Source organism: Podarcis vaucheri (assembly GCF_965113315.1).
Source record: "Podarcis vaucheri genome assembly, chromosome: 7".
Classification (NCBI taxonomy): Eukaryota; Metazoa; Chordata; class Lepidosauria; order Squamata; family Lacertidae; genus Podarcis; species Podarcis vaucheri.
Genome location: NC_138765.1, coordinates 69,241,510 through 69,311,570, shown reverse-complemented (window position 1 = coordinate 69,311,570; position 70,061 = coordinate 69,241,510). Strand labels below are relative to the sequence as shown.

Sequence of the window (70,061 nt, the reverse complement as noted above, 5' to 3'; positions counted from 1 at the left end):
TTGCCACTGAGCACTTGAGTTCACCATTAAGAGGAGTTATGTTTTGAGGGAGATTGGAAAGGAACACTCGTTGCTAGGGGCAAGCAACGGGGTGAGGGGCATTTGTCCTTGTGTCCAGCTTATGGGCTTCACAAGGCATCTGTTTGGTCCCTGTGGGGAAGATGATCAGGCTCCAAGCAACCTTTGTCCGATCCAGCAGGTCTCTTCTCATGTTTTTATTGCCTTACTGCATTAGAAATACAAAATGGGTTGGGAGGCACAAAGGGGGAGAAGGGGTGTTATTAATTCAGATCTGACAGTGCTCCCTCGCAATAGAGGAGTCGGTGGGGTGGGCGAGCGAGATGGGCAGAATGGATTTTGGATTCCGCTTGCCTAACGACCTAAGGAAGAGAGCCAAAGTTTTCTGTACATCTCCCAAAAAACTCAGCACAGAAATAACTTGGGTTAAGTTCTCTAGCTCAAATGCACTTTCAGGTTACTGTGGCAACGGCAGCATCTCCCTCTGCGCCGTGAGAACTCAGGAGAGAAAACAGAATTGAGGAAAATAACTTTGCCCACTTTCCTCTGTTCCAGGGGTGGGGTAGGCTGCAGCCCTCCAAATGCTGTAAGACTCTGGTGCCCATCATCCTCACCCCAGCATCCAGCAATGGATAGGGGTGAGGGGAGTTGGAGTTCAACAGCTTTTGGAGAGCCACAGCTCCCACCCTCCCACCCAACTACAGGTCCACCTTCTCTGTTACTCCCTTCTTCCTTAAGATCAAGGTCAGAGAGTCTCCTGTCCATTCCCTGTGGAATCGCACAGGCAACTACAAGAGATGAATCCCATACCCTTCAAGGGTCCCAATTTTCCTGGGACATCCCAGAATTACAGAAGCCACCGCAGCTTCTGATTTGTTCTCAGAGTGTCCCATTTCCCCCCTCCAGGATTGCTGCCACTGAGCTCAGAGAGCCAACCCTTGCAGTGGTGCCACGCTCTCATGAGAGCCAGCTAACACATGTCCCAATTTTTGCCAGAGAGATGTTGGAGGGTATGGCATCCTTCTCAGTCTCATGGCACCAAACTGCAGAATGCTCTCCCCAATAGAGAGCCAATGGAATCCCTCTCTTGCTGTTTGCGGACATCTGCTGGAGCCAGGGTTGTGAAGGAAGGAGGGCTCAGGCTGCTTGGATCTCAGAATGGCCCTTGCTGACACCTCAGTGGTAGAGCACATGTGCTCAATGGTAGGGCACATGCCTTGCATGTAGAAGGTCTCAGATTCTGTCTCCAGCATCTCTGCTGGACCAATGACCTGGCTCAGCATAAGGCAGCTTTTTATTTAAATTGGCTCTTTGTTCTGAACCATGAGGACTAGAATCGTAATTTAATGTCGGGGAAGAAACATCGCTTAGTGATAAAGCACATGTGTTACATGTAGAAGGTCTCCAGTTCAGTCCCCGGAATCTCAAGGGTGCAATGGGAAACACTTGCCATCCGAAACCCTTGAGAGCTGCTGCCAGTCAGTGTGAGACAGTATTGGCTCCCACCCCAGTAATACCCTTCCTGTCTTTGGGGCATCTTTCCCTCCCCTCCCCAGTTGCCACAGGTAACACCCCAGGCATTCCCACAAGACTTCAGTGGTTTGTGGAAGCAGAATCAACAAAGCTCCTATGCATCGCGTTCCAAGTTCCCAGCAGAAGCGCCAAGCACTGGCCTGTGGAAAGCGGTTGCTATAGCGACTGAAATCCAGAGCAGCTTCTGCCAAGTCCCTGAGACCATCGCAGTCTCTCCAGGAGGGTATTTTCCTCCGGTTTCAGTGACTGGGCTTCTCCGGTGCAGTGTAACCAGATCGCTGATATCATATGGTCCGGACAGCAAGGCCCTGTCCTCCCAGGCAAGAAGGTCACTGGGGAGACAATGGAATGCATTGACAAGTAGTCCAGATTACCTTCCCTTTGAAACAGCCCAGCCTCTCAGGTGTCTTTTGCGAATGGGTCACTCACAGCTGTCAAACACTGGAGCTCAGAATCAGGCCAGAAGCTTAGTGACTCTCCCACTGCCATGTGGAAATTCCCATCCCACTCACCTACCCAAGCTATGAGAAAATGCAATTCTTCCCCAGAATCTTGGGTTCAGCATTTGCTGAAACTAGACTAAACAATGTGGTGCTTCGATTTTAATCCTCAACGCACACCCCTCCAGACTGAGCCTTGAAAAGGTCTTCAGCTTCCTTTGAGAAGGGAGCCCTGTCATGGATGAGTAGAGACTTTGCTCTGAAAGGGGCCCAACCTGTTGCAGGAAACCTGGCCCATATTGGCACCCTATATATAAAACGCTATGATATCAGTACAACCAATCATGGCTTCCCCCAAAGGATCTTGGGAGGTGTAGTTTGTTAAGGGTGCTGAGAGTTGTTAGGAGACCCTCATTCCCCTCTCAGAGCTACAGTTGTCAGAGTGGTGGAACTGCCAATCCCTCTTCATAGGGAACTCTGGGAATCCCACACAAATCTTCAAGCAATACATTGTACAGTCATACCTCGGGTTACAGACACTTCAGGTTGCGTGTTTTCGGGTTGTGCACCATGCCAAACCTGGAAGTACCAGAACAGGTTACTTCCGAGTTTTGGCTCTCGCGCATGTGCATAAGTGCTAAATCGTGCTTTGCACATGCACAGAAGCACTGAATCGTGACTCGCGCTTGCACAGACACGGCACTGCGGGTTATGAACGTGCGTCCCGCACAGATCACGTTCGCGTCCATTGTAATACATTGAGAGGGTTTCAGAACTGTCAGTTCAAATATCTTAAGGGCCGTCACATAGAAGAGGGAACAAGATTGTTTTCTCCTGCTCTGGAGGGTAGGACTCAAACCCATGGATTCAAGTGACGAGAAAGGAGATTCTGACTAAACATACGCAATAAAGCTTTCTGACAGTAAGAGTCCTTCGACAGCAGAACAGGCTCTCTCGGGAAGCGGTGGACTCTCCTTCCTTTGAGGTTTCTAAGCAGAGGTTGGATGGCCATCTCTCATGGATGCTTTAGCTGAGATTCCTGCCTTGCAGGGGGTTGGACTAGATGACCCTTGGGGTCCCTTGCAACTCTAGGATTCTAGGATTTGTGCCACAGTTTCTGGAGCAAGTACAAGGAAAGCCCCACACAGAGTTCACTGCAGGAATCCAGCTTCAGATGCCTATCTGGTTTACGGAATAGGAGGTGTGCTAGTTGCCTCTGGATGATGATGGTTAAATATTTCATGTAACCCGCCCTGGGTTGGCTTTAGCCATTATTACAATAAGTACCTTTCGGAAATTTCAGTCTCTGAGCAGAGACCATGAAGCACCTGGTTTCTTTTCCCACTCTACCTTCCCCCACCCTTCAGCTGCCCCCTTCCCAAATGATTTGCCTTCTTCCTCCCTTCTTCATATTGCTCATTTCCTTGGTTATTATATGTTATCCACTTTGATGGCTGTATTATTTATCTGAGTAACTGAACTGAGAATACCAGAGGCCTTCCATTATTCATGTTGCTCTGAAGCAATCCGAGATCCGCTTTGTGCAAATGGCACTTCTCACATAAAAGACCAGCGAATGGCTCTTTCTGCCTACTCTTCTGTGTCGTCAGGTGCACGAAACAGCTGTGCACTCCAGCATGGGAAGGGAAGCGCTTTGCTGAGGGTTATAAGAAGGGGATATAAAATGATAGGCTAGTGTGTGGGTGCTGGTGTGTGGATGCATGTGTGTGTGAGAGAGAGACAGAGAGAGAGACTAAAAGTGGGGTGAGGGAAGACTTCCAGAAGAGAGCGGAGAAAGCCCTTTTATTCCCACAGGGCATCATGTATCGGGGGAACTCACTGCCACAGGATGTGGTAATGACCATTAGCTTTTGGAAATAGAGACTCATGAGACAGCAGAACATACAAGAAGAGAAGAAAAAGAAGAGTTTGGATTTGCTATCCTGCATTATCACTACCCGAAGGAGTCTCAAAGCTGGTAATATTCTCCTTTCCCTTCCTGCCCCACAACAAACACTCTGTGAGGTGAGTGGGGCTGAGAGACTTCAGAGAAGTGCGACTAGCCCAAGGTCACCCAGCAGCTGCATGTGGAGGAGCGGGGAAGCGAACCCGGTTCACCAGATTACGAGTCCACCGCTCTTAACCACTACACCACACTGGCTCTCTAGTCCAACAATGGCCCATCTAGTCTAACATCCTGTTCTCACAGTGATCAGTCTCTGGGAAAAACACACACAAGACATGACCACAATAGGATTCTCAGCAATAGGCAGGAGGCATGCCAACTCAGTTATCAGAGATGGCATACAGCCAACTGATAGCCCCATCCCCCATGAATTTGTCATCATTGCATCCGAAGGAGAGCACACACTGGTGTCTACCATTGGTTAGGGGACCAAAGACTACTGAGAGACTGGTCCTTTATGGCCAGCATCGGGACCAAGGAGAGACCAATAGGCCTCATCCATTGGCCACAGAAGAAGCAGTGGGAAGGAGTTTGCTTCCCCACTCCCTGCCAGAAGGAACACATACAACAATTTTGTAATTAAAAACTAATGCCTGGGTTTGCTTCCCCATCTCCCATCCCTCCTGAATCTTTTTGTGCCATGTCTTTTAGATTGCAATCCTGAGGGCAGGGACTTCCTCGTTACTGCTTATTGCTCCCTGCTCTGGGTGCCCTTTTCAACAGAGGAGCAGGATAAAATGATTTAGCTAACTTAGTGACTAAGAGCTCAATGGTAACTCTATGGTCAGAGGCAGTGCACCTCTGAATACCAGCTACTGACTTATCTCCACTGTACTCTGCCTGTGAAATTGCATAGGCATCTGACTAGCACGGGAGTCACCCACCTGAAAAGGCCTCCCTTGCCTCCCTCTGTAATACCGAGAGCCAACTGGCAATGCCCTCTTCATAAAAACAGCTGTGTGGCATGTGGCTCTGCCCTTGACAAAAAGACTTTGTGGAACAAGCAAGCTGGCAGCTTCAGCACCCGGGAGAGCTCCCATTGAGCCACATTGCTCTGCAACAGTGCAGGAGGGACCTCAGGTCTAGAGGCCAAATATGGCATTCCAGGGCTCTCTGGCCCCCATGACTCTCCATGGGCCACACCCTCTCCTAGAGGCTACACGCTCCTTAAGTGGTTTTTGTCTTGCTGCCCCTTCAAGGCTTTCCACTCCTCAAGAGAGGAGCAAAGTCTGGGAGGGATGATCTGGTTCCAGGGGAGCAAAAGTCTTTTTGTTTCCCAGTGTTTCCCAAATTTGGATCTCCAGCTGTTTTTGGACTACAACTCTCATCATCCTTTTCTAGCAGGACCAGTGGTGAAGGATGATGGGAGTTGTAGTCCAAAAGCAGCTGGAGACCCAAGTTGGGGAAACACTCACCTAGACCTAGGCTTTGCCTTAACTGCCAAGATCGCTAGCCATGGTGCTGAAGTGTAGCTACTGTCAGTTTTGTCCAGGGTCCTGATGATGTGATCCCACTCCAAGTCTGCTCCACCTCACAGCCTGTCTCTTGCCATCTCATCTAAGCCACCACTTCCTTGGGACAATGGGATTTTGTGATGCCTCAGGGCAGATGTGGCAGCTTCCTGAGTTAGGGGAAGGGTTATAGCTCATGTTGGATGCAAAGGACCCAAAGGTCTACCCCTGAAATCTTCGGGTTGGGGTGAAAAGTGAGTTGCCGCTGTTCAGTGTCCAATGGCCTCGCCACCCTGGCGTTCTCCAGATGTTGCTGGACTCCATCTCCCATCAGTACCAGCCAGCATAGCCACTGGTCAGGGAAGATGGGAATTAGGATCCAACAATATCTGGGGTGGGCAGGACTACCAGGCTGTGGAAGCCTGAGATAGACAGTGCTAAGCTAGATGCTCCATTAGTTGGGCTTGGTATGAGGCATTCCAAAGAAATTGCCCTCCTCCCATTTCTTTGATTTTGGAGCAAGAGATACGCTTGCTGCCATTTGGTATTTTCATCTTTAAAAATCCTTCCCTTTCTTAATTGGTCCCAATTAATGAATTTGTGAATCTGCACCAGATTTTGTGTTTGTCTCCCCGCATTTCATTTCACACACAAACATGCACTCACATGCCAAACATTCATGATGGAGCGAGCTATGCTGTTGGCACACGCTCTTCCCCCCTCCCTCGAAGATTGAGCCCAATAAATATTATTTCAGGATGCATTTAGTTTGAGATGGGAAACATTCGTTTCCTTTTTAAAAGCATGGGATTGTATCCAGTGTTAGTTCTGTTCAGAGCAGACCCATAAAAACGAATGCACATAACTTAGATCATTTCAGCAGGTCAACTCTGAGCAGCTTTTAGTTGAATACCAGGCATATAATATAGTCTGTGGCTGGTCGTTCAGAGCGGAATGAGCTAAATAGCACACCGAAGTAATAGGCTCATCCTGGTGAAGTTGACAAAAGATTTGACAAAATCACTTCTATGTGTGGGAAGAGAATTGGGGAGTATGGTGTATTGTGGTGTGTGTGTGTGTGTGTGTGTGTGTGTGTGTGTGTGCGCATCTTTAAGGCCTTTTACTGAAGGCAAACCAAATTTAATTTCTCTGCTCTGCTGCGGGCAGCCCCCTCCCCTGTTCTTTCTCCTCTATCCCCTCCCAAACCCATCATTAGTCGAACAGGTGCATTTTATGGAAGGGCTCCTTACAGATTCAGAAAGGAAAGGGAGAGAATCCAATCAACCCCTAGAACAAGATTCCACCCCCCTCCTTCCTTTCCTTTCTCCGCCTTTCCTGCGGATTGACTTCTTTTAATGATATTCGAACGATGCTCAAGGAGCGCATTCCGGAGGCTGGAAATGAGTTGGGATAAGATGCTAAATCTCTTCAGAACGGCTTCTTATGTTATTTGCAAAATTACCTCACAGGCTTTTAATGAGACAAGGAACTGTTTTCACTCTCAGCCCCCCCCCCTCCTGTGCAAGGTGTTCTGTGTGGATTATTGGCACCAGGTGTGTAGGAGTGTGTGTGTGTGTGTGTGTGTGTGTGTGTGTGTCTGGCCCTACTGTTAGGCAGAATGCGGCAACTGTCTTAACTGGCAGACACAAGAGACAGTAGGGACAGCACACACACACACACACACAGAGAGAGAGAGAGAGAGAGAGAGAGAGAGAGAGAGAGAGAGAGAGAGATGGTTCTCCTGGCCCCTAACCATTCCCTTCTGTTAAGGGGCAGAGCTGGTTGTACCCCACATACACAACTATCTTGTTGCCCTCAGCTGTGATGGAGGTTGTGGTGCTGTACAGCTGTTGCCATGATTGAAGGAAGATTCAGTTGCCAGCCCAGTCAGCTTCTAAGAACTGGGGCGGGCCCACTCTCCTTTGCCTAGGCAGCAATATGGACACGTTAAACTTGTGCAAGCCCATGTGACTGTCATGGTCCCGGGGGTTGGATCCACCTTCTTCTGGGGACGAGGTTGAGGATGCAGAACATCCTGGAGAAACACCACTGCCATGTGAGCCCATGGCACAAGTGCCCATCCCGCTTGAGGACATTGCATCACCCTCCTCTGGCTCAGAAGCCCCAGTACAACCAGAGTCTCCTGGAGTAAAGGACTGCTGGAATAGGCTGGGCCCCTTTAACTGAAAAGAAGGTGGGACATACAACTGGGACCAGCGACAGTCTGCCCATGAGGTGAGGTGAGTCTCGGGCGGCAGATCCAGCCTCCAAGGAGCAAACTGCTCACCACCAGAGCAGCCACAACAGCCACCACTGTACTCTGCTGCCGAATTCCTAATCCACTGGTTCCATTTTACAATCAAGTCATTCTGAACTCCAAAACTCAGGCAGAAATTTGGATTTGTAGCATTTCAGAATAGCTCCCAACCTTACATCTCTGTGCAATGGTTTGTTTTTTAGGTGGTAATTAGGGATGCGGGGGGGGGGGGGCAGAGAGAAATGGTTGCAGAGCAGGTTTTGATCTCATTCCAAGAAACACAGACACAGCTGTAAAGTGTAACTGGATATTTACTTACAATCATCAGCCATTACTGGTTATAGAGGAAGGAAAGAGGAAATGGGAGAGAAAAGCTCAGATTAGCTCAGAAAAGCCACTTAACCCTTTTGTGGGCTTCTTCTTCTAAAGATAGTGAGTGTTAATTAAAGGCTGCTGCTTATCCCAAAAGAAATTTGATTCCATTTGCATTTAAAGGTGAACCTGTGAAATGCACCCTTTCTGAAACAGTACACAAAACCAAGATACAGCCATTATTCAGAATCTGCACTTTTCTAAATTGCACTGTAGTTTCTCCAGCCAGGTAATTTCTACATAAATGCATATGGTAGAGGAAAGTGCGCATATTAATACATGTATCAAAGGTAAAGGACCCCTGACTGTTAAGTCACAGGCGACTCTGGGGTTGCGGCGCTCATCTTGCTTTACAGGCCGAGGGAGCTTGCGTCTGTCTGCAGACAGTGTTTCCGGGTCATATGGTGCAACGGAACACCAAAACCAGAGCAGTGCACGGAAACACTGTTTACCTTCCCGCTCGAGCGGTACCTATTTATCTACTTGCACTGGTGTGCTTTCGAACTGCTAGGCCAGCAGGAGCTAGGACCGAGCAACAGGAACTGACCCCATGGCGAGGATTCAAACCGCCAACCTTCTGATCGGCAACCCCAAGAAGCTCAGTGGTTTAGACCACTACGCCACCCACGTCCCCTAATACATGTATTAGTGAAACCAAAATACAAAAAAAACCCACAAAACATTGTGGTGGGGAAAATTCCTTTGCCAACTGTGTATATCTTGGGAGAGGCTGGCCCTGAAATGCCGATGAATTTTCATGTGGAACATTCAAACACATGAGGAAATGTTGAGAACTGAACGTGGGATTGGAAAAATGAGAAAGTGAAAGAAAATGAAATGGATAGATCCACTCACCCCTGGCAGAAATTAGATGATGATTCTTTTGCCCTGCCTGGCCAGCTGGCTCTCAACCCCTGTGCAATGTAACCCTCATTTGCCAGCCAGAAGAAGAGTCAGATTTTTGGCTCTGGCAGAGCGTCAGAGTCATGCCAAAGCACACGGTTCTCCTCTCAGTTCTTTCTGCTCCGATGCTGGTACATGGGGAGGTATTTAGGAGGAGGTTGCTTTGCTTGCATCTCCTAGTTTCATGCTTTCGGCAATAGATGTCTGCATGGAAACTGGGGGCTTGCCTCACCACATGCAGATGAATGGAAGCTAGGTTAGATTACTGCAATGCGTTATACATAGGGCTGCCTCTCGAGATGGTTCAGAAACTTCGGCTAGGGCAGAATTCAGGGGCCAGGCTGCTCACCGGGGAAAGACGGTTTGAGCATATTACACCCAATCCTGGCCTAACTGCAAAGGCTGCCAATTAGTTTCTGGGCCCAGTTCAAAGTGCTAGTTCTGAGCTATAAAGCCTTAAACAGCTCAGGTCCACAGTACCTCAAGGACCACCTCTCTCCATATGAACCTACCTGAGATCATCACCTGAGGCCCTTCTTTGTGTGCCCTCTCCGCAAGAGGCCTGGAGGGTGGCAACATAAGAACAGGCCTTTTCTGCAGTGGCTCCCCATTTGTGGAGCGCTCTCCCCAGGGATGTTCAGCTGGCACCTTCATTAAACACCTTTAGGCCCCAGGAAAAAACTTCTCTCCCCCTCCTCATTTAATCCTCACAGCAACTCTGTGAGGTAGGTTAAGCACAATGCAGTGACTAGCTCCCCAAATCACCGTGAGCTTCATGGCCACATGGGGATTTGAACCCTAGTCCCACATTGGCTCCAAGGATTCTGGGGGGTGAGGTGATGTAATGTGCTCTAAATGTATTCAAATATATAAAAGGATGTCATATAGAGGAGGGAGAAAGGTTGTTTTTCTGCTGCTCCAGAGAAGCGGACACGGAGCAATGGATCCTAACTACAAGAAAGAAGATTCCACCTAAACATTAGGAAGAACTTCCTGACAGTAAGAGCTGTTCGACAGTGGAATTTGCTGCCAAGGAGTGTGGTGGAGTCTCCTACTTTGGAGGTCTTTAAGCAGAGGCTTGACAACCATATGTCAGGAGTGCTCTGATGGTGTTTCCTGCTTGGCAGGGGGTTGGACACGATGGCCCTTGTGGTCTATTCCAACTCTATTATTCTATTCTATTCTATTCTATTCTATTCTATTCTATTCTATTCTATTCTATTCTATTCTATTCTATTCTATTCTATTCTATTCTATTCTATTCTATTCTTCGTGGCTTTCTTTCCCCCCATGTTATGCTCACAACAAGCCTGTGAGGGAGATGAGGCTGAGAGGCAGTGACTGAGTGCCAAAAACAAGCCCTACAACTGAGCTTCACAGGCAAGCGGGGATTTGAACCCTGGTCTCCCAGCTCCTAGTCTGACACTCTAACCACCAAACCACATTGGCTCTACAGTTCCAAGGATTCTGGGGGTGAGGTGATGTCATGTGCTCTAAATCTATGGTGTGCACATGCACAGCCTTGGGATTCATTTCCTCTTCACCCTATATCTCCAGATATCCACTATGCATCCCATGCACCTTGTCCCTGGTGCACATGTGGTTAAATGCATGAGCAGTGATGGCGATAGACGTTTCTGTGCTCAGACACAGGAGGCCTCTCAATGCTGGGGGCTGAGAGAAACCTGGTGGAAAGGAGAGGAGGGCTTCGCGGCCTGTGCATAAACTAGAAGCAGCTGAATACAACTGGACACAAAAGCGGTTTCTGAGTTGTGAATATGGCATTCATTTGAGGCAAGACTAGATGACCACACCGTCTCCCTCCAACTCTCTCTCTCTCTGTCTCTTTGCTTTCCTTTTGTGCATTTTCTAACAGCAGCCTCTTGCTAGTTTTCCTTCCTCTGGTGCTCTGAAGCCAGGGGGGTCACACGGCATGCTCGTTACTGCCTCTTTTTACGCTCTCCCTGCAAGCCCGATGAGGCTCGTCGTGGCTTTTTAATCCCTGCAATTAACACAGAGCTCATGCTTAATGTGCCTTCCCTTTGAGCAGAGCACATCACGTGTCCATCTGGGATCTTGCTCAAGCACCGTGTGCCCCACGTACGCTTTGTCTCCTCGTGTGATCCCTCTCTCGTCTGCAGAATCTGAGATTTTCAAGGCAAGGGCTGCAGTTCCAGAACCCAAGAACCAAGCTCTATAGAGGGAGGCTCAGCTTGTGGTTTTGCCCCTAACTGAAAAAGTAGGACCAGCAGCCAAATGTTCCAGTCTATTCTTCCCTCCTAACAGGAGCTTTCCTCATGCCCTCTGCCAGGATACTCCATTCCATCTCCAGTTTTCCTTTTCCATTCCTACCCATTATTGATTTCCAGTTTTCAGTCAGCATTTTGAGGCTACTCTGCAACCTTTGAAAGTTTTAAAGGGGGTTTGCCCCTTAGATTTTCTTTCCTTACTATATTTGTTGAGGAAGGTGTCACTCTGAGTCTTGCTTCTGCTTGCTTTACAGCGAGCCCATTTTAGGCTATAATCTGTTGACACGCTGAGATGCCTTTTAGAGGGATGGAGGTAGATGGAGAGAGATCCACAAAGTTGCCAACTGGGGAAGTGCTAGATCCAGTTATACCCACCAAGTTAAGTAAGGCTGTATCTTTATTCTTGGAAACGCAAAGCAACATCTTAATTGATTTGCCTTTAGCAATTGATTGAGGCAAAGGTGGGAAACCTTTTCCAGGTAGATGGCCACACCCCCTTCTTGGCAACCTCTGCAGGACCAGATGCCAGGGGTGGGCGGGGCCAGAGCCAAAAGTGGGTGGAGCAATGAATGTAAATTTTACAGGTGGCTAGTTTCTCCACACTGCCTCTCTATCTGAACAAGCATTATCAGTGTCCAAGGTCACAATCCAGCCTAGCAAAATCCTTGGAGGGTTCAAAGCAGGATCTGGTGAGACTGATCGGTGGGACTTGACATTGCCCATCAACCAGTGGCGTAGCGTGGGTTGTCAGCACCCGGGGCAAGGCAAGTAATTTGCGCCCCCTAACCCGTGGATTTGCGCCCCCTAACCCGTGGATTTGCGCCCCCTAACCTGTGGATTTGTGCCCCCTAACCCTAACCCCCAGATGTTGCGCCCGGTGTGGCCGGCCCCCCCTGCACCCCCCACGCTACGCCACTGCCATCAACAGTTAAGCACTTGGACTAAGCTGGCACACAGCTAACCAAGCCACCAACTTTTCCGCTATGTTGACATGACTTGCTATTTAAAGTCATTCTAATTTTGCATCTACACATATAAATCAGCATAGGCACATTTTATGCAAAACTGTGGCATTTCCTGATCTCTTTTTCAGGTGATACATTTCCTGGTTCTTGGCAATGGCCAAGTGGAAAGACCCTAGTCCCAGAATCTCAAGGACAAGTCCCAGTTTCCTGTTTATTTTTTCCTCTTCAATATGCCTTGCTAAAGTCTGAACAGTTGTTGTGTTCAGGCTTCAACAGCTAAACTTTACTGCCTCGGGGTTTCCTAGATGTTCTGTTTCCTGCCATCTAGAGCACATGTATTTCAATGCCCATGCTTGTCTACAAGCAGAGCAATCCTAAATATAGGAAGCCAGAGGGATTCACACCAGTTTAAATTAAACTGGCATAAATTACCCCTGTTCCAAGCTTCTGCCACTTGCCCTGAGCCCATCTGGGCCTGGCAGAGGGGAAAACAAGCATTTAAATAGAGTTTGACTAACACCATCCTTTTTTGCTGGCATTAGTTCTGCCAGGTTGCCAGGTCACATGACTGAACTGAACAGAGTTAGGATCCAAGGTAAGTCCCCTCTGCCCAGTCCCTCCCCCAGAATGCCCACTTTCAGGACTTACACTGGTATAAGATTCAACAGTCCCAGCTTAGCCAGATGGGCCAGGGTGAGGGATTTATGCTGGTGTAACTCTGAGCTGAGATGAGGGGCTTATGCTGTCATAGCCCAGTCATTCTGGGACTGGTGGAGTGAGGAGGGAATGCACCAGATCCTAACTCCCTTTGGGATCTTGGGTTTGGGTTGTCCCTTAAGGCACCACATCTCACATTACACGATGGAAGGATATTGAATGGTGCTTAATGGTCAATAGCACGGCAGGGGAATTCCCCACTCCAAGCATGCGTTTGACCAAAGTGATAAACAAGTCTTTGCTCTGAAATCAGCAGAGAGCAGCCTGTTGCATGAATATAGCAGACAGGGTAGACCCTGAGTCAGGAATGGGGAACATCTGTTGCTCTCTAGATGTTGATAAGACTACAATTCCATCATCCCTTTGGTAACCTGAGCCTCAAGGGAGATGGACATCACAATGATATCTGAAGGACCACAGGTTCTTTGCTCCTAGACTTTAAGCTCATGGGATCTTGGTGCAAAAGAATGGCTCAAAAACACAGGTGTAGAATTACAGTATGTGGCCCCCTCCCAAGTTGGTGTCTTCTGCAACACCTTCTTGATGCAGTAATAGTGCATTGGTGAGTGCTTTGTTCGATGTTCTATGATGCTTCCCGAGCGATCCCACATTATTGCTGTCCAGATGGGCTGTAGTGCAGCAAAGGTGAAACCAAAACAAAATGGAACAGAATATTTGTAGGGTGGGAAATTACAGCATATGCACTGAATGGAAATTCAGCCAGGTGGTTGCCCCAAAGCTTTTGCAGGCACAAATCAGTATTGAAAGGGAGGTTGCTTATGAACAGCCTGATAGCATTGTGAGCGCAAATTATCATGGATAAGCAATAAAAAAAGCACATCTGGGAGACCCTAAGAGGCCTCTGACAACAAGCTCAGTTTGTTTGCAGTAACATAACTGGCACTTCCACACAAATTGTTTCACAGGCAAATCTACTCCTGTTTTCAGCAGCCTAATATTATTATTTTTTTAGCCAGGGGGGTCTTTCTGATGTTGATGTTTTTAAAACAGTTCTGAGTCAAATATCTTTGCTGATCTTCTACCAGTAGACCCCACTCTACTTTCTGCCCATTCCTGCCTTAAGTAATGTGTAATAGCAGAAGCAATTTTTGGGATGAGGCCAGGACTCTTACAAGCATGTTCCTGTTTTCACATGCAGAAGATTAGATGGTATTGGTTTTCAATCAAGAAAGGAGTTATCCAGTTTCTTGGCAGATCAATCAATACGGACTTTTGTCATGGAAGTCATAAAATGTAAGGGGGGGGGCAGAAACCAACCAGCACTAATGCACTGTTTAAACGGGAAAATTTGGGCTACCGAATTCAAATCCTTGCCCAGCCATTAAATTTGCTTACTAAGACTGATCTAACCACTATCTTTCAGCTTGTTTTACCTTGCAGGGCTGTTATAAGTATAAAATGAAACGAGAACACAAGAACTTTCTTTTCTTTCTCTTTTTTTTCTTTCCTTTTTTATTATACATTTCAGAAATAGCCCTGTGCAAAGGAGTGCAACATACACGATATTTATAAGTAAAGGAAACAAGACTACCCATTGAAAGGTCATTCCAGAGTTTATGCGAAGAGAACGGCAAAAAAAATATTTCCTCACTTGAAGAGGCATTTCCCCTCTTGTTTTGCAGGTCATGCAAAAAGTAAGTAAAATTGAAGTACAATCAGGAGAACCAGAAAGGAAGAAAGGAGAAAATGGAGGAGACTCCGAAAGTCAGCTTCCCATAGGTATATGTGTGTTTCACGTAAAGAGTCAGTAAAGAGCCTTTATAAAGAAGAGAATTATTCAGGTACAAAAATGCAACTTTATGTGGACTCAAAATCACAAAAATGGGAAAAGGGAAAAAGAATAATGCCTTTTGGCATTTCAAAATATTTGGCACACTTGTCACTGTATTGTGGTTTGGGATGGGTTGTTGTTGTTTTTTTGCAGGGTGGGGTGTTTTTTGTGTGACAGAGAACAAAGTCACAGTTTTTTAAAAAAAGAAAGAAAGAAAGCAGTTAGCCCACATTGCTTGCTTGTGGTCATTAGAAAAAGCGATGCACATCTTTTGTTTTTTCTCCCCCATTTCACATATAAAATTAAATTTCTCTATCTCCTTAAGAACAATTGCCTCCTGCAACAGTGAAATACCAGATTTGCAATCTGTTTTCAGAAAAATAATAATACTGAGAGAATTTCTTCCCTGTAGAATCCCTTCCTTAGAAAAGTTTTGGTTCCGTACATTCCACTGAAACTTTAAAAGGTAGCTAGAATTAAATATAGATATATAGATATATGTTTATAATTATAATTATATATCATTATTTCCCCCTCCCTTTCCCCACCCACATTCATAAATACAGACATTTTCTTTTAAAAAAATGGAGATGGAGAGCATATTGTATGGAAATGTATGGAATTGTTTTTGCAAGATTTTACCATGTAAACAAGTGCTTGTTCAGAACAAGTATAAACAGTGACACTTCCCAAGATTTCCAAGAAAACACTGCTAGATTCCCTGCCTTTTTCTGTTCTGTATGTTTAAGGGACTTTTTAAAATCCAAATTCCCAATTACTCATCATCCAGAGAAAAAAAAAGGGGAGCACCAGTCTTAATTTAAACAACTGAGCTCTTCTTCGTACATTTCAATTTGTACGGTTTGCATTTTACAGTTCCTGGAATCTAGTTGGGCTTGGATTTTTTATTTTTATCTTTTCACACATGAGTAAAACTGCTTTCCTCATCTCACACCGTCTGCCTCTGAGCCTGCTCCTAAGGATTTCGCAAGATGGGTCACAGGATAGCAAGGAATAACTTCAAAGTGCTATTAGTTTGCTTGCCTTTTTTGTTTTTTGTTTACCCAATAATAAAAGGTCAATCATTTTCTTCCCCCTCCTTTTCACTCAGTGTCTCTGTGGAAAGATTTAAACTCCCGGAGGTGGTTTCTCTGAAATGTTTTTGAGGACATCATCAATTCTGTCGTCTTCAATGACAACTGTAAGCAGATAAAAAGAAAAGAAAGCAGAGCATTTAAGATTCTATGAAGCTTCCATTATTTGGATTTTAATTGCTGACATCGCCCTATAGTAAAAAGCCACAGGGTGGGGCGGGGCTTTAAAATGGGTGATAAAATGAGAAAGGGACAAATGTGAACCAGAGAACTGAAGTTCTGTAGCTGACAGTCCAAAGAAATGAGCCCTGCATCAGATTAACAATTTATCCCAGGTCTTGTAAAGGAGAATTACCTGGTGGATTTGTCTCAGAGCGAATTAGTGGGAGTGAAAGTGTGTGGGTTGAATTTACATCCACTTACTCACCTTGAAAACCATCATTTATCATTTGCAATTATTTTTAATCCCTCTTCCACACAAAAATAAAATAAAAATTAATCTCCAGTCACACTATGTCCAATAGGGGATCATTACCTAGTGAGTGAAATTAGAGTTGCAGTCACAAAACGTTTTTTACTTGTGACTCAGAAAATCTGCTGTCACCCTCCCCATGACTGTAGGGTGTGTACGTACATGTACACACACACACACACACACACACACACACACACTCCTTTCTGAAAATATGATTTCAGTCCAAATATGTGCTGTTCTTTCCAGAGGAGTGCCTGCAAAGTTTATCACTGAGAATCTGCTCTTTCGAAGGTCACAAAATCTACAACCTCAAAGGTGATAATTAGAGTATCAAATTAAGATTCTTTTTTGTAAGCAAAACAAAAAAGCACCGACTCCACCAAAAAACATGCAAATGAAGTCCCAGGTTAGCTAGTGCCATTACTATCCTAAAATTAATTGCAGGATCAGAAGCACAAAGAGACCACACACACACACACCCCTTCAACTCATTATAATTAAGCCCTAATTATGTTGGGTGAGACCCTCCAGTCTCAAGGAAAAACGTAAGCGAGTCGAAAGCTGTAAGTGGAAAGGGTCCATTGATGACCTCTGTCCCCTACTGGGGTCCTATTTTCCTTCCTCTGCGCCCACCTCTCTAAAATCTTAAATTTGAATGTTGGTACCTCCAACCCATTTCCTCTCTCCACCAAATCATTTGACAGAAGTGAACTGGATCTAAGGATTCAAGAGGAGACAGAGGTCCTGTTGAACTCAAAATACATTTAATAATACATTTCCCAACTCATCACCTGGAGCAGAGTGCTGTGCACCTCCAAGTCTTACTACTGTTACGTCAATAAGAATCTCAAGCGGAACCCACTGGGGACCTGCACAAGGGTGAAAGGGGTGTCATGGTTTCTGTGCAGCGGGCCCACCTACTTGGGGTGGGGTCTAACCCCCCTCCCCCCCACACAAAAATGGAGAATGGCCCAGTCTATAACCTCACACCTCTATATTATTGTATTTCCAGACAGCCATGCTGTTCCAGCAAAAACAATGGAATAGACTTGTGGCACCCGGAAGGCTTACCTATTTATTTTGGCATAAGCACTGCGCATCAAAACAAACTGAAGTGCCACAAGTCTCTTGATCATTTTAAACATTGTTCTTGACCATCAGCAGCCAATTACCACCACAGCCTTCCTTCCCTCACTGCCTAATTTCCCACATTTTAGATTGTAAGTGCTTAGAGGACAGTGACCAATCTCAATCTCTCTCTCTCTCTCATATGCTAACATACACCGAGGACACCAGCAGGAGAAGAACTTCCAATTTCAGCAAATTCATTTGACTCCAGATACTTTTGCTTCACTGGGTCTTATAGGGACTGTGAGAGATAGGAGCACATGGGAATGGGAGACACGCAGACTTATACTCCATATTATTGACACTGCGGTAGGAGCTTATGGAAAACCAGTTCTTTGGTAAATGAGTGTCAGATATGTGTGTGCATGCCATTTTCTTGCACAGAGAGAGGAAGGGTGATTTTTCACTCAGCACTTTGGCCCCACTGAAGCCCCGATCAAAGGCCCTTTCCCAGCACTGCTGCAGAGAGTGCAGAAACTCTTCCTGGACAGGAGTTGCATGCATTGGGCTTTAAATCCCGCCTCCTCACCTAACCCTTACCTCACAACCATCTTTGGGAATGGGCACTCCTTTTATTTATTTTTTAAGCTTCTATCCTTTTGACACACACAAGCACACATCCAGCCTGCCTTGGGCATGTTTCTTAAGATTAAATTGCCAGGTCAAGGACCCCCCTGCTGCGGGTGCTTCTGGATCCAGGATATGTGGATGGGGTGAACAGCTAAAAGTCTGCAGAGGGATGGAGGGAGAAGGAGAGCAGAAAGGTTTGCATGGGCTTAGCGAAGAGAAAAGGCGAGGGGGTGAACGGGTGCAGGGTTAGGAAGAATTAACAGTTGCAGATTGCGTACAACATCAAACGCAGGGTGGACCCACTGAAATGAACGGACCACTTAAGTCGATTCAATTCAGTGGGTCGTCTCTGAGTTAAAACATATTAAGAACTATGGCACAAACAAGTTTCACCCCAGCTGTTGTGCAAGGAAGTGGTTTTGGAGAAAAAGATGGATCATTTTTAAGGGTGTATTTATCTATGGGAAGGTGCTTTAAGCCGGGGTCCTATCTAATTCAGAATCAGATAAGGGCACAGAAACTGTTGCGAACATAGAAACACTGGAAGCTTCCTTATATCATGTCAGGCCGTTGTTTGATCTGGCTCTATTACCTACACTGACTGGCAGCAGCTCTCCAGGTTTCAGATAAGGGAGCTCCCTATCCCTACCTGGAGATGCCAAGAACTGAACCGGGGAACTTCGACATTAAAAGCAGGTGCTCCATCTCTGAGCTGTGGCCCGTCCTCTAAAAACAAAGCAAGATGCCCGACCTCGTGGCTCTAATCAAGGGGCCGGTTTTAACAGAAGCACTGAAAGTCAGGTCGTTGGTCTATCTAGCTTAGGGTTACCTACACTGACTGGCAGAGGCCCTTCAGGCTTTCGGACAGGGTACATTCCCAGCCCTACCTAGCGATATTGGGGGGGGGGGAATGAACCCTGGATCTTCTGCATTCAAAGCAGCTGCTCTGTCGTTCCTCACTGCTGCGCTCCCAGCACATCGAGGGGGGGGTGTATGTGCTCCTATGGAACATGATGAGGCTTACTCTCGAGTAAGCACACCTAGGACTCCACCATGGGAGCTCCTGGTGGTGGGAGAACCCAGAGAAATTGCAAATAAGGGTTTGTAACTAAGGGGATGCTTAGTTCTCACAGGCCACCCCACTCTCGGAAAAGTTAAGAACTTCCACAACATTGGGGGGGAAGGGGCCCAGCAATTTGCCTCAAAGCAATGGGGAGGCTGGGGTGCAGTTTCCAAGCGCGCCCTACGACAGCCTCCTCTCGCCTGCTGCTCCCCCTTTATTCCGTGTCTACCCCGCATGTGCCCCGCATCGCTGCCCCGCTGCGCTCACCGCATTTGCTCCTGCCGATCTGCCCCAGCTTGGGGGGCCGCTTGGTCTGCCCCCCCGCGTAGAAGTTGTTGGTGTCCTGCAGGCGGCAGGTGAAGGAGATCTGCCCCACCTCGCCGCCGTCCCCGTAGGGCCCGATCTTCTCCTCGCTGTAAGGCAGCACTTCCGACATCGTCGCTTCCACCGAGGCAGCTCCCGGGAGAGCGAGGCAGGCAGGCGGGCGAGACTGCAGCGGCGGCAAGTTGCAGCTCCGGGAGGGCGAAGTCCCTCGGGCAGGTCCGCAGGGGTCGTCTCCGGGGTGCGGCTGGTGGCAGAAGTAGGGTCAGGCGCAAGGGGGGACGGGAGGCTCCTGGGGGGCTGCCCGGCTAGGATGTGGCTTCTTGCCTAGCCTGTTTTTGCCTGGGGCTTGCGCGCTCGCGGCTGGGGAAGGTGCGCAGGGAAGGTGCTCAGCAGACTGGCAGGCAAAGCCCAGCGAGGAAGAGACAGGAGAGGGAGGGGAGGGAGGGAGGGAGGGGAGGAGGAAAAAGGCAGAGATCCCTGGAAAAGCTACAGCGTCAGAGAGGGAGGAGGAATGGAGAGAGAGAGAGATGCATGCAGCTTGGAAAGTGTCTCACTCTTCTCTCAGCCGTGTCTCCTTGCGCTCATCCGTGTCTCTAAGGAAGAAAGCGCGTCGGAAAATTCCTGCGCTCTCCTTATCTCAGCCAGATGGGTGGGGTATAAATAAATTATTATTATTATTATTATTATTATTATTATTATTATTATTATTATTATTATTCTTCTCCTAATTGCTGTGTGTGTTGCGTTCCTTTGCCCAACATATCTATTGCGCTTTTAGCAGCTGGTTGTTGTTTGTTCCCCAAGGAAATAGCAGGTAATATAACATGAAACAAACATTTTTAAAAAATTAAGTGCAACTCAGTACACAAAGCATAAAACAATCACAACAATTAAAGTTAAATAGCAGGAAACAGGAAATACGTGACAGCTTGCACAGAACCAGCATCCCCAATGGCAGTGGTTGCTGTCAGCAGGAGAAGCGAGCAGCCAGGGTCAGCTCCCAGCTCTCGCTCTCGCTCTGCCTCGTTCAGACTAGCCTTACCTCACAGGGCTGTTATGAGGGTAACGTGGATGAGAAGAAAGCTATGGGTTGTATCCAGCTCAGTTCTGCATGGAAATTATGGACCCAAGTTAGCCAAGCCCATTCATTTCTGTTGGGTAACTCTGGAGAGGTACCAACATTGGCTACAAGCTACAAGCGCATGAAAATGATCCTCAGCATTTCGGAGGGGGGGGGGAACAGGATAATGTCATTTCCCAAAGCATCTTTGCATTTCTGCAGTACTCTGAACTGGCCAATCTGCTTGCCTTTCCCACGCAGCAGGGCTAAATTTAAACTGGAAGTTCATCCTTAAGTCACTGACCAGAGGTAGGCCACTGTTCCATTGACCTCAGTGTTTTCTGCACTGGCTGGCAGCAGCTGCTCAGGGAGTCTTTCCCAGCCCGACCTGGAGATGCCAAGGATCAAACATGAGACTTTCTGCATGCAAAGCAGGCGCTCTGTCACTGAGCCACAGTTCTCCCTCTAACGGCTTGTAATGCCGTAAGGAAGAGGTTGTTCCAGGGCATGTGCAGAGTGCAGTGTTATGAGCTGGACTCTCATCCCATGCTGCCTTCCCCGCTGCATGCATGCTGTGGCCGGGGAGGGGGCAATTTATTAAGCACACCTGAAAGGAGCAAAAAAAGTCACTTGTTTGTTTGTTTATTTGTAGGTTTACAAGCCCCAAGGTATACTCCACTTCTCAGTCACCAGGTGGTTTCAAGAAAATATAATTTTAAACAACACACACACACACACACTAAAAGCACAATCCATAGCAAAAAGAAAGCGCATCAAAACACAGCAGGAGACAGCATATGTGCCAAATCAGAACAACTAGCACCCTAAAAGCACAATGAAAAAGAAACCTGTTTTTATAGCACTTTGACATGGACATTTGGTTGGCAAGGCTGCTCTTAAGTCAGAAGTTCAGCCTTCAAATATCCATGGCAGAAATTATTAGTATTTATACACCTTTCTTCCTCTTGAAGGAGCCCAGGGCGGGGGCCAGACACAGCAATGATAAAACACTTAAAAACTAACAAACAGTGGATACCATTTGGAACTATTCTAAAAAACCAAAACATATTAAAGCATTTTCAACCAGTGATCTTGGGGAACCGTGTCTTTCAGCCATTAAATGCCGGGGTAAATAGGAATACTTTGAAATTCTTCCTGAAAGTCAATATTGAGGGGGAAAGGTGCACTTTGTTGGGGAGGGCGTTCCTCAAATGGGGAACCACCACCAAAAAGGCCCTGCACCACCAACGAGGCCTCACCTGCCAATCGCAGGGTATTCAAATGATTGATATTGGGGAATTAGTTCTTTAAGGTACTTGGGTCCTAAGCATTTAGGGCTTTGCATGCTAGTTTTACTGGACGCGGGTGGCGCTGTGGGTTAAACCACAGAGCCTAGGACTTGCCGATCAGAACTGTTGAATCGCTGTGAGGGGGTGAGCTCCCGTTGTTCAGTCCCAGCTCCTGCCAACCTAGCAGTTCGAAAGCATGTCAAAGTGCAAGTAGATAGATAGGTACCACTCTGGCAGGAAGGTAGACGGCGTTTCCGTCTGCTGCTCTGGTTCGCCAGAAGCGGCTTAGTCATGCTGGCCACATGACCCGGAAGCTGTATGCCAGCTCCCTCGGCCAATAAAGCGATATGAGCTCCACAACCCCAGAGTCGGCCACAACTGGACCTAATGGTCAGGGGTCCCTTTACCTTTACCTATGCTAGTTTTAACTCCTTTGATTTGGCCTGGTAGCTCTCTGGCGGCCAGGTAGGTGCTATCAAGATGCATGATCCCACAAGAACTTACAGAAATGAATCATGTTAGCACTTTGGTTGAGATTCCTGCATTGCAGGGTGTTGGACTAGATTACTCTTAGGATCCCTTCCAACTGTACAATTCTATGGTTCTAGTGGAAACAGCTTGCCCCCCCCCCAAAAAAAATCTATTTTGGTCAACGCTACATACAAAAAGTTGCATATTAAGAGAAATTTGCCAAGGAGTTTTCATGAGGTATCTGGAAATGGTTATGGAAATGAATTTAAGATTTGAAAGAGAGGCGGGGGAGACAAAAATTGATGCATTGATCCATTGTTACTTGCTGCAGTGAACTGAAACACCCCCATACAGTTTCTCCTTTGGCTCCGGGTTGGCTGTGTAACTTGAGAGATCCAGTCTCAGGATGGAATCCTCCTAGGTGACTGAAAGGCATCGCTAACTGTGTTACAGCAAGGTGATGCAACCCCATGTCTACCTGAGACATCAGTTTCAGTTGTCAGTTTCCTACAGCCAGAAGGTAAAGGAAGCCAGGAGTTCTGTTCTTGGCCCAGCCTGGGTTGCCCTGCCCTGCCGCCATGTGTGAGAGATGTCACCTTATTCAGATGCAGGGAAAGACCTCCTGATCCCTCAAGCAATTTTTTTCTCCTGTCCTCACTCCAAGGAGCACAAGGTAGCCTTTGTGGTTCTCCCTGCCCCCCTCAATTGACCCCCACAACAACCCTGTGAGGCAAGTTACTCTGAAAGGCAAATTTAAACCATGGTCTCTTAGGTCCTAGTTAAACTAGGGTTCCCAGGGACAGTCCCCAGATTTGCAAATCTGTCCCCGGGAAACGTGGCAGTGGCAGCCTCAGCAGTCCGGAGCCAGCCTGGTAGTGCAGGTGGCTCTGGCTGGCTTCAGGAGCTGCCCACTGCCCGCTGCTGTGGCGCCCGCCATTTTTCCTTGATGGAACTTCTGGCGAGGAAAAATGGCAGGCACCACGGCAGTGAGCAGCTCCTGAAGCCAGCCAGAACCAACTGCGCTACCAGGCTGTCTCCGGGCTGTTGATTGCCGCTGCCGCCACCACTGCCGAAGGGGAACCGGGGACGTCCGGTGGTACAGATCTCCTGTCCCCTTCCCCCTTTGTTTTGACTGATAGGGGAAGGCTCGCGAGTTGCGGGAGGGTGGCCGTTGCCCAGTTTTTTTAAAAACTCTGTGCATTTGTGTTTCACAGGGTGCGAAAGAAGGGCTTTGCACCTTTATACAATATGCATGTGTGCTTGGGCCCAGGGTCTTTTGCCTCACCATCCCCACTACTGACTCCCTGTTGCTACTCAGCTTCAAAAAAACAAACCCCAAAAGTGTCCCCAGATTCAATGAAAAAAATCTGGTAACCATAAGTTAAACACTACACTACCACAGGCTCCCCAAATGATGTACAGGCAATGACCAATTTACACGGGTCCCATTGGCGTGCAATCACGCACACATGCATCACAGTGTTTCAGAAGTGCTGGGAAAGGGGGTGGGGCATAATGGGGCAGGGTGGGCTTATGCATGGTCCACTGATGTGCACGATGACCCATGATATAAGTAAAAAACCCTGCTCTTTTCCCATATGGGGTACCTAAAAGCCCATACAGAGTCCTTATGTAGGTTCTCTATTGGCAGGAGGAAAATAACAGAAACCAAGCATAGAATATTGAGAAGCAAAGCAGCTAGTAAGTCTGATCTTTATTAACTGTAGCAACAGGGTGCTCCCCTCACATGCAGGAGAGAAGATGAAGACCCAGAACAAAGGTGTGCCCGCCCTTATATAGACATTTTAAATTGCCCGCCCTGGAGTCCAAGACCACCCCCAGAGACATCATACATACATCACAGAAGGGGTGTAGCCCAAGACCACCCCCCAGATATATCATACTTACATCACAGAAAAGGCGGTCTACAACAGAAATCTGAGTGCATTGTTTATCTCCTATCTGGCAAGTTATCGTACCTGATTGCATTATCTGGGTTTTGGCCACTCTTTTGTTATTATAACTACTTAATTCCTGAATCTAGGACACAGGCTCACACCCTGTTGATATCTTGAATGTGCCCTTAAGGCAGGATTTGTGAGGAAAGAGACAATGGGGAGGTTTCCCACTTTGACCTTGCAGAGAAATATTTGAGGTCAATTTGTTCAGGACCTAATGTGTGGGGTTTCAGACATGTGGTTTATATATACAGTTATGAACATTTTAAATATATATATATATGACCTTAAAATTCTTATAACAACCAGAATACAACCCCCTGCAAATTGGGGGTTGCCTGCCTAAGCAACCCCCAATTCCTGATGGAGCATCTCCAACCTCATTGTTCACTGGGCCCAGCTCCGAGGGACTGGTGCTTCCTTCACTGCAGTTGCAGGGAACCAGGCAGAAAGCCTCCTCGGCAGTGACAACCTCCCTGTGGAACGCCCTCCCATCACATGTCAAGGCGATAAAGAACTACACAACTTTTAGAAGACATCTGAAGGCAGCCCTGAACAGGGAGGTTTTTAATGTTTGATGCTTTATTATGTTTTTATATGCGCTGGAAGCCGCCCAGAGTTGCTGAAGAAACCCAGTCAGGTGGGTGGGGTATAAATAATAAAAGGATTATTATTACAGACCCTCCAAGTGTCCCTATTTTCCAGGGACAGTCCTGGATTTACAGAAGCTGTCCCAGTTTCTGATGTGATCCAATAATGTCCCACTTTCACTTAGGATGTCCCTACAATATTTCCATCAAAGAAATGCTGGAGGCTATGGAGTTATCCAACCCCCAAGCCATCTGAAGGCCGTCCTGTATAGGGAAGGGTTGTTTTTTTTAATGTTTAATGTTTTATTATGTTTTTATATATGTTGGAAGTCTCTTAGAGTGGCTGGGGCAACCCTGACAGAGTTATATAAATAGTAACATTATTATGATGGAATAGAATGTCCCTGAGGGACGCGGGTGGCGCTGTGGGTTAAACCACAGAGCCTAGGGCTTGCCAATCAGAAGGTCGGCGGTTTGAATCCCTGCAATGGGGTGAGCTCCCATTGCTCGGTCCCTGCTCCTGCCAACCTAGCAGTTCGAAAGCATGTCAAAGTGCAAGTAGATGAATAGGTACCACTCCGGCGGGAAGGTAAACGGCGTTTCTGTGCGCTCCTCTGGTTCGCCAGAAGCGGCTTAGTCATGCTGGCCACATGACCCGGAAGCTGTATGCCGGCTCCCTCGGCCAATAAAGCGAGATGAGCGCCGCAACCCCAGAGTCGGCCACGACTGGACCTAATGGTCAGGGGTCCCTTTACCTTTAGAATGTCCCTATCTTAATCAGAGAAATGCTAGAGGGTATGTTATTACTATTCATTGTAACAAGTAGAAGAATTAAACAGAAATGTTCGCTATGTGGGCTCAAACTACCAACCTTTTGGTTAACGGCTGACCACACAAACTGCCCTACAGAGACATAATTGGAGACCAAAAAAAAAGGCACTGAGGTGCAAGGAGAAAGAGCCCAGATAAAAATTGCCTTCCTTCCTGGTTATCAAGTCAATCATTTGACCAGTAGGGAGGAAAATATAGCCTCCCCCATCAGCTGATCTGCACATATCAACTGAGAAGAGAGCGCTGCTTGATGTTTTGTTGTGGGGGGGGGGAGTGGCAGCCACACACCCTTTCGACCCCACCCACCACTGATATGCACACACACTCACACACACAAGGCAAGCCACCCCTGGGTCAGATACTTGCCTCAATGCGCTTCCTCCTTCCTTCTCTTCCACAAACAATTCAAAGTGCAGGTTTAAAGCTGTATAAAGCAATGGTTGATATGCCTTTGACCACTTCGGGGGCACTGAGTTCACTCTGGGCAAATGGAAAGAGTTATTCTCTGTTGGCCATTTTCCAAAGGCATAACAATTTTCCGCTGCCAATGGGCCAAAGTACAGCCAAGATCTGGGAAGAGGAGCAAGCAAATAAAGGCTAGGTGAACCAGCTTTCATTTCCATGGCACAGATCCCTCCCAAGGGAAGGGAAGCTTCCCCACCTTGTTGTTGTTGTTGTTTAGTCGTGTCCGACTCTTCGTGACCCCATGGACCAGAGCACGCCAGGCACTCCTGTCTTCCACTGCCTCCTGCAGTTTGGTCAAACTCATGTTAGTAGCTTCGAGAACACTGTCCAACCATCTCGCCCTCTGTCGTCCCCTTCTCCTTGTGCCCTCCATCTTTCCCAACATCAGGGTCTTTTCCAGGGAGTCTTCTCTTCTCATGAGGTGGCCAAAGTATTGGAGCCTCAGCTTCACGATCTGTCCTTCCAGTGAGCACTCAGAGCTGATTTCCTTAAGAATGGAGAGGTTTGACACATCCCTTCAAACCTGCAGATATTCCTTTCCCCTGGAAATGTAACTACAGTGGTACCTCGGGTTACATACGCTTCAGGTTACATACGCTTCAGGTTACACACTCCGCTAACCCCGAAATAGTGCTTCAGGTTAAGAACTTTGCTTCAGGATAAGAACAGAAATCAGGCTCCAGCAGCGCAGTGGCAGCAGGAGGCCCCATTAGCTAAAGTGGTGCTTCAGGTTAAGAACAGTTTCAGGTTAAGAACAGACCTCCAGAATGAATTAAGTACTTAACCTGAGGTACCACTGTACAGGCTCTGATCCCTGACCCAACTGCAGGACTGTCGATAAGTATTTTAAATGCACACTGGCAGCAGCACACCTCATATTTACAGGCTGCTATCACCTCTGCATCCCTTTCATTTTTGCACAGGCACCGCAAAGACATCAGCTTGCAAAGTCTGGCACCTTTGGCCAACGCTAAAATTCGCAAGTTGCATCTACCCATCACCACAACAGATTCACGTGATTTAAATGAACATTAAAGCAAGAACTTCATGCGAGAGGTTATTGGGAAATGGGCTGGGGAGGAAAACCACCCGCAGATTTGTGTTTTCCCACCCAACCCCATCTCAATAAATGATGTAGTTAGAGAAGGAAAAGATGCAGAACAATTTCCCAGGCCTAGAAGAAAAGGCTACAACACAGGTAGCCAACATGATGCCCTCTAGTTTTTGTTGAACTTCCACTCCCATCGTTCATGATACAATCTGCATTTAAACAGTCTGTGTCGGTTCAAATTTAGAAACTAGGGCCACAAATTAAATAGACATACAACCCGTCTCCCCACCGTGGCCAGATGAGCTGTGTGCCCGTTTAGCCTGCTGTCCAGGTGTGGGTGGGCATCTTAGAATCACAGAATTGGAAGGAACCACGAGGGTCATCTACTCCAACCCCCTGCAATGCGGGAATATTTTTGCCCAACGTGGGGCTCAAACCCATGACCCTGAGATTAAGAGTCTCATGCTCTACCGGCTGAACTAGACCAGCACAGACCTCCCTTCGTAAGGTTCTTGCTGTTTAAAGTGAACTTTGCGGCCGCATTTGGAATACTGTTTATGGTTGGGAAAAGTTCAGAAAAGTGCAATCAAAATGATCAAGGGGATGAATAGACTCCCCTATGAAAAAATGCTGCAGCAACTGGGACTCTTAAAAAAAAGCAAAGGAAAAAGCAAATAAGAGGGGGCGTTTATAGACTAATGTATGGCATGGAGAGAGTGGAGAGAGACTTATTCCCCCCCCCCCATAACACTAGAACTCACGAACAGCCAATGTAGCTGAATGTTGTAAGATTCAAGACAGGTAAAATAAAGTCCTTCTTCACACAGCACAAACTATGGAACTCCTGCCCCCAAGAGGCAGTGATGGCCAACAAATCAGATGGCTTTAAAAAGAGGATTTTTTAAACCATGGGTGGTTAGCAGTGCTGGATTTACGTATAAGCTAAACAAGCTATAGCTTAGGGCCCCGCTCCCTTGGGGGTCCAAAAAAAATTCAAAGGAAAAAACCTGGATGTACATTTCCAAAATTTAAGATAAAAAACAAATAAAATAAAACCTACATACAGCAACAGTGTTTTGTGTTGTGTAGGCTCCTATGATGTAAGTAATGGGCCCTGCCTGCTAGCCTGCTCCCTAAAATATCGATGGTTTGCTCATTTCTATATATAGGGTGCCTACATTCTGCATGGACTGGTTGCATGGCAACATGTGCAAATGGCTTTAGATACCTATTAGGTCCATAAATTACCATATAACATATATTCAACCAGTGGCGTAGCGTGGGTTGTCAGCACCCAGGGCAAGGCAAGTAATTTGCGCCCCCTAACCCGTGGATTTGGCCCCCTAACCCTAACCCCAAGATGTTGCGGCCGGTGCGGACGGCCCCCCCTGCACCCCCACGCTACGCCACTGTATTCAACACAAAAAATAGTGATGATTTGTTGCTGATAAAGGACAGCTGGACATAAAGGGCCCCATTACCTTCAGCAGCTTAGGGCCTCATCAAACCTAAATCCGGCCCTGGTGGATCGGGCTACAAGCCATGATGGCTATTGCTCTGTCTCCACCGCCAGAGGCAATAAATGCTTCTGTACACTAGTTGCTGGAAGCCACCGGAGGGGAAAGTGCTCTTGCATGTGTGTTGCTGCTTGCACTTCCCACAAGCATCTGGTTGGCCACTCTGAGAACAGGCACTCTGGACTAGAAGGGCCTTTGGCCTCAACCAGCAGGCTCTTTTATGCTCTTCTCATTTTAATAGAAATCAAATCTTATCCTGGTGGGGAAGACCGTGGCCTGTGTGCCTGCCACAATCTGCCATCTAGATGTTCATGGGCATTTTCGAGGCCTCTCCTGCATATTCTCCATATCTTTAAACCAGATTTGGATTGGGAAGTCCCAGAAGATATCTCCAAATAAAGGGCTGTTCTCTCTTGAGATCCCCTGAGATAGAGGACTGTCCTCTATAAAGTAGGGTACTTTGGAAAGTAGGACAACTGGGTGAAATGTAATTCAAGAGCATCTTAAAGGTATTTTCCCCAGGAGCTATCCTATCCCTGCTTCCCACAGGGAAATCTGACTCAGTTTTTCTCAAGCATTTCAGGAGAAGGTTCTGGCTGCCAGCTCCCCTCAGCGTCTCCCGCTGAGGGTCCTGTAAGGAATAAAAATGACTGTCCCAGTTTCCCCGTTTCAGGTCTCGCACACACAGAAATGTGTTTCAAGAAACCCAGCTTCCAAAAGCAGCTTGATGTAGATTAGAAAATGCTAGAAAAGGAACACTTTTATGAAGTCTAAATGGAAAGATGATCTCAGAGTTGGAGAAAGATGTACAGTGGACTATTGGGTTGTGAACGTGATCCGTGCGGAAGGCACGTTCGCAACCCACAGCGTTCGCAACCCATAGTGCTGTGTCTGCGCACGCGCGTGACGCGATCTAGTATTTCTGCACATGCGCAAGCACCGAAACCCAGAAGTTGCCCATTCCGGTACTTGCAGGTTCGGCGCAGTGCACAACCCGAAAATGTGCAACCTGAAGCGTCTGTAACCCGAGATATGACCATATGCTTTTTGAGGGTGACTCCATTTTTTAAAAAAAATATCCCTGAGCTGGGCACGTCACTAGCGCTCATGAAAAGATGCTCACTCACAAGAAGCAGTCTCTTGCAGTGAAAGCAACAAAAGGGACATCAAGGCAGCTTAAAACATGGGTTGTCAATATGCACTTCTGGTCTTACACGTAACTAGATGGCGCCCACAGGACCCCATTCTCCTATCCCTTACTGAAATTAGATTTGAAAATTAGAATGCTACAACAGAAGAGGTTTTCAACTGCATTGAGGGAGCAGGATTTGGAGGGATTATGATTGGGACCTGGGGAGTAACTCCCTCCAAGCCTAACTGTTGCAGGGTTGTTGTGAGTTTCCTGGGGGTTGCAGCTGGGGGAGGGATGATTAACTCTTGCCTCCCCAGTCGGACTCTCCAAAGTTCACATGCCTTCCCCTTATGCTTGAAAAAAAAAGTGAAAATACTTTTTTTCAAGCTTAATTGTTGGCCGGGATGGGAGAATAAGAGCAGGGGAATAAGAAACTGTGCATAGATGATTTCCCCACCCCTCATCTACACTGACAAGCAATGGTTCTGCGCAGGCAAGGATGTTTTCCCAGCCCTACCTGGAAATGCCAGGGAGCAGCCTTCAGTTTACCAAACACAGCTCTGTTCTCTCCCTGCCTCTCTCTGCCTAAGCTGCAGGTCACAGTCTCCAGATCACTCCCCACCTTGGGGAAAAAATAAGAAACCAAGACTGTCGGATTTGCCAGCCTTACTGATGAGTGGGGAGTCGGTGGGATGGTGGAATAGAGAACCACAAGGTCTGTTTCTTGACCGGCACATTTCAAGTGCAAACATTAAGAGGGATTTGTTGCCCTTACTCAAAAAACAACCAGCGTGGGTGGGCAGGAGGTGCAAGAAGAGCCACCTGCTTACTTCTTAATTTAATTTGCTGCTCTATCATGCCTTGAAGCGCTGTGTGCATTTAGCTGCCTCCTCACCACCACACACACAAAGACCTCACACGCACCCCCAAACTTCACTTGGAAGAGAGTAAAACAAATATTTTCCATCTCGCCACCTAAGCTAGCAGATGGATCGCCCTGGGTTCATCCAGCACTTTAATATTATATATACACACACACATATATTCTGGTTAAATAAGAGCAAGCAACACCATCGAGATTGAAAAGGCTCTGCCTCTCTCATTCCAGAGAAGCTTGTGCCATTTTTAAGCGTGAGGCTATTGGCTCGATGGATCCCACTTTTCACAACAGGTACATGAAGCATCAAGACTCCAAATAAGAGATTATTGGGGCAACTGTGTTTGCCTTCCACAAAGTGCCTGCAGAGAGGTTTTTTGGTTAGGGCAGGAAGGAAGGGTGTGCACTGGCCTTTTGAAAGGAGTGGGGCAAAATGCACACAGAAAAGGCCTGCCTTCTTGGTGGCAGTTCCACAGATTTAGAACTAATTTACTTCCTTTGAATGGTGGCACCAAATTGTTCTGGACAGTAAAAAAAACACACACACACCAAAAAACACCAAAAACACACACACAGGATTGCAAGAAACTTCAAAAGGCTTTCTGCAAACTGAATGGAAAAGTGGTTCAAAGTACGTAAGTGGAAAGTGGAAAGTCACAAGTTCCCCCATCTTGGCCTTAAATGATCTCATGCAGAAGTGATAGTGAAGAGGCACGTCAGAGGGAATCAACCAGTAACCCTCCAAATGTTGATAAGACTCCAAATTCCATCAGCCCCGGCCAGTATCATGTCCAAAGGTGGGGGGTGATGGGCAGTGGTGTCCAGCTCCCTCTGAAAAGCTGCAGGTTCCCATTTCTGACCTAATTCCACATGGGGATGATCAGGACAGTGAATAGCTCAGTGGGTTAGAGCACTGTGCTGGTAATGCCAAGGTTGCAGGTTCGATCCCTGTATGGGACAGCTGCAGATTCCTGAATTGCAGGGAGTTGGACTAGATCATGGGTAGGCAAACTAAGGCCTAGGGGCCGGATCCAGCCCAATTGCCTTCTAAATCCGGCCCACAGACAGTCCGGGAATCAGCATGTTTTCACATGAGTAGAAAGTGTGTGTTTATTTAAAATGCATCTCTGGGTTATTTGTGGGGCATAGGAATTTGTTCATTATTCCCCCCCCCAAAAAAAATATAGTCCAACCCCCCACAAGGTCTGAGGGACAGTGGACCGGCCCCCTGCTGAAAAAGTTTGCTGACCCCTGGACTAGATGATCCCCAGGATCTCTTCCAACTCTAGGTTTCTGTGACAAGCTTCTTGCAGTATACATTCACCTAAATGATCTGCAGAATCAGCCCTTTTACAAGTGCCATATCACTTTGATTTCACACTTGTAAGGAATCCTTCATGGTGGCAGCACCTACACTTTGAAACTCCCTGCCCATTGGTATTAGACAGATGTCTTTGCAGTACAGTTTTTGGTGCATGCTAAAAACTCCCTGCCACCGCCATGAATTTGTCTTATCCCTTTTAAAACTGGTGGCCATCTTACCTTGTAGGAGCAAACTGTGCACAGACAAAGTCAGAACATTGATCCCTCTAGCTCAGTATTGTCCACATTGACTGGCTGTATCTTTGCACGATTTTAAGCAGGGGACATTCCCAAACCCACCCAAAAATGTCAAGGATTGAACCTGGAACCTTCTGCATGCAATGCCCGGTGCTCTGCAACTGAGCCACTGTCCTCTTTCTAATGCCTTGCAATGCCATGAAGAAAAGACTGTCCCTCGGCATGTGCAGACTGCAGCACATGCAAGATGGATTCTCAGCCATCTTGCCTTCCTTCACACCAATCTCCAAATCCAGCAAAGATGGACGTGTGAAAATGACACACGCACACACATATGGACCATTTGCATGGGATATTGTGCTTATTAACACTGTCGAAATATTTTTTGTGTTGTTGCTTCACTCTGGGACTGAAACAGGTGGCTATCGAAGACACCCTCTTACTTGGAAAACAGATTCATAGGTCCAATAGTATCATCGCTGTAGGAGTGAAAGGGAGCGGCAGAAACAGAAATAGACCAGAGTGGCAGCTCTCTCTGCTTTGCTGTCCCTGTTTACCATCACACCTCTGCATCTTCGCTTGGCGAAGGAAAGCCTGCCAGCAGATGGAGTTGTGGGCTTGCAGCGGAGCTTGGCCACCTGAGCGCAACCATCACGGTGATGCATCGCCACCTAGAGTCCCAACACAGCATCCCAGGAACCACAAGGCATAGGTTCCCAAACAATACAGGGCTCAGAATTCATGCAGATCGTTTTAAGCTCTACAACTGGTTAAGGCATGGCAGCACAGCAGAAATCGAATGTGGTGTAGTGGTTAGAGTGCCAGACCTGGACCTGGGAGACCAGGTTCAAATCCCCACTTGGCCATGAAGCTCACTAAACCCTGGGCCAGTCACGGCCTCTCGGCCTAACCTACGTCACAGGGTTGCTGTGGAGATGGAGGAGGAGGAAGAATCATGTATGCTACCTCAAGCTCCTTGGAGGAAAACGCAGGATGCAAATGCATTAAATAAGGAAATGAAGTAGCTATCTCAGGTGATTGCGCCGGTCTTCTCCAGAGAGCACACTGGATTCCTGCTTGCCATTGTTATGCCTGTTAAATTGTCACATCGAGAGCCAGCGTGCTGTAGCGCATTAAGGTAAAGGTAAAGAGACCCCTGACCATTAGGTCCAGTCATGGCCGACTCTGGGGTTGCAGCGCTCATCTCGCTTTATTGGCCGAGGGAGCCAGTGTACAGCTTCCGGGTCATGTGGCCAGCATGACAAAGCCGCTTCTGGCGAACCAGAGCAGCGCACAGAAACGCCGTTTACCTTCCCGCCGGAGCAGTACCTATTTATCTACTTGCACTTTGACGTGCTTTGAACTGCTAGGTTGGCAGGAGCCTGGACCGAGCAACGGGAGCTCACCCTGTTGCGGGGATTCGAACCGCCGACCTTCTGATCGGCAAGCCCTAGGCTCTGTGGTTTAACCCACAGCACCACCCACATCCCTGCTGTAGAACATTAAGAGTGCTGAAATAGGATGTGGGTGACCTAACTCAGGCATGAAGTGCACAGACAGTCACTCAGCCTAACCTGCTTCACGGGATTCTGATAACAGGATTCAAAATAAGGAATCATGCAACTGCATGGTGCATTCTTAAGTAAATAGCAGAAGCAGAGTGGGAAGATCTGGACCACAGGAAGCTCCTTTAACCAATCACACAGAGTTACTAACGCTGCGTTCGTCATCAGTTCTGTTTCAGCCCCAACAGAACCAGCCACCATCAGGAGCAGCCCACATTTCCATGCGAGTCATTGTTCTGGGTATGCACTCGTTTGGAAGGAAGCCAGCTCTGCGCATGGACTCGTGCAGAGATGTAAAGGCACCTTCCCTGTTCTCTCGCCTTGAGGTCGGGCAATCATCCCCTGGACAAAGAAAAGGGTCAAAATATCATTGCAAGGCTGTGTGGGAAGAGTTGCTAGAAACCGTGGAGAGTGGGGCAGGGCAAGAGAAAGTTCTCATTCTCGGGTCCCGCTTGCTGTTTCCCACAGGCATCTGGTAGGCTGCTGGGAGGACAGGATGCTGCACTAGGTGGGCCACTGGCCTGATCCAGTACGGCTCAGCTCACGTTCTTAGGCAAGTGCCAAAGCAGCGAGGACAGTGTGATTGTGCCTTGCAAGAGAGTCACATTCTGGGGATGTCACATATATGCAGGTACGCGTATACTCAAACCACCGCCATGGAACTGTCGCGAACATTCTTACCCTTTCCAGAACTGGGCTCTGAGCAGGCCTTGCCCCCCAAGCGGGAAGCTTCTAAGCTCAGATTTGCTTACCCAACTCTTGGAGGCTCCCGCAAGCTTTCGCAAGGTTGCCCAAGTTCCCGCCAGAGCCCCTAAGAGCAGGTAAGGAAGTCTGAGAGCTTGAAAGCTGTTTCTGGGCTGGGAAACCCCTGTGCAAGAAGAGCTTCGAAACTCTCCACCTTTGGAACTGATAGAAAGGAAGTTCAAACCCATCAGCCACCTCCTCCTCTGCAAACCTGTAGCCCAATAGTCTAGCCTTTTATATACAGAGCGTAGCATCTCGTTTGCATTGGTTACGCACACTGCTTACTGGTATTGTAAATGAAGACCTCTCCCTTCCATCCACTGAAGTGGGTCGGTATTGGGAAGGGGCTTGCAGACATAATTCATCTTTTTTTTTTCCATTTTCCCTCCCCTCCACATTTCAGAGAACAATTAAATGTGGTGGAGAGATCAGTCCCTGTCACCCAAACACCGTCCTGTCCTTTTCGGAAACAAGAGCCTTTGCTATAACTGAACAGTTTATAATACCCGTTCTCTGTGTGAATATGTATAGGTTTGTGTTTGCATGAATACAGGTGCCCAAAACTTGGATCTAGAGGACAATATGCACGTTTAGACCACGCTGGTGCATAAAGAGGGCATTGCTGCATACAATCAGCTATGAAAATGGAGTCCTGTTTATACTTAAAATGAACACCTGCACCAAATTAAGGAAATTGTGAAGTGCTGACATACAAAGCACTTTATGTTTTCCTTCAAAATTATAGGAAGGGATAATTACAATCAAACCACTTTAAATCCTTTAATTGCCATGCTGCAACCATTCCTCATAGGGGAGTTGCTCCATCCTCTTGATCACTTTGGTTGCCCTTTTCATCATCATTCACCCTGCGAAGTTTCCTGATTCTGTTTAATGAACAGTCAGCAACTACCAGAGAGCTGTGCCAGGTGGGGGAGAGGTTGTACTTCACTGGCCAGTGCAGCCTTCCATTTCCCCCCTGGGGCTGCTGCCCTGCCTGCCCCCTTGCCATAAGCTCAAGAGTCTTCCCTCTTCTCTCTAACCACCTCCTTACTTAAGAAAAAGATTTGAGCTCTGAAATACTGAAAGCAAAATTAAAACCAAAGCAGTGCAAACTTAATTTATTCTGAGCACTGAATTTGGAGCTTCTCAGGAGAGAATTGGGATTGGTAAATGTTTCGGAGGAAGTACACACAGAGAGAGAGCACTGGTGAAAAACACTCAAAAAAAGCATACCGGTTTAGAAACATGATCCTGTTAATTCTCACACAGGAGAAAGAAAACACAAGGATTAGTTCAAGCAGCTTATCCAACCTGGTGCCTCCAGGTGGTTTAGGCTACAACCCCAGGGCTGATGGTAGCTGTAGTCAAAAATATCTGCGGGGCAACAGGTTGGAGAAAACCGAATTTTCCATGCTTTACATGTGAATTGTCAGTTGAGAACCTTCATTTTGGCAAAGAAAATCCACCCAAGAAGTGTTGAATAGTCTACTTCCCAAATCACAGCAATCGTTAAAAGCTCTGAATCTTTGTTTGCAGCTCTATGCAACATGGCTTGGCTCTCCGTCTGCGCAAAGGGTCACACCAAACCCACACCCCGCACGCCTCTGATGCTGCAGCGAAAGCCGGAAGAAGGTTCCTCAACGAGAAAGACCGACGGGGAGGTCGCCAAAAGAGACGGCGCAGCCAATTCAGCTGTTGTACAAAGGCACGACTCTTGCGATCTCTTGCCTACAAATGGGGCAACGGGGAGGCTGCGGCAGCGCCTGGTAGCACTTGTCGCACGAGCAGACGTGCCCGCACTCGAGGAACACACAGGAGCGGGCATTGCTCAAGCAGACGACGCATGCGTTCAGCGTGTCCCCACCCGCTGCGATCATCTCCTGCACCTGACGCAAGCGCTGCTTCTCCCGGTGATGGCGGTACTGCTTGTGGAGGACAAAGAAGAGCACGGCGCACGTGGCAAAACCAAAAAGTAGAGTCAGGACCTTCCAGAGACGGACGCTCGACTCTTCCTTCTGGAGCAAGGCCTCAAAATCTAGGCTGCTTAGGTAATAGCGCATCCCTTGCTTGGGGGGCTGCAGTCTGATGGTGTTGTTGTCCAGGACCAGCTCGCCCACCCCGGTAAGCGCCGCCCCCACCTTCAGCATCTCTTCAGTCTCCTTGATGCCTTTGGGGCGCTCCCCGCTGATGTAGTGGCCAATCACGTCCGTGAAGGACTGGACGGACGGGTGGAACTTCTCATACACTGTCTCCAAGCTGAGCTCGGCAGCGTCCAGGGGTTTCAACACCCTCACGGCGACATCGGCTCCTCCCTCCTGGGGCACCATATCAAAGGCTGTCGTGTTGGTCCTCTGGTGAATGATCTTCTCGTAGTCGCTCCTGGGGAACGAGGACCCAGCACAAAGGTTTAAAGCAGCAGCAGAAACACAGAACGGGTTGCCCACTTAGCTGGGCCCACCTGCTGCACACATAAAGGTTTGCCCGGACACGGGTCCTAACATTTCGGTCTACAGAAACTTAATGAAGAATTTGATTGAGTTTGCCGGGATGTGCTTGCACTTCTCTTCCCTCCACTTCCGTATCATGACTATTCAGATCAGGGACAGGGCAGGTCTATGGCCCTCAGGCCTCTCATCAAGCCATACATCTTCCAAAGTTGCACCCTCCCCTGAGCATTCTTGCCTGGTTGGAATGCATTCTTGAACTCTGATAATGTTTATTCCTTCTCTTAATGGAGGACAGAGTGTGCGTGAAATCTAGCCTGCTATACAAAGTAAAACTTGATTTTCTTTATTGCCACCTTTGCCTCTGGCTCTGCCCACCACTGGTCCAAACGGCCCCCTGCCCCTGTTTCCAACTGCAATGCAATTGTCACAAACTGTTTGGTTTTCATCTTTTCTTTGCTTTTCATTGACACTTCACCTCACTCTTTACATCTCTCTCTCTCCCCATCCCATATCTGCCCACTAAGAATGATCCTTTACGCTATACTGAAATGGACTTTGGTCCACAAAACCTTATGCCGTAACAAATGCATTAGTCTTTAAGGTGCCACAACACACTTTGATTAAACTTCTTATGTGCTAGATGCAGACTTTGAGAAAACCTGCGGGATCTTTTTTTAGCAAGGGGGCTGCTTTTCTGGCACAGAAGCCAGATTTTTTAAACACACAACTCTCCATCTTGGCAAGCTAGAGGCATTCTCACAGGAGCACATTCCAGCCAGGCAAAAGCACGGGGGGACAGAGCAAGCCTGGGGAGGGGATACAGCCTGGGGAGAGCCCTGGGGGCCAGAGGAGTATATAGGACTGCATGCAGACTCCAGCCTGATAGAGATTGAAAGGTGGATTATAATAATCTGAATGGCACCTGGCCTACGCTACTGATTAAGCCACATGCTCCAATAAAGGCTCTTGCCTCACACCAATACACCAGTGGAAGCAACAACCCTCTTGCCCCATTTTCAAGTCTGGGAGTGAAATGTACCTACCAGAGGTGCGTGGTTCGGTTCCACACTATCTTGTGCTCCTGCAGTGTTAGCCTCTGAACCACTCCCTTGCAGTTTTCCACAAACTGACTGTTGAGGGTTTCCTTAATAGACCGCACTACACCTATTGGATGGCAGAGGGAAGAAAAAACAGCTGAAAAGAGCTTAATTGCACACCTGAAGACTCACCACAGTGTAACAGAACAGCAAGAGCAATAGGAACCTATTAAATTACCCACAGGTCTAAGGACTATGCAGTGCAGGGACAGCCATGATCACTGGTTGAGGCTGATGGGAGTTGCATTTTAGTGTGCATGTTATACCATAATCCTCCCTGACAGATGGAGCAAACTAGACACCTAATGGCAAACACTCATACATGCTTCCCACCCCCATTACCAGCAACCCACAAGACTCACAAACCCTACCTTCTATTACTGCATAAGGAACACATTTCCCAGGCGCTTCCATAAGGATAGTCTTCAAATCCTGGTCTAGGGTGACTTTTTTCGCTCCCTGGGTGGAGGGAATTAAACATTGGTAAGAGCCCGTTCTTCACTCAAAATCTTTGCATAGGTCTACTTTGCGTAGGAATCAATTGACTACAACCCATAACACAATAATTGTGTACCCCCCACTCCTTTCTCGCCTTTTGGGATTTCCTCCCTTCGTTTGGCATTTGTAGTTTTTGGATCCAATATACTTTTAGTTTATAATGTTCATAACAGGCTTTAACTTTTATAAATTCAACATTTAAAGGCTGTTGCAGCTGCTCCAGATACTTTTCAGTTGAGAAGCAGAACAGACATTGAAAAAATACTGAATACGTAAAATTAAAAATAATGGTTATCTGTGGCCCTGTTCTAAGCAGCAACTGACCTTCAAGCTGTAAACTATTTTTGACTTTTGCCTGTAAATGGCATACAGAATTGCGGTGACAGCTGAACTGGTCGCCAGGAGGATCACCTGTCCCGTCGAAGGACGTCCGGCAGCATCCATTGCTATAATCTAACTCTGGTATATATGCCTAGAAAGAGAAAAATAAAATGGTTTGGGGCTCTTTAGTCAGAAAGCACAAAGGGTTAGAAATAACCTAGCCTCCCATCTCTGCAACACTATATCCCCAAAGACTGCCTAATCCTATTTCAATACTTTAGTCCTATGTCTATACGTGTCTTATCTTGCCCACAAGTCATATTATACACCTTAGACTCATTTGGAGTATATCTGGCAACAACCTTCAAGAGTCCACACACAGCAAGAACAGACTGAGGGAAATTTCTCTGGGCATAGTGATATTTTGAAAGAGAGATTTCTTCAGATATGTAAAAATTCTGGAAACAAATAACACATAATAGCCTACCTGTGCTAGTATCAAGGTTGCTTTTGGCTACCATAAGCTGAATTTAAAAAAGAATCAACTATCCAGCCTGGATACAGTAACTGTGAAAGCACCCCAATAGGTGCTTATAAATGATTCTTATGTCTTGGAGAATTCTCTCTGCAAGCTGTCTCCTCATTCATTGTGACAACCTTGTATAACACTAATATTTAAAACAATATAGATGGCTGCTAGTTTCTAGAACGTGCCCTGTTCATTTGTGGTTCCTGCTCAACTGAAAATTTGCCTTTTTTATTTACCAGATTTACTATTCTCTAGATGTGGATTCTTGATTTGAATGTGTTTATCTTTTTTCTTTGTATTATATTTTAATTGATTTTCAAATATATACACAAACTTCAAATACAACACCGTATTCAGAAACAATGTGATTTTTCTCATTTATTATAAGTATTTGTGTGCAGCTTTTCCTCTCCAGATTCTACAAAGCAGCTCACATAGATTCATTACACCCCCATGTAGCCTAAAATCAATCAATTCACCCTACAATCATAAAACAGGAAGAAATAGTCACTCTTTCATAACATCAAAAATTAGCAGTCCCAGCAGCTCACAAATCTGCCATTAAAAGTTTGGTTAATATGGTAGTTTTAACCTGGAATACCAAGGAGGTGAATGTACACTACTTTTTATTTCTTTTTATTACCCACCTCGGGAATTTCATTGGCTATCCACTATTCTTAAAGCAAGGAATATTGCAGACCCTCAAAGACTAGAAGATTTATCGTGGCACCAGTTTTCGCAGACTATAATCTGTTTTGTCAGTTAGATACTCATGAAGGACAACATTTTATACACTTGATGGAGGGGTTGTAGACCATGGAAGCAGATGCTTCAATTAAACCCATCAAGGTGGCACAATACACAATGCCATCTCAAATACAACTGCTGCCTCAGGAAAAAAAACCTCCAGTATCCAGCTCTCCAAACCACCTTCCAGTCACTAACTTATAAAAGTAGTCAAAGCTAATCAAACTAATCCCCAAAACTTTGGGAGATCAAGTTCAAATCCCTCCCCTACTCAGCCATCAAGCTCAGCTGGTGACTTCAGGTCAGCCACAATCTCTCAGTTTACCCTACCTCATAGGGTTGATGGGAGGACAAAATTATAGGATAGAGGCAGGAGAGAACCTTTGCATACTCTATGAGCAACACGGAGTAAAGGGATATAAATGTAATAATGCAACAAGCAGAGCTCTACCAGAGGCCCATCTAGACCAGCATTGTGCTTTTCACAATGGGGAGGTCACAAACGGGGGCTGTACACCACAGCCCTCTCCCAGATGGTTCCACAGTTTATCTTCTCCTTCATGAAATTTGGCTCATCTCCCTTTAAAGCTGCTTGAGGTGGGAGTCTATGCTCAAATCATGTGGCAGGCAGTTCCACAAGTCAAGTCAACATAATGTGAAGGACCAGTCTCTTCTGCCAGTCAGTTCATGCCAGTGTCCCTTTCCTGTAATACTGTATATCAGTAAAGCTACAACGGCCGCACCCCCAAGCTGCCAACACCAATCTCAGGATTCCCCAGGGCAAGCAAGCCACCCCTAAAAGAGACTCCACCCCTACGCCCTCTATCCCCAGGGTAACACAGGAGGCTTCCACCATATCCGGCTCCAGAAAAAGGATGCTCTCCAGACAGCATTCCTACCCCTATTTTGTGTCTTCCTCCGACCTACTTCCGGGAAGGAAATTTTCTTCCTGTCGACGTCTGATGACGTCAAAGAGGCCCAAAAGGATGTTTTTCACAGAATTTCAGGGCGCTGCCTAGAGCGACGCGAACCTCGAACATCCGGTCGCTCAGCTCATGCAAATAACCCCTGAACCATAGACTTAGAAGAAAATGGTAGACTGATCACTCCTGTCTTTAGACGAATAACGTCCTGGCTCCTATTGCCACTTTTTACTTTCGAGGCGGGAGGGTGGTACTAACAAACGATGCCATTGGGGGAATCTAGAACAGTAGCCGACCAGCTTCTCCCTTCCCAGCCCCGAGCGCTCTTCCAGAGCAGGCCGTGACTGTTCACGTGACCTCGTTGCTCCCGCAGCGGCCAATCCGGTCTTCAGAATTGACGCGAGGCGGGTGGTGGACCTCCGTTGACAGACAAGCGACGAGAGAGGAAGTCCCGCCTCGGGACCCGCCTGTGAAGCGCGACTCTTCTCTTGTTTCCGCCTCTGTGCCCGGGAGGAGGCGGGGCCGAGAAGCGGCTGAGGGACGCCGTCCTTGTTGAAGCTTTATTGTTCCTCCTCCCTCGCGCCCACCTTCGCCCGTGTCCGCCGCCGCGCGGCTCCCAATAAAGGTAACCATGGCAACACCAGCCGGCCTAGGCGCCCGATTTAGGGCCTTTTCGCCGTATCCCAATTCGTCTCTCCTTCACCCGACTGGGGAGGGTGGGGGCCACGAAGAAGACTCTGGCTCTGGGCAGGCCCCTGCGTTTGGCTTCTGCGTGGGCCTGGGGCCCCTTTGGGAGGCCGCCGCCTGGCTCGAGCGGGCGAGGGAGAGAGCACGCCCGGGTGGGAGGCCTCGTCCGGGACAAGCCCCTCAGGAGGCTGGTGCTGCTGAGGGGGGGGGCTCTGCGTCCGTCCCCTCGCAGCTGGCCACCGGCCACGCATCTCCCATGAAAGGGCACTCGGCCCAAGTTGGGCTCTGTTAGACTGTGAGACATGGTAGGGAATGAGGGAGGGAAGATGCCTCGAGGCTGGAGCATCGCTTTCATTGTGTCCCCTCCCCCCCTTACAAAAAGTCTCCCACGAAAGCTGGGGCACCACAAACTGAGGCCCATCACATGTTTCCAATGCATGACTTCCCTTCAAGAATCCTGGAAGCTGTAGTTTGCCTCTCAAAAGACCTGCAGTTCTCCAAACTGGAGCTTCCAGGGTTCTTTGGGTGAAGCATGGGCAGCACCGGCATGGTGTAACCTGGCATCGTTTGTGGGACTTTGCCTTCCTCAAGGATCTTCCCTTGAGTGGGAAACCAAAGGTCCACAGAACAGCACTGGGCTGTTTGAAAGTTCCTGTCCCCAACAGGCCCATGCTTCTCTTTAACTCTACCATTTCAGATATTTAAGAAGCAGGTAAAAGTAAAAGGTAAAGAAACCCTGGATGGTTAAGTCCAGTCAAAGGTGACTATGGGTTTGTGGCTCTCATCTCGCTGGCGTTTGTCCACAGACAGCTTTCCGGGCCAAGTGGCCAGCATGACTAAAACCACTTCTGGTGCAATGGGACACCATGACAGAAACCAGAGCGCACACAAACGATGTTTACCTTTCCACCACAGCGGTGCCGTTTATCTACTTGCACTGACATGCTTTCAAACTGGAGCAGTACTGGGCTTCTTGCAAAGGTTGCTTTCAAATGCCGTTGCACTGCTCTTTGAACCTCCGAAAACCAGGCTCTACAGAGTGCAAGAGGGCAGGTCCCTGCCCCAAGGAGCTTACAGTCTGAAGTTTAACACATGTGAAGCAGCATAGGCCAGGGACAGGGGAACAAAACCAATTTGTATCTACTTAAGATGGCCCCCCTAGGCTTCCTTACATGTTGAGGTTTGCAATAAGGAATGGGAGCCAGGAAATGTAGATTTTGATGAAAGATTGGAAGGAAGGCAAGTTTGACACAGCAGACAGAACTAGAAAGCAGAGCAGAGGTCTGTAAATAGTATTACCCTGTTTGGGGAAATACCTTCTTACTCAAAGTCTAGTTGGGTGTTACAGGTGGAAAGCAGTAGTGTCCCAAGGCTGTTCACCTTTGTTCGTGGCAACGCCACAGGTTTGATAACAATGATAGTTTGGGGAAGGGAACAAGTGCAGTCCGCGCAACTAATTTGCTGCTCTTCTCATCTGCATACAGCTGATTGGGGGCAAAACTATACAGAACGTGAAGGGAGCAGAGACTTCCAGGGAGCTATGGATCTTCCAAACTACAGCCAGCAACTACTTCAGCAGCTCCATACACTCTGCAGGGAACAGCAGTTCTGCGACTGTAGCATCTTGGTTGGGACGATGCATTTCCGAGCGCACAAGCTTGTGCTGGCAGCAGCCAGTGTGTTGTTCAGGTCTGTGCTGGATGGCACAGACACAGTCTCCATTGATGCTTCTGTGGTGGCCCCAGATGAATTTGCTCTCCTGCTAGAAATGATATATACAGGCAAGCTGCCTCCTGGGAAGCACAATTTCACCAACATCATATCTGTGGCAGACAGTCTGCAGATGTTTGATGTGGCTGTCAGTTGCAAAACCCTTCTTGGGGACCTTCTGAGCTTTCCAAGTCAAGAAGTGCTGAGGGACATTTCTCTTCAGGCAGGGGATGCATCTAGTAAAGGTGTTGCTACTTTGGACAGTTCTCATGCTGCAAAACTCAGTGTCAAAGTGATGTTGCATCCTGAGCAGGTTTCTTCTGGCTCTGCAGACTCTGTGGACACTACCAGAGTGCGAGGACAGAGCACATGTCAGGAAGCTTCAGACAAGGAAACTCAGCTTCCTGATTCTCATTGCCAGGATCCCAAAGTTCTCCTCCCTCTGTGTCCAGGTGGCCAGAGCATTTGCGAGGAATGGGAGAGCACCAAACTGCCAGAGGCGAAAGACCTGGTTGGAGGTACAGGTGAGAGTGTCACCTTGACATTGCCTGCTCCTAATAAACGATAGAGTAACTTTGCCTGTTGTAATTCTACCCAGTGGACTGATTCATACATGTATGTACCTTGTCTGACAACGGTGAGGTCAATTAGTGAACTGCCTCAGTTGAAAAGTTTGCATTTGATTCTGTGCAGAGACAGCCTTGTTTGTTGTGCTTTCCCTGTGATGGCTGTTTCACACATGGAAGTCATCGCTTGATGCTGTGAGCTGCTGCTCCTGTTGCAAGCCAAAAGCCAAGAGCTTCTGCCTGTGTCCATGCATGCTTTCCCCCTTGTCTGCAAGAGGAGGGAGATGCACCATCTTAATCAGGAGCCCAGGTGGGAAAAGCAAAGCTCTTCCCAAGAAACTCCTCCAGCAGCACCTATTAGGTAATTAAGACGTTTTGGTTTTTTAGCATAAACATTCCCACCAGAATGTTTCCTTGCACTCATTTGTGCCAGTTTCATTTGTGACTCACTTCCCATGAAACATCCCAAAGCAATTTAGGAACAAGGCATCAACAGTAACAAAGAAAAAAGGAATACAATTTCTAGATGAATAAAGGCTGGGATAAAAATCTGCACTTACAAGGCATTTTGGAAGGAGGTCTTCAGTAGATGCCAACATGGAATGCACTCCCAGATGAAATCTGCTGCAGAGTGCAGTGATCAATTGGGCACATATATCCATTATGTATGCTTGGTGTGCACAGTATGCAGTGTTCTCTTGCTTGGTGAATAATTCTCAGAAGAGGAAGACAAAAGCCCCTGCTATCATCCTGCTTCCACTGGCCTTTCTCCCTTTGACTTTCTGGGCTTCCTCTTTTCATAGGAAGCTCAGAAGAGGTGAAGCCTATAGCTGCTGTGCCCCAGGAAAGTAAGGAAGAGCTTCTAAAGGATTTGACACAGCTGAGGCCTATCCAAGGGCTCTTGGACACATCAGAGGATGATGCTTTCCTCTCTGGGGCAGAAAAGCAGGTAAATTGGAAAAAGAGAAAGGCAGGGGCATACCCATGTCTTTTTGTCACTCCCTTCTTACCCACATTACCCATCTCTCTCCCACTAATGCCTCCTTCCTTTCTGCCAAGGAATTTAGCCTAGTACTTAATTCTGTGTCAAGCAGGTAGGCAGAGTTGCCCAGTTCACTTCATGATGGATAGCTGATAACACCAAGTTTGCAGTTTCGATCCCCGTATGGGACAGCTGCATATTCCTGCATTGGAAGGGAGTTGGGACAACATGATCTCAAGGTCTTAAGCTGGATTCATGCATTAGCTGCTGCTTCTGTCAGTTATTTTAAATCAGTTTGTCTTTTTTTAATGTTTATCATATATTACATTTATATATCTTTTGTAAGATACCTTGCAAGAGTTTGTACCCTAATAGGTGGTATATAAATGAATTAAACAGATAAGTTAGGGCCAGGTTTTCCCAGTTTGCATTGCTCTTGATAACTATTAAGCATCAGTGGTGCCTTTGCACAGAATTGGTGCCCAACTGAAATATTTCCTGGAATGCACAGATCCTGTCACTCCCAAACATGCCAGGTTAGATTTCTGAAACATACTTGAAATAGTGTACATGTTTCAAAATTTCAGCTACTGCAAACTGCATCAAAGTGTGTATGGGGGTAGGGGAGTATTGCATGTGCGCTTGCTACATTTCTCAGAATCTCCTGCTTAGCTGTGTAATTGTCCTTGCAGGCTGCCATGGACTGCTCTGAGGGCAGCTCACCCAGGGACGCTGCAGAGAATCTGTTCAAGGAGGAGAAGATCCTGAGCCCAGAGGCCCTGTCAAAGTTTCTCGGGGCCCTGAAAGCTCCTTTCCCTGGCCTGGGTCTCCTGCTGGACCGTTGGGTGGCTGCAGCAGTTGGTTCTGACAGCACAGGTACCCTTGGGGTGACAATTTGGCGGTGGTGAGTGTTCAGAAAAGGCTATGGCTCCAACTGAGCTCTCGCTCAGCATCATGGAACAGAGGGTGCCCACCCCCACCTTGTCCAACGTAGACCATAGATGGTCTTTGTGACATGCAGGAGAGTCTTCACCCACAACATAGACTCTTTCTGCATACAGCTGGTCTTGCTTGCTTGCTCAGGATGGCCTGTTCCTACATGTCCTCTAGTCTAGGTTTGAAACCATCCCATCTGGGTTATCCAGGCTCCAAGAGACAGTTTGAAGATTTCTCACAATGGGGAGCACATATTGGGGCAGGGAAATGGCATGACTGTTGGGAAGCTGAGGCTCTGCAGTAGCCCTCTAGTTGGTAATTTGACACCCCACCCTACCCCGTTTCCATAGTTGGCTCTAATGACAACATTGCCACAGAAATACTACTGAGGCATCGGAAGCTGATTTCCGAGGCCCTCCAGCAGGGAGCTGGTCCAGAAGAGGAGTTGCCACCAGTAGAAGCAGACCTGGCCAAACCAGCCAAGGAGGTTCAGGATGCTGTCCCTGGATGCCAGGTGTGTATATCTCAGGTGTGCTAAGTCTGTAGCAGGATGTCTTCTGGGTAGATTCAGACAGCCAATGGCCAGGTGAATGTGTGCTTCACTGCTTAGCCGTAACCCCATCGCAACATCACCCCCGATGACCGGGAAGGTGGTGGTGCTGCTTCTTCATCAAATGCATTATTAGCTTATGTGATTCACTGCCACAAGATAAAAAATGGACACATTCAGGGAGGAAGTTGATCATCAACAGCCCTCTACCACTGTAGCTCAACAGAGCTTCTATGTTGCATTTCATTTTGGTTGGTTATGTATTTATTTATTTACACATGAAAACCATTCCTTGCCCTATAGGCTCTCAGGGCATGTTTAAAGGTAAAGGTACCCCTGCCCATACGGGCCAGTCTTGACAGACTCTAGGGTTGTGCACTCATCTCACTCTAGAGGCCGGGAGCCAGCACTGTCCGCAGACACTTCCGGGTCACGTGGCCAGCGTGACGAAGCTGCTCCGGCGAACAGGCACCAGAGCAGCACACGGAACGCCGTTTACCTTCCCGCTAGAAAGCGGTACCTATTTATCTACTTGCACTTAATTGTGCTTTCGAACTGCTAGGTGGGCAGGAGCTGGGACCGAACGACGTGAGCTCACCCCACCGCGGGGATTTGAACCGCCGACCATGCAATCGGCAAGTCCTAGGCGCTGAGGTTTTACCCACAGCGCCACCCGTGTCCCCCAGGGCATGTTTAGGAGTCAATAAACGACTGTGGTTCGACAGGGCAGGGCTGCTGTCTTTTATGTCTCTGCTTCGCAGCTCCCAGAGGCATGTGGCTGAACTCGCTGGACCTTCTGGGTTGGTCTAGTCCCCCATGCCACACATGGGGAGCATCTGCACCGGCTCGGGCACCCAGTGGAGAGATCAAATAATCCTGCCATGCAGCAGGGTAGGGGGACTCGCTTCATTGTGTGTTTCTTCTGTGGCTTTTCCCAGCTGGTGAGCACTTGCCTGCAGGAGGTGGCCCCTGCGACCTCCTGGAGGGCAGCTCTGAGCAGTGCCTGGAACAATAAGCCACTTCCTGCCACCCAGATCTGCCAGCTCCTCTGCAGCATTCAGGAGTCATTCCCAGGCCTGCAGACAGTGATGCAGGAACTACAGCAAGCTGGTGAGAATCTTTCTGCCTTGTATATGCCACTCTCTAGGCACGTGGTGGGGGACACGCCCAGCCCCAGTCTGCAATTGGCAACATACACATCTGTGTGCATGCTTGAGAGGTGCATTGTTTTGTAGTCAATTTGGCAGAACTTGAGGCAAAGGGAGAGTGGGGGGAGCAGCTCACTGCAAAGCGACTCTCGCTGTGCGTCAGTTCAGGAATCCACAGCCAGGAGGCTGAATGCTGCCCAGAGTCACTCCCAGCTTCTTTCAAGGGGCTGCTGAAGAAGAAGCCTTTCATTGCAGAGTAGAGGTAGTACTCAAAGGCCTACAGTCTTGGGTTGTTGCATGAGGGGCCTGGATGTTGTACAAGGGTCCAGTAGGGGGGAGCAGGCAGAGGAAAGTGTGGAAGACACTTTCACATGGCAGCTGATTTTGCCTGGTTTCTTCTACTTTCTTCTACTGCCGTGGGGAGGAGGAGAGAGTGGTGCAGTTCATGGAAGCATTCTCTAACCCTGAAAACCCTGCTCAGTCCCCTGAAGGCGGCCCTGTTTAGGGAAGTTTTTAATGTTTGATGTTTTATCGTGTTTTTAATATTCTGTTGGGAGCCGCCAAGAGTGGCTGGGGGAACCCAGCCAGATGGGTGGGCTATAAATAAATAAATGATGATGATGATGATGATGATGAGATATTCCACCAGACACAACCCCCCTCCCTTGCACACTTAAGGCCTAGAAACCTGCTTAATTAAAGGCAGAATAGATTTTCAGGTTTTTAAGTATTATTATCAATCAACTTCTACACAATCATCTGAAGACAGTGTACAGGAGAAACAGGAAAATGTTTTTTTTTAAAAAAACAGCAGGTACACCGAAAACAAAAGTAAGACAATGCAAAATATAGACCCTTATAGCAAAAACCCATTTCTCCTGTTGCTGAGCTGTGCAGTTCATGGGAAGAGTGGTGTCCCCCTCAGGTGCAGGCATGTCCTTGCAGGATTTCTCCTTCCTTTCAAGCCGCCTGACCTTGAGGTAGTTGATCCTCATTGCCCAGCCTATCTTGCACTTTCCAAGTAGCTTTAGGGAAGTGGTACAAGGTTTTTGCCTCAGTTGCTACAAAGATTAAAGCTATGTGACCTGCATATGTTGCACCCGTTCAAGTGCGCTTCAGAATTCCTATTGTCTTACACAGTTGGTGTAAGTTTTGCTTGGCAAGGGGGTAGATAAGAAGCTGAAGCAGTTGCTACTGCTGACCACTCCTGGGAATTCCTCTGGAACTGTCCTGATGCTTGGAAGCACTTACTAGAAACTAGTAAGCTAGAAGCTAGAAACTTGACCCTTACAAAGGTTCTCTGGAAGCTGTGCTCAGCATATTGTTCTACAGATATTTTGGGCTCCTGCTGATGGCCCTGAAGCCACGGTCCACATGCCTCAGAATGACTGTTTCCTTTTGTTCTTCCACAGGGCTCTTGACAGCTGTCGACGGAGGGAAGGCCAGTGTCTGGAAATGGAAGGTGAACAGCATGTCTCAGGTTGAAGCGGTGGGCAAAGCGGAGCCAAAGGGGGGCCAAAGCCCAGAGGCCCCCAAGGGAGCCGCCTCCCCAAAGAGCTTTGCCTGCAAGGCCTGCGGGAAAACCTTTCGCTTCTACTGCCGCTTGAAGGTGCACGAGAAGCGCTGCCGGGTTGCCCACCAGAAGCCGGCGCAGTGCCCAGAGTGTGGTGAAGCGAAGGCCTCCAAGGCAGAGCTGGAGAAGCACCAGGCGGAGGCTCACGGCAAGCTAGGCTCCTCCCTCCGGAAGAAGAAGCCCAAGAAGCCCCGCCTCCCAGTGGCCTGCGACATTTGTGGGCGGGAGTTTGCACACACATCAGGTATGGCCAGCCGCAGGGCTCCTGGGAGCACTTGCCTGCAGTTTCTCAAACTTGGGTCTTCAGCTGTTTTTGGACTCCCATCATCCCTAGCTATCTGGACCAGTGGCCAGGAATGATGGAAATTGTATCCAAAAGCAGGTGGCGACCCAAGTTTGAGAAACCCTGCTCTAGATCCAGATGCCTGCTGAGCCTGGCTGAGGCAGAGGGAGCAGGCTTGGCAGGCCATTTCAAAGCCTTGAGTCTGGAGAAGAAGCCTTGCTCCTCCCACTCTGCTTAGCCCAGTCTAGATGACTTTCTCTGGGCACATTGCGAGGGCTGTGCGAGTGAATGCCACTTCCTTACCATGCCCAAGAAAAGCTTGAGAGAGGGCCCTTCCCACAGCAGGGACTTTTCCCAGCGTGAATCCCCTCCGCTGCAGCCCGGGCCCAGTTTGAGCAGGCGGTAGTGAGCAGCTCTGTGTCCCTCGAGAAGCTGATCTGAAAAGGCTGCACATGGTGTGCTGGGGAGCTGAAGGCTTCCCGCCTCACCTGCTGCTGTTTCCTTGTTCCTCCCCGCCTCCCCTCAGGGATGCAGTACCACAAACTGACGGAGCACTTTGACGAGAAGCCCTTTTCCTGCGAAGAGTGCGGCGCCAAGTTTGCGGCCAACTCCACGCTCAAGAACCACCAGCGCCTGCACACGGGTGACCAGCCCTTCACCTGCAAGCACTGCCCGATGAGCTTCGCCCAGGCTTCAGCTCTCGCCTACCATACCAAGAAGAAGCACGCCAAAGGTGAGGCCAGGCACCCCTCCGGGTCAGCCTCTGACCGCAGCAACTTGACAGGAGTCCGGGAGGCTAGCAAAGAACCAGGGGCCCTGCCGACACGTGTCATTTCCCCCTGCACACCCAGAGGCTGCATCTCACGCAGCCCACTGCCGAAATGTGCCACACTGCCGAAATGTGCCAAGGCTCCCCAGTAGAGCATGGGTTGGGCTGTGATGTGCTGCTGCACAGCAGGGCTGGGAGTCAGGGAAAGGCACCTTGGCAGGCAGCACTGAGCCCCGCTGTGTGGAGGAGGCCAAACTTCACAGAGGCCCAAGCTGCTGGGTACTGAACGTTGGGGTGTATGAGTGCTTCCCTTATGGGGCTACAGGGAAGAGACTGACCTCATCACAGCTTTGAAGACCCCAAAGTGGGTTGCTGCCCTCTGTGCCCTCTGTCCCTTTTTTGGCTCCTCTTGCTGTCTTTTCCAGCTGATCCCTGTCACTCTGAGACAGTGTTTGAGATTAGTCAGGCACATTTTGCACCTGGCTTTTGAACACTTCCGACCAAGTGAAGATGCCTGGGTGCCAGGATGGCGTTTGACACCCACCGTCCAGAGGTGCATGCCTGGGGGTCATTGGATCTGGACTGTTTTCACAGACTCATACCCCATCCTGTAGAATTCTGCCGGTAATATTTTATTGGCACAATTGGAATGAATTTCAGGAACCCAAATGCTTTTTCTGCACAGCCTGAGCAGGAGCAGTCACCATTAAGAAAAACAGGTCAGAATAGGCCTTTCTCTGGGTCAAGTGGCTTTTCATCTTTAAGGTCACCAAGCTCTTAACCTGGCTCAAGATTGTCATCTGAACTAGCTGGATGTTTAACTGAGAATCAATTAGTGGCAACTAGACATTTTATTTTGGCAACTGCAACCTTGGTTTAAGGAGCCATTTGGCGCCAGCTTGTATATCTGATTTTCTAACACTGCCGCAAGACCAGGCACTGCTTGGGTATTCTGGAAAGCTGATGGTGGTCTTTCTAGCATGCCAGTCCTTCCATGCTTAGGCTCAGTGCCATAATATTTGCCCTCATACCAACACACTGCACTGGCTCTCTTGGCAGGGAAGATGTATGCTTGCCAGTACTGTGCCGCTGTCTTCGCGCAGTCCATTGAGCTGTCCCGTCACGTGCGCACCCACACAGGTGACAAACCCTACGTCTGCCGGGAATGTGGGAAAGGCTTCCGCCAAGCCAACGGTCTCTCCATACACCTGCACACCTTTCACAGTGAGTGCCTTGAGCTTCATAATAATAAATGACAGCAACAGCTTCCCGCCCTCCCTAGCTTTGTAAGTTTTGCCATTTACTGCTTATGCACTTAAAAGTGCTGCAAACAGACCCTGGAAGGAAGCAGTTGCAGGATGCCCCCTGCTCTGCCTCTTATTGTGAAGGCATCCCCTTCCTGGACCAGTGCCAGAGATCTAGAGGAGTTGCTCATCATCATTATTATTTAGAGATTTTTTTATAACGCTGAGTAATCTGAGAGTTCTTGCTCTCAAGCTTACACTCTTGCATGTGTTGCTGCTTTGGAGAAGGAGGCAGTCCTGAGCCCTTGAGGTAGGGTGACCCCAACTGTCCTTCCAGGAGCTAGAGGTCTGCTATTGGTGGCAACTGTTCTTCTGTGTCTCTGCCTAAAAGTCCCACACAGCAGGGTATAGTCAAGGGCTTGGGCTCTGCCAGCAAGGCTGGAATCATGAGGAGCACCGACATGATGCCTAGCTAAGACTGAATGTGGTCCTGGTTGTGAGCAAAGTCTCTCCTGGGGATAGGGCAGTCATAATCTAAGGGGAAACAGTTGTGTGATTGTAACCAGCTCCTGTTTTGCCCTTCTTCTCCTCCTGAACCCTCTGCATGTGAACTCGTTTCCTGGCCCCACCTTTCTGCCCTCCCCTCCACATGGGGACTCAGACACTGACGACCCCTATGACTGCCAGAAGTGCCAGATGAGCTTCCCCACCCTGCAGGAGCACCAGAAGCACATCCATGCAGCCCACTCCAGGGAGTACCACCCCTGCCCGACCTGTGGGAAGGTTTTCAGTGCACCGTCCCTGCTGGAGCGCCACGTGGTCACCCATGTCGGGGGGAAACCTTTCAGCTGCCAGATCTGCAACAAAGCTTATCAGGTGGGTCTGCTTTGGCAGAAGCAGTGGCCAACGGGACAACCATCCCTCCCCTTTGCCATTCTTAGGTCCCACCTCTCCCTCACACACACAGGCAGGTCTTCCATTGCTTCCCCTGTCTCTGGGAATCCAAAAGTGCTGAATTCTAAAATGGACATTTTGTCTTTTTGTACATGATAAAAAGCTGTATTTCGCACAAGGCGTTTGTAAAGGGGATTGGGGTTGCTTGTGCGTAGATGTAGCTGCTGCTCTAGGCAACGTTCCCTGGCTAAACCTTTCCCTGGCTGGACAGCCCTTTCTCCGTGGCTGTCTCAGTCACTGGCAGAATCTGTTAGTGGCCGTTTCCTGAACTTCCTCCAACATAAAAACTCCTTGACACCAAGTCTCCGCCTAGACTCCCTGCGCGGAAGTCTCCTGCACAGAGTGGGCGTGGCCAGCGGAGGTCCTGGACTCTCCCCGCTGGTCTCTGTGGAAGAGTCCTGGAGCCCTCTCTCCGAAGTCCCTCCCTTCTCCCCTTTCTCCCAGGTGTCACGCTGATTTCCTTCCCCAACGGAAGTGTTCTCTCTCCCCCTGCTGGTCCCTTCTCCCGCATCATTGGGGAGCCTTACCTCCACTCTTGGCTCCGATGGCAGTTCCCTGACAGCGTTTTACAATAAAAATCAGTCAAAGGTGACTTCGTAACAATAAAATACCAAATAAAACCAGCCCATTGGTTCCAAAGACTGTGTTTACAACAGGCAATCAGATTCTGACTTGGTCACTCCTTTGCACCCAGGGATGGCAGAGAAGGCGCACCAGGGAAGTCTTACTTGGACTTCTTCCAAAGACTTGCCTCCACTGGAGATCAGGCTCTTCTGTGGGCATCCATTGACCTCCCTTTGTGGATAGATAGAAAATGCAATTGGGGGCATGTGGGGTAGCAACAGCCAAGGGATTGATGTGGCAGTGCTTCCTTTGGAGACAGAAGCCATTGTCTACCTCAGGGATAGGGTGGGTGGACTCCCCATAGTGTGAATCCCAGAGTCAAGGCTTTGAACCTGCAGCCCAAGCCCCTCTGTGTGTGGGCTGTGATAACCAGAATGGATTTGATCCCTCCAGCAATTGTCAGGGCTGTGGTACCACAATCGGACTCATCATCCGGACATCTTTGCTGCTCAGAACCACCGGTCCTCCAAGTTCTCTTCGCTGCAGTGCAGCTCCTGCGATAAGACCTTTCCCAGCACTGCAGCCCACAGGAGACACACCAAGGAAGAGCATGCAGGTAAAGGACTCAGAGGGCAAAGGTGCCACCTTGGTGTCTTTTGCTCTTCGTGCCTGACAGATCTTGTCTCTTTGGCACGGCACCTCCAGCTCAGCACTGGCTGTTAGGTGAACTTTGTGGGATCAGACCAAGGTCCAGCTCATTCGGCAGCCTGCCTTTCTCTACCTGTGTTCCTGGCAAAGTCAAAAGCAGGGTGGTCCCTGCCCTCCCCCAGCATCGTGTTCAGAGGTAGACTTCCTCTGGGGGTGGGGAGGTATATGGAACCCACCACACTCTTCCTAGTAACTGTTGGACCTCCACAAAACCTCCATTGCTTGTTATAGTTCGGTGGGGTTTGGGTGCATGCTTTCTTCACACTTCACTTTTTAGGCAGTTGTTTTGGATTAAGGGGACAAGTGTCGGGAGCCTGGTGGATCCCACAACGCCAGGTTTTGGGGGAGAGGGATCCACTCTACTGAGGTGGGTGGCTTACCATTGGCTCTTTGTGGGGCTGTGTTGGTTGGAAGAGAATGCATTAGAGGAGCCACCCAAAAAGGCTTTGCAAGCCCTTCTCCTGAGCAGGGGACTGGGTGAAGGTCAGTGGATATCTGGCCTGTAGCTGAACCCTCATTTTGATAAACTACCCACCGGGGATCTCACGGCTTTCCTTTAGAAGTGACATTCCATGAGTGTGAGAAGTGCAAGAGACTCTTCCCTTCGGTCGCTTTGCTGCAGGCCCATGAGAAAAGCCAGCACTCGGGTGAGTGTGCCCCTAATTTGCCCCTCTCCCTGGAGGTTCCTACTTCCCTGCCTACTCATGACTGCACTGTCTCTCTCTCTCTCCCTTAGGATCTCAGCCCCTCCACTGCCCACACTGCTCAGCCTCTTTCCACCTCCAGGGGGCACTGCAGCAGCACCTGGCCACCAAACACACCAGTCCTTCGGAGCCTTCCTTGGTCTGCACACTCTGCGAGGAGGTCTTCCCTGGACAAGAGCAGCTGGAGCAGCACTGTAGTGCTGAGCACCCAAAGATGGTGGTTGCCAGTTCACAAGTTCCAATGGCCCAGGTAGTGCAGGTCAGTGATACCTTTACCATTAGGGATGTTAAGCTGACCCCTTCCCAGTCCTTTGTCTGGGCCCCTGTTCTGTGTCATCCCATCAGGAAGGGCAAAGCCTCTTAACACAGCTTCCCCCACACGCAAAGTTTTTCCTGGTGTGTTACGATATAGGCCAGATGTGGGGAACCTCCAGTCCTTGGGCCCAATTGACTGCCAGCCGGTCAGATCCAGTTCCCCAGTCTGGATATAAACAGTGTCGCCCCTTTTCTTCTGATACCAACTTGGAGTTGCCTCAACTTCACCCACTCCCCATTATACTGTGAGGAGGAAAGCCAGGCTGAGCGTGAGTGGCTACCTGCCCGCAAAGTGAATGTCCAGCATACTCTTCTGCCCAGCTGAAGCAGTGACATCCATGTCCTTTCCTTGTCAGGTGCTTCAGACACCTGAGCCTGTGGTCACCGTGGCAGAGCCGGAATTTGCTGACGCTCAGGTGTTTCTGACGTTGCCAGAAGTACAGGGTACCAAAGTGGAGCACAGCTGGTGATGGTGAATTCGGAAGACTTGCTGGATGAAAAAGTCACGACGATGTGAGATGGGGAGAGGGATAGCCTGTGCCAGCCTGTGCTTTTGTTGGGCTGGAACCTGCTTGAACATTTGCCATGGAGCAAGACACAGCAGGGATGAAAGCAATTCTAGAAAAACAGGGTGTCCAGGATGGAAAGGTTTGGATCAGATGCACCCATTGAAAGGCAAACTCTCCCTTCTGGGCATCATAGGAGGCTGCGTGGTTTTGTTCTCCACCTGGCTGTGCCCTTTTTAAGGCTTCCTTCCCTTCTGTTTGGGTACGCTAGGCCATTTATGAGATGAATAGGGGAGCTGCGTGAGGGCTGCCCAGGGGCCTGGGTGCCACATTTATTTTTCTGTTCCTGGAAGCAGGCGTAGGGGAACATGGTGATCCAAATAGAGAGTGGCAAAGCAGATGGCAGAAGCATGCCTGCCTTGCCATGTGGGCAGGTAGTTGAGAACAAGAACCCCTACCCAACCTACTCCTAAGAACACGGCTGCTCATCCTGCAGTCCATGAGCTCCATCCAGGACCATCTCAAGGCTTGAGGGGTCTCTGGATAAACTTCCCTCTGGTAGGCCATTCATTGGTGTGTCCTGGTAGACTTACCAGGCAATGGTGGCAGCTGTGACACTGAGAAGCTGGATCAAAGTGCCCTTTAAATTTCCCTCCAGGCTCCCACCTGTTGTTTCACTCTTGGGATTGTGTGAAGCTTGTCCCAGCCACCTTGCTCTGCTTGGACCAGAACTTTTTTTTTAACGGATGGGGGGGGGGTCCAAGGCAGTTGTCACAAATGGGCCCCGGCAGCTGTACTGGCCCTTGCACTGCAACATATTCTTCATGAGGCAGTCCTTTGGCAAACATGGCTTTGAGCTTTCTAGAAACAGCTTGCAAGCAAGACCTTGTAATATGCATCAGTAGCTCTGCCGTACTCAACTGTGCGAGGACAAACTGGTATTGAAATTACTTATATGAAGTTAGCAAACATTAACAATGATGTTAACAAACTGGCTGAATAAACTGAGCTCCTGTTTTGTATGAGTCTGTGCTACACGTGTTATTTAGTGATAATCCTAAACCCTGAATTCATTTGTTCCTGTTGAAAATCTCTCAGAGTCAGCCTGGGTTTACCGAATATTGAACATGGGTGAGCATCTTCAGCCTGGCTTGGCTTACTGTTTCATTTTTTATTTGGAAGTGTATTTATTTCTTTTCAAAAAAGAGAAATAACAGGGAACCCAAGAACAGCTCTGGAGTACATTTTATGTTTTAAATACACACTATGCAAATGACATAACACAGGACGAAGAGGCATTCTGTGTTCAGTTTGTCTTATCCCTTTGACTCCATTACCTTTTTATGTGGCGCCAAATCCCTTCATAAAGTGGCATGTGGAATGGCGGTGGTGGGGACTTGGACAGTGTTGATGCTTCTGCACAATGAATGAATGACTCCAGGGCTTTTTTCAGCTGGAACTTGACAGAACTTAGTTCCAGTACCTCTCAGGTGGGCACCATTGCCATTCTAAGAGAAGGAGGGGGGTGTTCATGGTGAGTTCCAGGACTTCTTTTTCTAGAAAAATAGCACTGAATGAATCCATGTTTGACCCAAGCTCTTTAACCATTGTATAGTGCAGTGTTGGGCGGTCAGAAAGTCAGTCCAGCCACCCTTTCAGTGAAGGCCATTGCTACTCTTCCAATGTTGATATTGATGAGTTATGGATGTACGTTAAAAACTTCTGAATGAAGTGAATGAACGAATGAAAAGAGGGGCGGAGCAGGGCAGAACCCACCCCTCTGGGCTGTGCCTTCCATCTGCAGGTTGTGAACATCAGTAGCACCTACAAAATTACTTTGATTGGCTCCTAAATTGACTTCTCACATATAAGGTTAGCACAGATTAGACACACAGAGCCAGCCACTGCATACAGAGGGGTGAAATCCAGACCGTTGAAGTGCTATCCTTGAGCCTGCAGTCTCTTAAATTGTGTTGCTGCCACCTTGTGACATAAGATCAGTACACCATCTGTGGAGCACAATCTTCTCTGTGTTGTCATCTGCCTTTATGCTGGTAGTATTAGGGGAGCAGCCATATACCAGTGTGCTCTTAAGAAATGGAGGGCCCTGACTGCTGTCTCTAAAGTTGACATAAATTTAAAAAGCTATTAGATCTTTGTCACTGTGAGGACGGCTGAGCTTTAAAATACCTGGAGCTTTGTTTCATGATTAGTAATCTCGCCTAGGCATATGGTAAAGATGCCTTGATAATGTTCTAATGTGTTTTGCCAGCAGGACTGAAGAACCGGTTAAAAACCTGGACCATTAACTTGCCTTTATCTCCATCCAGAGGTCAAGAATTGGTTGTTTAATGTATCCGTTGTGTTAAGGACATTCCTGTTCTATTAGTTCATCAGTTAGGGTATCAAAAGCTAAGCCTAGATCAACAAAGGTTGTGTACAGGGTTTTTTTCTGCCACCTACAGCTTATCTGTGACTTGAATTCTGACGGCTGAAAGAGCTACCTATTGCAAAAGCCTTTCGTAAAAGCCATCCTGTTTTACTGTAAGGCCCAAGAGTGACATTTTACCTAAGAAGTAAGAAACCAGCTTCTTAACTGAAAGGGCAGGTAGGCTAACTGACCTGTCATATTTTGGGTCTTGGGAATTATTCTTCAGATACAAGCACAGTATTTTACTCCAAGCCACATGGGAGCCTGTTGTCATAGAGCCTCTTAAATCTGATGACAACTTCAGCTGGGTTTGGTGATCACATAATGACATTCATAAGCATGGAGGAAGACTTTGCATCATACTTCCTCATTCAGTCCTGGTTAATAGAGGTCTTTCACATGATGTGTGAAGGGCAGTCGCAGATCTGTCACATGACCTCCCATCACAAGGCTTTTTCATTGGCATTCATGAGGTAGTGATGAATTTGCTCAAAGGAGGAAAGGGAGGAATTTGTCCACTTTGGGGCAGAGGATATGAATGGAAGAGTTTGTGGTAAAAGCAGCTAAAGAGTGGTATGTCAGCATACCACACTCACTATGTGGTGGCAAGCACCAGGAGCAGTCTACATTTACAGGGTCATTTTTCTTGAGAGTGGGCTGGTACTGCTCCTTAGCTACTGTTTAATCATTCATTCTTGGAGTATTCTTTCCATTCCTATATGGCAGCGGTATCCAAAGTGATGGCCTGCAGATGTTGGACTACAACCCCCATCAGTCGCAGCCAACATTACCAGTGGTAAGAGACGATAGGAGTTGTAACCCAACATAATGGGGTTGGAGAGCAGCACACTGGCTACACATGATTTAGGAAGCACTCAGATTTACAGGGTTAATCCCAGTGCTAGTCCTGTTTAGTAGACCCTTATATAGATCAATCCATTTCGTTGTGCCTGCTGGACTTAGTTGGGTACAACTTAAAACAATACCATACTCTGAGGACTTAAGCAAATCCAAATAACTATCACCCAAAATCTAATGGGGGGGGGGTTGGTTGGTTGTGATCAACACTAGAACTGTAGTGAACCTCCATGAAATTCATTCTTGATAATATATTGAAGTATTTTTAATATCTTTATTTGTAAGCAGCTTGGGTCTTCACAGAAAATTGGGGTATCATTTTAAGTTTACTTTATTATTTATAACAGCTCAGTAATCTGCAAGTGGCACTTGACAGGAAAGACAGAAAGAGGCACTGAGAGCAGAGCTTTTGACAACCAGGCGCCATCCAGATCTTTTGGGCAACAACATCCCGTCAGTCCCAAACATCACACTAGCTGGGGCTGGTAGAAGCAGTAGTTCAAAAGATCAAGGCGGGCACCTGGTTGGGGAAGACTGCTTTAGAGAAACAGAGCTGGGAAGGAGAGAGCTGCAACTACGAAAGCAGCCCATGTTAAGCATCCGAAAGGAAAGTGACTAAAATGACCTTCCTGATTTTGGGATTGTGGTGATGTTCAAGTGTATTCCATTTAATAAATTCACTAATCAAAAATGAGCAAATCAGTGGACAACCCTATTAATAAGCAATCTGATCACACCAGAGGGCCTTCAAGCCCCTGGATGAATACAGAGCAAGCTGCTGAATTGCTAAGAAGGACATTTTATGTTGCTTGCAAAACCAGCCAGTCAGAGGATCCATTGGCTTTTGTCAGAGACATATCCCGGGTTGCGGGGAAATCCAGAACATTGTCTTAGATTTTTTCCTGCCACCCAGCAGAAACTCCCCTGGGCTATGGCCAGATGGCCTTTCTGTGGTGTTGCTTTATGTGTGGAAGGAGGGGGAGGTGAGGAGGTTCTGACTTCCCAGAGTTACCAAAAAGGATGGGAACCGAAAATGTTCCCAACCTTTTTTCATTCTTTTGGGGGAAGCTGAGACAGAAGAGACGCTACAAATCTCTCGCTCTGTCCCCGGGCTACCGTGCATGTGGATTTACACATAAATTGTTCTTGGAAGTGACACCCAACTTTGTTCCTCTCTCACAAAGGGGGCATTTTGGGATGAATGTCAGCTCATGGCTTTGCATACCTGATGCTTTCTCCGCTCTGGATGCCTCCTCCATCCAGATGAGACATTCCGTATTCATTCAGCCCCAGTCCTTTTGTGTAGCTGCCCTATGAAATGGTTTGTGACAAGGTATTCATCTTTCCCCTTCGTTTACAGCTTCATTTTAGCCTTGGCAACCTGGCTTAGCAAAAGACAAACCATTCATTATATCCCTCTCTCTCGGATTGGGGCTTATTGCACTGTTTCTTGGAAACCTCCCTTTCAAGCAGTCCATAATCCTTTCTCCGAAGGAAGCATTAGCTCCAGCTGAGTTAGTTCCCTTTTACAGCTCTGACACAAGTGTATTTGGGGGGTGTTTTTATACGAGAAAATGAATGCTGGGGTTGTTGGGGGGTTTTTTTGTTGGGTGGGGGAGAGAAAATATCTCATCGTGCTGTGTTGTATTTTGTTTCACAGTTAACTGGGAGCATCCATTATATTTTCAGGCAGAGTATATAGGGGCTTGCAAGCTTAAAAGAACATAAACGTTGTGATCACACTGATGGTCCTCTAGTCTAGCGTTCCCTTTCTCAGCCAGCAAACTTCCAGACCCTCCAAAGGAGGTCACGGAAGGAGCAGTGGCTGTTCCCAGTACTATACAACTTTTAGAAGACATCTAAAGGCAGCCCTGTATTGGGAAGTATTTAACCTTTGACCGGGACGCGGGTGGCGCTGTGGGTAAAAACCTCAGCGCCTAGGGCTTGCCGATCGAAAAGTCGGCGGTTCGAATCCCCGCGGCGGGGTGCGCTCCCGCTGCTCGGTCCCAGCGCCTGCCAACCTAGCAGTTCGAAAGCACCCCCGGGTGCAAGTAGATTAATAGGTACCGCTTACCAGCGGGAAGGTAAACGGCGTTCCGTGTGCTGCGCTGGCTCGCCAGATGCAGCTTTGTCACGCTGGCCACGTGACCCGGAAGTGTCTCCGGACAGCGCTGGCCCCCAGCCTCTTGAGTGAGATGGGCGCACAAACCCCAGAGTCTGTCAAGACTGGCCCGTCGGGCAGGGGTACCTTTACCTTTACCTAAAGGCAGCCCTGTATTGGGAAGTATTTAACCTTTGACGGTTTACTATGTTTTTATATGTGCTGTAAGCCGCCCAGAGTGGCTGGGGAAACACAGCCAGATGGGTGGGGTATTATTATTATTATTATTATTATTAATTTATTTATTTATTTATTTATTTATTTATTTATTTATTTATTTATTTATTATTTGTTTATTTATTTATTTATTTGTTGCTGGGGATTTGGGGTTTTCTGACATGGTCTCATTATCCAGCTTGTGTTCCACAGAAAAAAATCTGACCCCTCGCCATCCTAAACATACTCGGTTCTTTCAACTGTTCCTTACCAGTTGTAGGCTCCAGGCTGATCGCCCTCCTTTGCGAATGCTCCAGTTTTGCCTTCAAATAAGGTGCCCAGAACTGGCCACATTAGATGTGACCTGATATCCCGGTGGAGGAATAAAGTGAGGAGGACATGGAGGGGGGCATATGTGACCCTCCTCCTCAGCGACCCTCTCCATCCCTGACGTTTGTATCCTGAAGCTTTTAAGGCGAAGATGTGTTTCTTGTGCATTCAAATGAATGTGCTTGAGAGGCCTTTTTGCAACTGAGAAACCTGTGCATCCTATGAGGTTTCCTATGGCAGGGTGGATTCTAAATGGGTTCAGAGGAACATGTAAAGGATCTCCTTTCAAGCCATCCCATTTGACACAGGAAGGGTGGGGTGTTAGGGGCAAGGCTGGAATGTGTCCCCTGGAGCCCCTCCCAGCAGGTTCTTTGAATACTTGAGTAGGCCTATTGTTTCCTGTTATCGGCATAAAGAGAGGTTGGAAGCACCAAACACAGAAAAAGACGAGCAGGCCATAATCTCCTCCTCAGACCCAACAAATCCAGCCTCTGTTTGTCTTTTGCACCTATCCCGTTGCAAAACCTTCCTATTTGCTTGCCCTGATTGCTCACTTTCAGGAAACGGGGCAGCCTTGTGACAGATCTTGATTGGATTGCCTCCAGACTGTCAATATTTTGCTGGAGGAATTCAATTGCATGCCAAAATTTAAGTTTGCACAGTTAAAGTGGATTAAAGCACTCTGGTGCAACAAATCCACTTTCAAAACACCCACACTTTTTGTTGTTAGGAAAGTGACAGGGGAAAGGATTCTAAAAACATGATATAAATGTTTGATTTATGGGAATGCTCAATAAGCATTCTCATCATCTGAAGGAGCTCCTGCTCCAATCTATCCAGCTATGTCACAGATTTATTATATTTTTTAAAAAATACTTTCAGGCCACTTTTCCAAGCAATTCCTGAAAGCTGCTTACGACAACAACAACTCCCCCCCCCAAAAAAAAAAAACAGAAATAGGAATACGAAAGATTAAAACCTCAAGCAACTCATCTGATCCAATCTTCTCACAAGGAAGCCAAGAAAACATTGCCACTGTACAAGCAACAATATATATCACTTCTGGAAGACCAGTTGAGGAAGAGGTCATTGAGGCCTCCTGAAAAGCCTGCAGCCTGGGCAATGGCTCAGAGCAGGTTAGAAGGAAGAGAATAACTCCAACCCTTCAAAAGTAGGCAGGGTGTGTGTGTCCTCTGCTCTGCATGAAATCAGACCCTCCAAGCTTCAACCACCTGTGATATGTATGCCCTGGTAATAGGTACAACAGCCTTGGAAAGAGATCCTGTTTGCAGTTTCGAAAAACCTTTCAAGTGCCCAAAGCCTGCCATGTCTATTTAAATCAACAAATTGGTGGAGGAGAGGGATATCAGTGAGTACAAGCCATGATGGCTATTCTCTGCCTCCACATTCAGAAGCAGCAACGCTTCTGAATGCCAGTGCTGGAAACCACAGGAGGAGAGAGGGCTCTCGTGCTCAGGTCCTGCTTGCTCCTTTCTCTTGGAGGCATTTGGTTGGCCACTGTGAGAACAGGATACCAGACTAGAAGGGCCATTGGCCTGATCCAGCAGGCTCTTTTTCCATTCTGATGTTCTAAATTGGTTCTGGAGACAAACGAAGTTGTTGCTTTTTAATCTAACTTAGTCTTTTTTTTTAATGTACCTAGTTATTACTCTCATTAACAGGATTTGGTTTTGACAGTCTGCCAGGCTCAAGAACAATCAGTTCCAGGGAATCCTTGTGCAAACCTAAGGAGTCAGCAAGCAGAATGCCTCCTGGGTGATTTCAGAGTTCCTGCCTTGCATCATCACCACTGCTGTGCAGCATACATGTGTGTGGAACACCCCCTCTCTTTGCTTGCAAGCCAGATCCATTTGTAGCCACGGGCCCTTTGCCATGGAGTTCTGCATGTACAGGAAAATAGATCTTCATCTTTGTAAACCTCTGCAGCAGTCGCTGCCGCCGCCGCCTCTGCTAGTCATGCTTACAGTGCCTGGAACAGAACTTTATTCTACTTGCTGAGCTATTTCTTGAAACGGTTTCGCATCCCGATAACCCACATGGCCCTGTGTCAAAAGAATATCGAATACTTTCTTCTTGCTTCCTGAACTGTTGCCAAAGCAGAGGGCTGTAGCATCGTCTGTTCTCTGCACATTCCTTACAATATGCTAGTTATAATCTACAAAGCCCACAGTGGCTAAGGCATAAAATACCTTTCATTAGCACTCATTCCAAGCTCCCACACGGGGGCTAATTTAATGGCCACCTGTGCCTCTGTTTCAGAGCAGAGAGCAAATGGAGAGAAGTTGTGTTTTGTGACTACTTAACACCCCCCCCCCCAAATAAAACTCTTCCATGCCATGGACTCTTTGAATGTCTTTCTGGACCCCCTCTTTGGCTTTGTCAGAAATGAGGCCAAATCTGATACATATTTGCAGGAAATGTGCACATGCTAACTTGTGTGAGATTACTTTTCATCAATTTATTATGTCTTTGTTTTGAAAGTTCGTCGGGTTTATCGAGGGGGGTTAATTAATATCTTACACTTATATGTAACCTGGACGTACATTTTTAATTATTATTTTTTTAAGTGGGCTATAAATTTTGGCGGGGTGCTGGGGTTAGCCAAAACTTGCCATCCTGCAGCTGCAGCACGTACTACCTTGGAAAATGGCAGTCCAGCCTTTGAGGTCCTTAATAGTCCCTGCTGTTGGTGGCCCTTTCTCAATTGCAGGGGAAATGACAAAATAACTGCTTTGTTTGCAGGCGTAATTACGTGCCGCTCAGCCCCAGCTCTTTCCTCGGGTCTCTGAGTCAGGGCGACGGTGTGCAATTCCAGCTCTGATTGCCATCTTGATCTTCTTAACAGGATGCGACACCGGAGACAGACAGACTTAATTGCAGTGCTGAGGCTGCTCCTGCACCCGACAGCCAGAAAAACCTGTGAGGCCATAGAGAGACTTAGGTTTCATTGGGAGGTCCCTGCATCCACGCAGAAGGCCTGCAAAGACATGGAAGGCAGGGGGCAGCAGGCTCTCCCTGTTCAAGAGGGGGCAGTTGGGGGCAGCTCGGCTTGGCAGGTAGCCTGGAACCCTTCCAAGAATTTCAGCCACGTCTATCTGCCCCCTCCCCCACACCTCTCACACAACATTAGTTTTCCCACTCACACAAGACACTCGGATTTCTCTTGAGGCCAAAGATGGCTGCATTGTACGGTAGACCTCTGTCTCGCCTCGCCCCCCCTAACAATCAGATCCACCAATCAGACTCTTTGGAGCCCATTTTCAGTCTCTGGTAGACAATCTGCCGGAAGCCTAAACGCTCATATGCACCCAATGGGCAATCAGGCACAGCCCATGTCTTCACTCTGCAGTGGAGTCATAGAATCATAGTTGGAAGAGACCATGAGGGTCAACCCCGTGCAATGCAGGAACCTTTTGCCCAACGTGGGGCTCAAACCCACAACCCTGAGATTAAGAGTCTTGTTCTCTACCCAACGGAGCTATCTTCCTTCATAGAGAAAGCCTAGGCAGGGCTTCTGGGCTCCACACCCATTTTTGACCCCCTTTGCCCTAATGGTTCACATTCATGAGTTCTTCAGGACACAGCAAGAGAAAGCAGCATCTGGCATTGTTTTCCACCCTTCTCCGTTCTTCTTACAAAGTCAAAGAGAAAAGGGAAGTAGGGACGGGATGTCCCGTCCAGAAGACATATGGCAACATCCCTGAGCCAATGGCTGCCTCTGTGTGGTGGGTGGCGGCAAACTGACCTCCCAGTTCCAGGTAACTGCAGGGTAAAGTCAACACAACTGTTTGTAGAGCGTTTGACACAGAACAAATGCCAGGGTCAGCTGGCTAATAATCTGCCTGGCAGAAGCTGTGACCTTTGGACATGTGACGTGCAGGATACAGCCGGAGGTTTGGTGAGAGTTAGCAACCCAGCAGGCTTCTGAGCAAACGGCACTGGGAAGCGTTGCATGTGGGGGTGGGGATAGTCACCAGCAGGGGCTGAGATGGCTAATGCAGAAGCCAGAGAGAGAGAGAGAGAGAGCTGGGTACATTGGGGGCAATGGGACTCAGCAGGATGCCAAGCTGGGCGGTGGGCTTCCCCCACCCCCACAAGCCTGATTCCCCTCTGAGCTCAGCTAATCCAGAATGTGATTGCTGCCCTCAGCTCACAGCATCCTGTTGCTTCACTTTGCCTAATGGTACCAGTGTTTTTGTACAGCTGTTTCTATAAAGGACTTGTAAAGTTTCTTTTTATTTTATTTTATTTTATTTTTTACCAACCACCAAAACACAAACAGTGAAACCCCCCAGGCTGCTGATACATTGGTATACAATATTCAATAATATACATATTCAATAATATACATATTCAATAATAACATATTCAAATCAACCATATGTACACTCTTCTATACCTTAACACTCCTCCTTCCACAAGGTTTATTTAACTTTTAACATTTTAATTGCCCCAAATTGTTCATACCTACTCAAATAATTCAATATCTTCTGAAACATGTTTGAGAAGGTATTGTAAAGTTTCTTATGAAGTGTGGACCTCCATGTTGCATACTCTCCAACACTAAACACAGGGACATCCTATTCAATAATAACAACAACAATAACAGCAGCAGCAGCAGCAGCAGCAGCTGCTGGTGGTGTTCTATTTATACCTTGCACATCTGACTGGGTTGCCCCAGCTACTCTGGGTGGCTTCCAACATATGTAAAAACATAATAAAACATTAAACAATTTAAAAAAAAACTTCCCTATGTAGGGCTGCCTTCAGATATCTTCGAAAGGTTGTGGAGTTACTTAACTCCTTGGCTTGGCAGTTGCATAGCTCCACACCTTCCAACTTTTCTCTCATGAAAATAAGCATATCATAAGGTAAAGTGGGGGATGCGAGTGGCGCTGTGGGTTAAACCACAGAGCCTAGGACTTGCCGATCAGAAGGTCAGTGGTTCGAATCCCCATGATAGGGTGAGCTCCCATTGCTCGGTCCCTGCTTTTGCCAACCTAGCAGTTCGAAAGCAAGTCAAAGTGCAAGTAGATAAACAGGTACCGCTCCGGCGGGAAGGTAAACGGCGTTTCCGTGCGCTGCTCTGGTTCGCCAGAAGCGGCCACATGACCCGGAAGCTGTACGCTGGTTCCCTCAGCCAATAAAGCGAGATGAGCGCCACAACCCCAGAATCGGCCACAACTGGACCTAATGGTCAGGGGTACCTTTTTAAGGTAAAGTGGGACATTTCAGGATCAAATCTGAAACTGGGACGGCTTCTGTAAATCAGGGACTGTCCCTAGAAAATAGGGACACTTGGAGGGTCTGCATGTTGAACTGGAGCAGAACTGCATCACTGACTTCCCAGCAGGAATATCACTGGCACCGACCAGGGAAAGGGAGGGGCAAGATTGCAAAGAGGCTTGCACAGGGTTAGGGGTGCAGCAGGAGAAGCTTAGGACTCAACCCTTCCTTACTTGAGAGAGCTACAGGTAATATGAATGGAGGCCATCTGTCTCTCTCAAATGCTGGTGGAGAAGAACTGGCCGGCTTTTGCTCAGAGACAGAGGTCACTGTGTGTATAAGTTGTTGAAACCTAATTACCACTGAAGTGGATGGAAGCATTGCCTTGGCAGGACAACATTCGCCGCCACCGCCTCCTCCTCCAGAAGGAAGTCCCAATTTCCTTGCATCCTCCTTCAGGATGTGGATCTGGCTTGTCCACCTTGGTTGTCGAAGCCCAAGGAAGTGATTATGATCTAATGCTTCAGCCCACAGCTGCTGTCACCCTGGGCTAGTCATTAAGACTGACTGTTTCAGAGGCAAATGTCAAGAAATGGGGAATCGGGAAACACAATATTCACCTCTTAATTTTCCTCCCGCTGGAGAGATTTACAGCATTTTCCGGCTCCCCACCACCACCACTCTCTGATTTAACGGTGCCTTGGTTTTGCTACTGTTGGTCTCCTCAAGCAGCTGTAGCTTTTGCTCTTTGATAGCTGAGAATGAATGAATGTTCCAGACCTGTGGCAAATGAATTTAGAGGACTATGGATAGTCTTTCCCCACATAAATGGGAAAGTGACCTCCAGAATTTGGGTGCGCTGTGGGTTAAACCACAGAGCCTAGGACTTGCCAATCAGAAGGTCGGCAGTTTGAATCCCCGCAACGGGGTGAGCTCCCGTTGCTTGGTCCCTGCTCCTGCCAACCTAGCAGTTCAAAAGCACGTCAAAGAGCAAGTAGATAAATAGGTACCACTCTGGCAGGAAGGTAAACAGCGTTTCCATGCGCTGCTCTGGTTCGCCAGAAGCGGCTTAGTCATGATGGCCGCATGACCCGGAACCTGTACGCCGGCTCCCTCAGCCAATAAAGCGAGATGAGCGCCGCAACCCCAGAGTCAGCCACGACTGGACCTAATGGTCAGGGGTCCCTTTACCTTTTTACCAGTCCCTAGCAGTGTGTTTCCAGGTAGGGTTAGGCAAAACGGTGGGGGGGGTGAGGTTTGGGATGTTGCCCAGGTTGCTTTCAGGGAAGGGGGTCTTCTGCTTGCCCTAGTATTATCTCCCATAGTAGGAGCTCAAGGGACCAGACTTGATTCTCCCCCCTCTACACAACAACTCAGTGAGTTAGGTTACACTGGCTGAATGAGGAAACATACCAGAAGAATAAGAAATTAAGATAACAAACTTTTTATAAAAGAATGGAAATGGTTTATTGAATATTTACAAATTATAAACAGATAAAAGCATTAGCAGGATTCATGTAATAACCTGCAGTTTTATAAGAGTATATATTTACAGTAGGTAAATAAATGAGCAAGTTAAATGAACTTGGATATGCAGAAAATATTAAAAAAATTAATTTAAGGAACCGCAGAAAGGGAGGAAGGAAGTCAAAATTTGGAAATGTTAAATTGATTGTGAAACTAATGAAATGTATAAACTTGAAAAATATAAAAAAATTTTTAAAAGTGAGGATTTGGTCTCCTTAGTCCTGGTCTCCAACACCCTAAGCAGCACCACAGAAAATGAAGCAAATGTTACAAAGACGTCATAATTCTGTCATACAATGGAAATGCAACTCAACAAGTATTGTTGCCCTGGGGTAGGCACTCATTGTAGTACTGCAAAGAACCTGATTGGAATCATGGGTGTAGCCAGCAGGGGGGCAGCTGCCCCCCCATCAAGCAAATCAATAAAAATACTTAACTAACGGAGGTTCTTCCCCACCACCACCAACATAAATCCTGGCTACGTCCATGATTGGAGTTGTCCACTTCGTTTTCCAAATTCCTCAACAACCAGCAGAATACAAAGGAGATGCAAAATGGACTAGACCAGATAGCAGGGGAATTCTGGTCCAGTCAATATAACTCTCAAGGGGTATTTTGGCTTTGCCCTCTCTTCCTGCATTGCTGCATGAGTGCAGGTGGAGATCATGTGTGTTTATTGTTTTATTTTGATGTTTTGATTGTTCGTTCTTCTTGAATTATTTTAATGGGGTATTTTAATGGGGAAAACAGGATATTCTTAAAAAGAGAAAACAAATACATAAATGCACTTTATTACTACAGTAGTACCTCGGGTTACAGACGCTTCAGGTTACAGACTCCACTAACCCAGAAATAGTACCTCGGGTTAAGAACTTTGCTTCAGGATGAGAACAGAAATCACGCGGCGGCAGTGGGAGGCTCCATTAGCTAAAGTGGTACCTCAGGTTAAAAACAGTTTCAGGTTAAGAACAGACCTCCAGAGCAAATTAAGTTCTTAAGCCGAGGTACCACTGTATTACCTATTACTAAACACATTTTCTAAATCATCATCAACAACAACAAAGATAATCTGGTGATCCAATCAAGGCCAGTACAGAAGACCATGCCAAATCTTAGCTAACACACTGACACACCCTGGTTCCTTCAGTCGATTTGTCTAAGCAGCAACCCAGCGGAGAACCACAAACTCAAGGCTGCAACTAGAACTAATCCATCAAGTTATTGGCATACCAAGCTGGAGAGAGAAATCCAATTCAGTTTGCATTTAAAGGCGAACCTTCCAGACCTGCACTTTCTGAAACAATATGAACATTGAAACTCATCAGTCCTCAAAATCTGCAAGTCTCTGAATTTTGCAATGAAACTGGTGCTCAGATCCCTGTTGGACTGGAGGCCATGTGGTTGCCCCTGGGTCAACCATTCTCAAACTTTTTTTCTTTGGGACACACTTTCAGAATTAAAAATCGCTTGTGCCACACCATTTTAAATTTTTTTATATAAGAAATACATTGGAAAACAAAGAGGAACAACTCATAGCAGTACTTGATTTTATAACATAAAACACAACTACAGTGGTACCTCAGGTTACAGACGCTTCAGGTTACAGATTCTTCAGGTTACAGACTCCGCTAACCCAGAAATAGTACCTCAGGTTAAGAACTTTGCTTCAGGATGAGAACAGAAATTGCGCGGCGGCAGCGCAGCGGCAGCAGGAGGCCCCATTAGCTAAAGTGGTGCTTCAGGTTAAGAACGGACCTCCGGAACGAATTAAGTACTTAACCCGAGGTACCACTGTACTTTATAATGTGATCGTGGGCCATCCAGAAAGTATAAAACAATGTATCATTTCCAAAATACATTTATGAACGAGCCTCTTACATTAAGTATGTATACTAACTCAATGAGATGTGTGAGCTTGCTTTTGTCAGGTAATCTCATTTACATTAGGTCTAATATGAGGCAAACAAACTCTCGTCTCATCAACACAAAGAAGCCTTTATCCTTTCTGATCTTGGTACTCTGCTACACTGAAATGCTTAAATGTTTCTTTGTCCTTGAATCTTCCTGCCACACCAGTGTGGTGTGCCACACCTTTTGAGAACCACTGCCCTAGGTGGTGCTGTGCCTGGCAGGAGTCCCAGGATGGACTGCCAGCCCTGAGGT

At 47.7% G+C, this 70,061-nt stretch overlaps 3 protein-coding genes across 8 annotated transcripts; 1 reads left to right on the top strand and 2 right to left on the bottom strand.

Annotated features, from left to right (window-relative positions):
• Nucleotides 1–14,802: 14,802 nt before the first annotated feature.
• CAMK2N1 (calcium/calmodulin dependent protein kinase II inhibitor 1) lies at nt 14,803–19,923 on the bottom strand. The gene is made up of 2 exons (XM_082230844.1): nt 19,261–19,923; nt 14,803–15,862 (listed from the first exon to the last, which is right to left on the bottom strand). The coding sequence occupies exons 1-2, from the start codon at nt 19,427–19,429 to the stop codon at nt 15,792–15,794; spliced, it is 240 nt and encodes a 79-aa protein (XP_082086970.1). The 5' UTR covers nt 19,430–19,923; the 3' UTR covers nt 14,803–15,791.
• Nucleotides 19,924–35,529: 15,606 nt separating this feature from the next.
• MUL1 (mitochondrial E3 ubiquitin protein ligase 1) lies at nt 35,530–41,118 on the bottom strand. Of its 2 annotated transcripts, none has more exons than XM_082230438.1 (5): nt 40,966–41,118; nt 38,794–38,941; nt 38,343–38,430; nt 37,918–38,038; nt 35,530–36,806 (listed from the first exon to the last, which is right to left on the bottom strand). In XM_082230438.1, the coding sequence occupies exons 2-5, from the start codon at nt 38,911–38,913 to the stop codon at nt 36,116–36,118; spliced, it is 1,020 nt and encodes a 339-aa protein (XP_082086564.1). In that variant the 5' UTR covers nt 38,914–38,941; nt 40,966–41,118; the 3' UTR covers nt 35,530–36,115. The 2 variants fall into 2 exon arrangements, with proteins under 2 accessions (XP_082086564.1, XP_082086565.1); XM_082230439.1 differs by lacking the exon at nt 40,966–41,118 and adding an exon at nt 39,967–40,387.
• A 373-nt stretch (nt 41,119–41,491) lies between these two features.
• On the top strand, nt 41,492–56,213 carry LOC309536086 (zinc finger and BTB domain-containing protein 40-like). Of its 5 annotated transcripts, none has more exons than XM_082229914.1 (14): nt 41,492–41,614; nt 43,161–43,910; nt 44,756–44,901; nt 45,627–45,810; nt 46,221–46,384; nt 47,359–47,530; nt 48,981–49,385; nt 49,951–50,157; nt 51,253–51,417; nt 52,099–52,313; nt 53,409–53,571; nt 54,224–54,310; nt 54,400–54,626; nt 55,039–56,213. In XM_082229914.1, exons 2-14 carry the CDS (start codon nt 43,217–43,219, stop codon nt 55,150–55,152), a joined length of 2,943 nt encoding a protein of 980 aa, XP_082086040.1. In that variant the 5' UTR covers nt 41,492–41,614; nt 43,161–43,216; the 3' UTR covers nt 55,153–56,213. The 5 variants fall into 5 exon arrangements, with proteins under 5 accessions (XP_082086040.1, XP_082086041.1, XP_082086039.1 ...); XM_082229915.1 differs by lacking the exon at nt 41,492–41,614 and adding an exon at nt 41,630–41,971; XM_082229913.1 differs by lacking the exon at nt 41,492–41,614 and having other exon boundaries at nt 42,080–43,910; nt 54,400–54,617.
• Nucleotides 56,214–70,061: the final 13,848 nt, after the last annotated feature.

Bases quoted from the DNA above. Each gene is read 5' to 3' on its own strand.
- CAMK2N1 (XM_082230844.1), bottom strand. From the start codon at position 19,429: ATGTCGGAAGTGCTGCCTTACAGCGAGGAGAAGATCGGGCCCTACGGG. The intron at 15,863-19,260 runs GTGAGCGCAGCG...ATCTGCTTACAG, and splicing joins GATCGGCAGGAGCAAATGCG to TTGTCATTGAAGACGACAGA.
- MUL1 (XM_082230438.1), bottom strand. From the start codon at position 38,913: ATGGATGCTGCCGGACGTCCTTCGACGGGACAGGTGATCCTCCTGGCG. The intron at 38,431-38,793 runs GTCAGTTGCTGC...CCCTCCACCCAG, and splicing joins AAATAGTTTACAGCTTGAAG to GGAGCGAAAAAAGTCACCCT. The intron at 36,807-37,917 runs GTAGGTACATTT...CTCGTTCCCCAG, and splicing joins AACCGAACCACGCACCTCTG to GAGCGACTACGAGAAGATCA.
- LOC309536086 (XM_082229912.1), top strand. From the start codon at position 43,091: ATGATAGTTTGGGGAAGGGAACAAGTGCAGTCCGCGCAACTAATTTGC. The intron at 43,911-44,755 runs GTGAGAGTGTCA...CTCTTTTCATAG, and splicing joins AGACCTGGTTGGAGGTACAG to GAAGCTCAGAAGAGGTGAAG. The intron at 49,386-49,950 runs GTATGGCCAGCC...GCCTCCCCTCAG, and splicing joins GGAGTTTGCACACACATCAG to GGATGCAGTACCACAAACTG.